Source organism: Ovis aries, chromosome 17 (assembly GCF_016772045.2).
Source record: "Ovis aries strain OAR_USU_Benz2616 breed Rambouillet chromosome 17, ARS-UI_Ramb_v3.0, whole genome shotgun sequence".
NCBI lineage: Eukaryota > Metazoa > Chordata > Mammalia > Artiodactyla > Bovidae > Ovis > Ovis aries.
The window spans coordinates 43,624,861-43,685,808 of record NC_056070.1 but is presented as its reverse complement, the minus strand read 5'-3'; the positions used below and the strand labels follow the sequence as shown (position 1 = coordinate 43,685,808).

General features: G+C 39.9%; 1 protein-coding gene across 7 annotated transcripts; it reads left to right on the top strand.

Annotated features, from left to right (window-relative positions):
• Window positions 1-682: 682 nt before the first annotated feature.
• GUCY1B1 (guanylate cyclase 1 soluble subunit beta 1) lies at window positions 683-53,996 on the top strand. 7 transcript variants are annotated; one of them, XM_060400672.1, is made up of 16 exons: window positions 683-804; window positions 1,433-1,506; window positions 3,903-3,999; window positions 8,440-8,526; window positions 18,944-19,044; window positions 20,795-20,913; window positions 34,718-34,915; window positions 39,301-39,531; window positions 39,977-40,093; window positions 40,820-40,953; window positions 44,060-44,257; window positions 47,227-47,464; window positions 48,633-48,773; window positions 50,559-50,713; window positions 51,203-51,329; window positions 52,738-53,996. In XM_060400672.1, the coding sequence occupies exons 4-16, from the start codon at window positions 8,450-8,452 to the stop codon at window positions 52,759-52,761; spliced, it is 1,860 nt and encodes a 619-aa protein (XP_060256655.1). In that variant the 5' UTR covers window positions 683-804; window positions 1,433-1,506; window positions 3,903-3,999; window positions 8,440-8,449; the 3' UTR covers window positions 52,762-53,996. The 7 variants fall into 7 exon arrangements, with proteins under 7 accessions (XP_060256655.1, XP_060256654.1, XP_042090348.1 ...); XM_060400671.1 differs by lacking the exon at window positions 3,903-3,999; XM_042234414.1 differs by lacking the exon at window positions 8,440-8,526.
• The last annotated feature ends 6,952 nt before the right edge of the window (window positions 53,997-60,948 follow it).

Below are 60,948 nucleotides of genomic sequence, written 5' to 3'. Positions count from 1 at the left end.
AAGCCAAATTATGACCAGCCAACTTCGGACTCTCTGAGTCGCGGCTCCCCACTGTGCAGCGGGGATCAGGTGTTCCATCAGGATGGAGCCCCTGGACCTGGCAGGCAGTTGAGAGAGCGGCAGAGCTGATTTAGACAGGCGCTCACCCAAACAATAGTACTGAAAATTTTAGTTGGCTCACTCAGCTCGTCTCATTGACGAAAAGTGAAATGTGCTAAGGGGAGTATTATTAGCTTTCAGCTTGCCATAAACTGTTGAGGGAACAAGCCACAAAGGAAATGTTCATCTGCAGCAAGATGATAAAAAGGAGGAGGATGCCGACCACGAGGGCATATTCCTTTTAAGGCTTGTGCGTTGCAAACGACACACGCACACACACGCGTTGCAAACGACACACACACGCGTTGCAAACGACACACACACACCCCTCCTTAGTATGTGCTTCCCCGAGGGCATATCTTTGCGTAACAATACATTTGGTGAGACGACAGCATCTGCGTTCTCCTCGCCCCAGAATCGGTGCCCGAGCCCGGCTGCGGCCTCTCCACCGTCACTGCTGCGGCCTCAATCCTCGTCACGGAGGCGGGGGCGGGCAGGCGCGGGAGCGCGGCGGCACCGGAGCATCCGAATTCCCTCCGCGGCCGCCGATTGGTCAGGAGCCGGGAGGCGGTGGCAGCCCCTCGGCTCGGTTTGCGGTAGCTGCAGGGAGGTGGCCATCAGGGCGCGCCGGGCCGGGGGCGCGGGCTGGGTGCGGGGTCGCCGCCGCCGCCTGGGTCCCTCGGCCGAGCCGGCGCTGACACTATGGTGAGTGGTCTCGGTCGCTCGGACCGCGCCTCCCGCCAGCGGGGCCTGGCTGCCCGAGAGAACCGGCCGAGAGCCGAGGAAGCGCGCTGGGGGCCCCGGGAGCGCAGCGCTGGCCGCGGGGCGGCCCTGCGTTTCGCCTGCATCCAGAGCGGGGAGACGGGAACGTCGGGGGTTAGCTGCGGGGGCGGTTGGTGCCTGGCTTCCCGGGTGTCCGCACGGCGCGCGCCTTCCCGAGCTCGGGAAGGGGACGAGCGGCCGAGGCGCAGGGGCGCCGGGCCAGGGCCGGCCCGCGTGTATGGGTCTGGGCGCTGCGGCCGGAGAGGCGTCGGGCTCGCGCCCCCTCCGCCGGGCTCTCCTGGGGCGCAACCTGCCTTGGCGCGGGTACAGGTGAGCGTGGGAGGGGGTGGCCTGGGGATGGGGCGGACAGTGACGGAGACAAGCTGCCCCTGAATGGGGCGGAGGTGCGCCCCTGTACTACCCAGCCTTAGCACCTGGACCCCAAATAGAGCGGAAGCAGGGGGCAGGGTACTGGGTTCCCTGGCGCCGTGGCGGCAGCTGCGGCGGCCTGGCCCCCAATCCCCTTCCCACCGCAGCCGGTCCCTGACGCTCGGGTCTTCCTGTCCCGCAGTATGGATTCGTGAATCACGCGCTGGAGCTGCTGGTGATCCGCAACTACGGCCCTGAGGTGTGGGAAGACATCAAGTAAGTGTAGGGTCCCCGCGCCCCGCCGCGCCCCCACTTCCTGCCCGAGGCGCGCATCCTCGGCGCTGCCGCGCTCCCACGCTCCCGAGCCCGGCCGGGGGTGGCGGGGTGGGGCGGGGCGGCCCTGGGGGAAGGATCCCCAGGGTCACCGCGGCCTCTCAACCCGGCCGAGCGTGGGAACGCGCTGCCCGCGCTCTGGCGGCTCCCAGGCTCCGAGCCCGGGAGGCTCCCACGCGCAGGGGCCCCGGGGACCGCAGAGGCCTCCGCAGGAACGAATGAAGACGGCTTGCTGGTCGTTCACACACTTTGCAGACTTGTACGATAGATAAATAGGGAAGCCTTTTCGGTCTGCTGAAACTTACTTTTGAGACTTCCTATCGAGCAACTGTGAATCGACCTCGTTTATTCGTCTGAAATAAAGTGAATCCCCCGCCCCGTTTATTTTTGGTTTCTATTACTGTGGTGAGGCAGGAGGGTATCCTAGTTTTCGTCTGGAGCTGTGAGCCCAGTGCTTGGGATGTGAACGGAAATACCGCAGCCACTGGGGGTTTCAACCTGCTGCAGTGACGGTCACCAGCTCTCTGAACACCTTGAGCATTTCAGTCCAACAGAGATCTTTTTCCCTCTCTCACTGTGGTAGAATTTGCCTTTCACTTGTATGGTTGACCACAACCGAGCAGCCACATCAAAAGCCACCATTATGTGGACTTGCATTTTGGAACAACACTGTGACTGTCATGTTCAATTAGAGGGACAGAGACTGGTACCCGGGTGGACAGAGAACACACTGTTATTATTTACTGTCTTTCCCTGTGCTCACTGATTTCATTTTGTTGTATCAAGTAGGTGATACTTTCATTATGTTTTTTTCCTAAATATATTACAGTTAGTGGCGGTGAAGTCTAACAGGCTCTATTATGAAGTTCCACCACAGTGATTTCTTACACAGATCTGTTTCCATGGAAATTACCAGAATTAAATATAGAGCAGTAGACTGCAACTTCTCCTTCCCTTGAGTCAGTATCCTTGAGCATTATTTCGTGTTCCCTGAGCAGTTTATGTTACCACGGAGTACATCCACATGCTATAAAGAGAAGTAGGGGTTTTGTGATTATGGGGGTCAATCAAATAAGAATCTAGGCACGAAAGCTTACTTTGGGACTTGAACTCTCTATCTACCTTATTAATACCTTCATAATTTTTATTTTGCTTGGCAGATAGTTACAGAGAGGCAGGGATCAAGAGAAAGATTTTTCACAATGTAACCTATGTATAAGACTACTTTAAAGTCATTTTCTTTGTGAATTTATGAAGGCATCATGTATACCAACCATGTGGTAATTTCTCATCCATAGGATAGAAATTCCCAAATTTCCTAGTGGATGTGTGATGACAATGAACATATTCAGAATTTTCAGAGCACAGGATGGCTCTTGTGGTTAAACGGTCATGCATAATTGGATTTAGAACATGTGTCTTCCCCATCGTAGATTTTGATGATGTCAAATACAGAAGTGAAAATTTGTACCTCATGGAGAAAAGTGTAGGAAATTTAGAAATGAAATTATCAAGTGCTTCATTTATACTGGTCATATTTTCCACAGAGGTGGTCAGAAATATCTAACGATTTACAAATTCCCTTGATGTGAAACCTTAACTCTGCCAAATCACACTAAGAATGTTGTTGCATTCTTCTTACAAATGTATTAATTTTAGTTAAACATAAATATCTTCTAACTCATGAATTTATTTTTAAGTTGCATCAAACAGTATTCTTCATCTGTTTAAGTGCTAATAATTTAAATCAGATGAAACTTTTTTTTTCTGGTAAAATGAAGCAAATCATATGAATCTTTTTCAAGGATTATGTGCCCGTGCAAGAGAAATGCTATTAGTTTTACTAGTGTTTGCAATTCAGGTATTAAGTTAGACTTTTTTTTTTTTTTTTTGGTTTCAGCATCCCCCTTGATAGAGCCCATTTTGTCTTGGATACAATTTAGTATCTGGATGAGAGAACCTTGCTGACTTTTCTGCATGGAGGGCCTTAGAACAGTTCACTGTTGGGACCCCTGAGGGATCCCTGGAAGAGTATTTGCTTAGAGCCTCAGAGATCCTCACTGCCTGGGCCAGGATGGAAGACTTTGGCAGGGTTTAACTTTGAAATGCTCCCTGGGAGATTCCGAGTTCTCTGACCTCACCACCTACTCCAGGGAGGATCTCTGTAGTCATGGGTCCAAGATACTTTCAGTTGTACCTTTTAATGAAAACTGAATATATGAAAAACATTTTTTTTTTCATCTCAGTAAATATCAAACTCCTCTAGCTTCCTTTTTGCACTGTGAAAAGCTATCTAAATTGATGTTTATAAAATTTCATATCATACTCTTTTGGTTTAGGAGGAAATGGCCATCCATCCTCCTTCAGAAAGGATGCCAAACATTTAATGACAAGTAAAATCCAAAGTAACAGATTCCAGACAGAAAATCCTAAATGGTAAGAGCCAGAAATGCTTCATTATAAACTCCCTATCCACTTACACTCTTACCAACAATATAACCATTTCACAAGAGTTTTAAATTCCACTGTTTATTTTTTTATTTTTTTAATTTTACTTTACACTACTGTATTGGTTTTGCCATACATCAACATGAATCCACCACCCAATCCTGTTAAAGAAAAAGAAAGATTTTCATGACTGAGGGTCAGCAAACTTTCTCTTAAAGGGCTGCTGCTGCTGCTGCTAAGTCGCTTCAGTCATGTCAGACTCTGTGCGGCCCCATAGAGGGCAGCCCACCAGGCTCTGCTGTCCCTGGGATTCTCCAGGCAAGAATGCTGGAGTGGGTTGCCATTTCCTTCTCCAATCTTAAAGGGCTAGATAGTAAATATTACAAGTGTTGCAGGCTGAGAGTAAATTGTGAAGATATTATGTACATCATCTTTAAAATGTAGCCATTAAAAAATGTAAAAGCCATTCTTAGATCCCAAAGTGGCAAAAACTGGCAGTGGGTGGGACTTGACTTGCGGATTGTCATTTGCCCCTCTGATCTAGATCATAACTGCATTTAAAAAAGCCAGAGAGACTTCTGAATTTACCTCAGATCCTGTTTTATTGGTTTCCTTTCAGTTTTGAGATGGCCCTTTCTGGAAGCCATGCTTTCTAAGTGATGAGAAATATCAATCATTGTTTCAGGAAAACATGAAGCCAGGATATATGTGTGTATATATGTGTGTATATATCTAATATATATATGTATATATTAGCAAAGCCCCTAAATATGTAATTTAATAACCATTTCTGTCACCCTGCCATTGGCCCTGGCTAGACTAACATTGATTCAAACTACTGGGTTCAGAATCTTGGTATGAGATTTGGAAATAAACTAATGGCTCTGTTAGTTGATAAGTATTGGAGTGAGTTCCCCTAGAAGATTGTCAGGAAGATGACTCCCCTGTGTAAAGAATGCATACATATTTGGTATGTTTTTATGTGATTTACCTATACAGGGCAGCATACTTTTTTCATTCATTGACTCAAGTCTTCTTCCATTCTCTACTTAAGCTTATTTTTAAGGAGCATAGTCAAGTGTTTGAGTAATGAGGATAGAAAGTTTATGATATGTTAGTTTCTACTGTACAGCAAAGTAAATTAACTATACATATACATCTATCCCCTCTTTTTTGGATTTCCTTTCCATTTAGGTCACCACAGAGCACTGAGTAGAGTTCCCTGTGCTGTACAATAGGTTTTCATTAGTTATCTATTTTATGCATACTATCAATAGTGTATATAGGTCAATCCCAATTTCCCAATTATTTCCACCCTCTTTTTCCCCCTTGGTATTCATGCATTCGTTTTCTACATCTGTCTGTTTTTGCTTTGCAAACAAGATCATTTATATTCCAATAAAAAATAATAAAAAACAGGTGCATAGAATCACCTCCAAATAGCAATTGAGAATAAAGAGTGGCAGGACTTCCATGTTTTATGTATTAGTTTTTGTTTATTTTGGTTTTTCTTTTCTTTTTTAGCATTTTTAAATTGCAGTATAGTTGATTTATAGTCTCATGTTGATTTCAGGTGTATAGCACAGTAGTTCATTTATACATATATATATAATGTGTGTATGTATATATTCATTTTCAGATACTTTTTTTCTTACAAGTTATTATAAAATACTGAGTATAGTTTCCTGTGCTCTATCTTTCTTTTTCATCTCCTTTTTTTCACAGAGGAAACCCATGTTGAATTGGAAAGCTTTCCCCAAAATGTGTATGATGTAATCCTTGCTTTCAAATACAGTCTAGAGATATTAGACTGTTTCTAATCTTATTATATCTTGATTTTTTTTGCCTGTAACTCAAATGTGGAAACATTGGCTGTTGGATAGTATATTCTGATCTTCCAGTTTTGAAAATAATGCTCCTTGGTGAATTTGCTAATCACAAATTAATCATTATGGTTCATGTAAGCAGATGCTTGGCTGTAGGCTAGTTATATATGACTTTCCCAGTTGCATAAACTTCCCAAGACTAAACTCTATAAGGAAACGGATAATAACTACTTCATGGGGTTTTATATTGAATGATGTCTGCAAAGTGCTTAACACAGTTCTTGATGAGTAAGTGCTTAGTAAATGGTAGCTGTTACTTGTGTTACTCTAGAACCAGAGTTTTCAGGTTTTCCCTTTCCAGCTCCCCTGAAAGATAAGAAGCACCCTTACATGACAATAATTGATTGATTCCCCCTACTATACCTGTTTAAGTGTGCACTCATTGCTCTAGGACAGGTAGTGACTTCTTGTCATTTCACTTTCTCTTTCCCTTTCTCCATCTCATGCAGCTGGTATCTGCCCTTTGGATTTGAGGTGCTCTGAAATGCTCATCTTCTCCTTCCCAGCTCTGAGCACTTTCCCTTCTTACTATGATGGTCCCCATTGAGTTTTCTGCATCTGACTGGTCCCACTTCTACCCCTTCTGTGTATTATGGGAAGACTTAATCTCATGATGTTGTTTTTACTTTGGAATCAATCCTACATTATATTCTTCTACCTCCCAGTCTCTATCTGTTATTTGAAGATGCAGTGTATGTTCTTTCTCTCTTTTAAATTCATTAGTTTTTAATATTTTGGATCCCATGTGTAAGTCATAACACACAGTATTTGACTTTCTTTGTCTGACATTTCACTGAGCATCATCCCCTCCAGTTCATCCATGTTATTGCAAATGGCAGAACGTTATTCATTTTTATGGCTAGTAATATCCCATCGTATATATATTGCAGCTTCTTTATTCATCTGTTGATGGACACTTAGGTTGTTTCTATATGCTCTTTTTTGATTTTGTTTTGTATTTTAGGCTGTACCATGGAGCGTGCAGGATCTTAGTTTCCCTACCAGGAATTGAACCTGTGCCCTCTGCATTGGGGGTGTGGAGTCTTAAACACGGGACTGCCAAGGAAGTCCTCATATGCTCTTAGTATTCATTTTATCAAAACAAAACCGAATCGAGTACCACACTTTGCCTTGTTTTAATCAGATTTTCATATTCCTGTGGCAATATAATTAAATTTTTATACCTTCCTGTATTCTTGCTCAAGTGGGTTTTAAAATATTAAGTCCTTTTTATTATAAAACCTGTTTAAAATTTCCAAAGTCCTTTCCTCACTAATTTCACATGAGTGCCACAATACCCGTTTGAAGTAAGAAAGGCCTTTCTAGCTCATTTTTTTCCGAACTTTATTGAGATATAATTGGCACATAACATGGTGTAAGTTTAAGGTGTTTTATGTATGGTTTAGACACATTTGTAAATTGCAGAACAATTCCCACCATAATATTCACTAAACTTCCATCCTGTGGCATAGTGACTATTTTTTGTGGTGAGAAGGTTTAAAACCTATCCTCTTAGCAGCATTTAAGTCTGTGATACAGTGTTAGCTGTAATCACCAAGCTGTGCACTGATCCCCAGACCTGTTCATCTTGTAACTGGTTGTCTGTACTCTTGGAGCAACACCTCCCTGTTTTCCCACTTCCAACCCTACTGACCACTCTACACTGTTTCTCTCAGCTTGTCTGTTTTACTTTCTACATATATAAGTGAGCTCAGTGCTCTTTGTTTAATGATAAAGTTGAGTCTCAGGAGGTGGAATGACTGTCTAAGGAATGACATCAGAAAGCTGTAGGCTCAGACTAGGCTCTGCTCTTCTGATGGCAGATCTGCTGCTCCTTTTAAGATAGAAAGTGTGGAAGTGTTAGTTGCTCAGTCATGTCTGACTCTTTGTGACCCCATGGACTGTAGCCCACCAGTCTCCTCTGTCCATGGAATTCTCCGGACAAGAATACTGGAGTGGGTTGCCATTTCCTTCTCCAGGGGATCTTCTCAACCCAGGAATCGAACCTGGGTGTCCTGCTTTGAAGGCAGATTCTTTACTGTCTGATCCACGGGCACAATACCAAAATAGGACCTAATGAAGTGACATACAAGCATGAAGCTATGTTCATTTCATCCCCCCAAACTTCCTCAGTACAAATAAATGAAGACAGTGATTTAAAAAATAGGCGAACTAGGTAATTGTTACAATCAGGACCTGTTTCTTTAGAAAGACCTGCTGGTCAGCCTGGAAGGTGGAGGGAGGCCCAATGCACCCACTGGAAGCCACCTATGCCTGTGGAACTGGGTGCTTAGGGAAGACCCCTTCTCATGACCTCCTAGGGAACCCGAGGTCCTTATCTCAGGGCTTTTCTTTGATGGTTTGAAGTATCTCCCAGCCAGACAATCTGGGTTTTTGTTTTCCTTACATCTGTCATCTTTGCGAAATTGAAAAAAAATCTTAGATGCATATTACTTAATTACATGTCAGAGGAGGAGCTTTGTCCATTAACATGTGCGGCTGAGGAGTGGCCTGAGGATCTGTATTCCCCTCTCATTCCCAGACCTGCGTGGATGAACACTGACTGCCCCTGGACCTGGTCCCCACAGACAATGTCCTTCCTGCCCTTGCTGCTCTCCGGAGTGAGAAGGTCTTGTAGATGTTTCTCGTCAGCATGTCGGAAAGTGATGGTCATAGTTTATACTGTGCAGACATCACCAGGAAAGCACACTTAAGGAAAACTCTAGAACCGGCCCCACTCAGAGGCTGATGACTGCCAGGACATAGGGCCAGGGGGCTTTTCCATCATTGCTTTCTTTGTTCATTCAACAGAAACCAGGGGAAACAGTGTCTCTGTTTATGTCTGGCAAAGTGGAGTGGCTTTTTCTATATTGATACTAGAGATTAGAGATCTATTGAGATTAGAGGTGTCTACTATATGAAAAGGGGGAACATTTTTTTTTAACCTGTAAGAAATTTTATTGTGATACAGAAACTTTTCTTATAGGAATGTAGCTTGAAGAGTAATTTAAGGTATATAGAAAGATTTAACCATAACGATGTTGAACACAGCCCCTTATAATAGCAAAGTAGTAGGAACAGTGAAACTAATCAAAGATAGAGAACTGTTTATTTGTATACAGGTTTTAAAAGGTGTTTCAGAGAAATATAAGACACAACAAGGAAGAGGTGATCTAACAAGCATTTTAAAAGGAAACAGATCAGTATTTCTTCAGGGGTCTGACAGATTTTTCACTGAAAGTTTATTAATGAAATTAATTCAAAGTTGAAATTATTCAAAGTTAATTTCATTGAAATTACTGAGATAATTATGGATTCAAATGCAGTACTAAGAATTGATGGACAGAAGCTGTGAACCTTGACCTTCTTTCCCCTAGTATGTTTCAAACTGTAGTATAATGACATTAATACATCTATCTTATTCATATTTTTCAGTTTTACTTAAAACCCTTTATGTGTATCTGTCGATTTTATCACATGCACAGGTTCACATATCCACAAGCACAGTCAAGATACAGAACATTTCTATCACCGCAAGGATCCCTCATGTTGTCCTTTATAACCTGGAAAGGGAAACATTCTGATGTGTTTATTGTTCCCTTTTTTTTTTTTTACTGTGCATTTGGTTGTGCTGGAGACTCTGATCAGTTGCCACTTATGTTGAGTCATGAAACACTACCTTGTTCTTCTGTTGAGATTCTTTGTGGTCATTCTTCAAATCAGCCAACATGGGAACGTTCAGCCCTCAAACCCCTCTTGCTCTCAGCACCCTCTTCTCATGGGCAAGTTTTCAAGCCAGTTTTCAAGTTCCTCAGCTAGGCTTTCCCATGCAGGGAGGGTGACACCTGTGCTCGGAAGGGTCTCACTCCATGCTTCCCACTCCTGCCTCCAAATGAAAATATTTCCCAGCCTTAAGAAGGTGAGAAAAAATCTTACTTTTTTATTTTTTGCATTTTTATTTTTAAAATTGAGGTATAGTTGCTTTACAATGTTGTGTTGGTTCCTGCTGTACAATAAGTGAATCAGCCATATGTATACATACATCCCCTGTCTCTCGAGCTTCCTTCTCCCCTGGACCCCTGCCATCTCATTGCAGAGTGCCAGGCTGGGCTCCCTGTGTTACACAGCAGCTTCCCACTGGCTGTGGTTTACATATATTGGTGGAGATAAGTCAGTCCTACTGTTTCAATTCGTCCATCACCCCCAACCCATGTCCACATGTCTGTTCTATATGTCTGTGTGTGTGCTCAGTCATGTTTGACTCTTTTGCGACCGCATGGACGGTAGCCCGCCAGGCTTCTCTGTGCATGGGGTTTTCCAGGCAAGAATACTGGAGTCGGTTGCCATTTTGTACTTCAGGAGATCTTCCCGACCCAGGGATTGAACCTGGGTCTCCCACATTGCAGGCAGATTCTTTTACCACTAACGCCACCTCTACAAATCTTACTTAAGGTACGGCTTCTTTCACCTCCAGAACTGTACTTTTCCTTCGTAGTACATGCACAAGTTTATAATTACTTATTTGTACTGTTATTTGATTGCTCTCTGTCTTATCTCACTAAACTGTAGCATCTTTAGCTAGCAGAAAGCCTCTGTGTGTATGTGTGTGTATAATATATGTGCATTAATTATCTTTCTGATTTTCAGAGAATAGAGCACGTCTGTATGTATCACATATATTTCTTTTCTGTAACAAGGATTTATTATGTCAGAATGGTGACATCTTCAGCTTCTATTTAATAAAATATAAGCTCTGTTGAAATGGGCATTTCTTATATAAGCAATAGCAGAAGATATAGCAGTAAATTATAACATCTCTGTTTGGAAGGGTCAGAGTTCACACATGGATATAATAAAAGGATTAAGAACACTGCTTTTGGATTACCAGTTGCATAAACCTTCAAGACACTGGGTTGGATTCAGGACAAGACTGACTCCTTTAGCAAGTGTCTCAAAGGCAAGCCTCTGTGGTGCTGTTTAAAGGCCGTGTCTAGACTATAGATGGGCTTCCCTGGTGGCTCAGCTGGTAAAGAATCCTCTTGCAATGCGGGAGACCTGGGTTCGATCCCTGGGTTGGGAAGATCCCCTGGAGAAGGGAAAGGTTACCCACTCCAGTATTCTGGCCTAGAATTCCATGGACTGTATAGTCCGTGGGGTTGCAAAGAGTCGGACACGACTGAGCAACTTTCGCTTTCACTTTCAGAAATGTAGGTAGATGTTTATGATGCTGAAAGTAAATTTTGAAACCAGATGAGGAAGCTCCCCAGGACCTGCAGTATTGACTGTAACAGCTCCTGTACGTAGGACACTCACCACATATTCCGCAGTCGTGGTCCTTTTTAGGCTTTGTTCTTGTTAACTCACATAATCCTCATGCCCACCCTAGAGGACAGATTTGTTCTTTCTTATTTTAGAAATGAGGGAACTGAGGCTTCATGACTAACTCCTACCTCAAGCCACCCATGTCTTCATCATCGGAGCAGAGATTGGGACACAGGTGGGCTTGTAATGATAGTATTATGTGCTTTCCCATAAACACAAAGGACTCAACAAACTTCTCTTTTCCAAAGACGATTTAGCATGAGGATGGGCAGCATACATGTGTGTTACTGCTACCATCTTTGTTTTTGTTTTCCTATACTTTTCACGCGCTTGTCCAGGTACATGTGGCTGTTACATTTTTAAAGGTGGTTTTACTCAGAAATAGGGCTTCCCAGGTGGCACTAGTGGTAAAGAACCCCCCTATGCAGGAGACGTAAGAGACTTGGGTTTGATCTTTGGATTGGGAAGATCTTCTGGAGGAGGGCATGGCAACCCACTGCAGTGTTTTTGCCTGGAGAATCCTCATGAACAGAGGAGCCTGGCAGGCTACAGTGCATAGGGTCACAAAGAGTCGGACATGATTAAAGTGACTTAGCACTTATTCAGAAATAGAATGTCTACATCTACAAAGAATATCAGGGACTCAGGACTTTTGAGCAGCTTGTGCGGTTTTGGAAACACTCTGAGCTGTGGTGCTTGTGAGGAGAGTTCAGGATGAAGGACACACAGGGCTGAGGGAGTCATTTGTTTTATGAAGCTGCTGAACAGGGCTCCTTTGAATTGTTTGCGATTGTGTTTTCAGAACTGGGACAATTTACTTATGAGATTGTCTTGTGCCACCACTGGACACAGTCAGAAAAAATACTGTTATGTATCCAGAGTGGGTCTTTGGTTAAACCTGTGTTACCTGTGAAAGGATGACTGTCACCACTTACAGGACTTGGATGAATGAAGACACTGGCCTTGGAGGACTGACCTTCACCATCTGGTGAGCGGTCAGAGCATAAGGCCTCTCCTCCAAATCCCTCCAAATTAGTGTCTTCTTTAGGGACTCAGACTTTCTGGGAATCTTCAGATCATGCTGTTGAAAATCGAGGGGCTGTTAATGCTTTCGTAACCGCTCCTAAAAAAGCTATGTAGATTTTTAATTTGTAAATGACATAAGTAGTTATTATGCTTCATGGTGGGAGGTTTTAATTTTAATGATTGGACACAACCCAGCCTTGAGGATGTCCTTACCTCTCTGTAAATTAGACAGACCATCCTGGGATTTATTGTCAAGATGCTGCATACTGTCTTTAAATACAGCTTGTGGTAGGGTAACAGTGTTTACAGGATCAGCAGCCCTGGGAGCTGTCATGAGTTGGGCTGATTGATATAGGCTGAGTTTTCTGCCTGAGACCAGACTTTGAGACTCCTGTATTCAAGACACCTGTGTTTAGCCTCTCCGGTATTAGAATTCCTGTTCTCACACCTTCTTAGGAAGCTTCTTTGCCTGCTAGCCAGCAGTTTCTGTAGTATACTCAACTTACCTGAAAGGTTCATAATAGCAGGAACTCAGCGTCAGAATATGAATTCAGTTTCTGTCCATTCACATCCCTTAGGCAAGGAAAATCCCTTAGGTATGAGTTCTGAGAAATGCTTCCTGGATATTTCTCACAGCTTTTGTACCTACTTGAAAAAGATAAATAGTAAAGACATTCCTCAGTTTGAGAATAAATTGGACTTCTGCCAGTAATGTTTGATTGTTTGATTTTTGGTAGGAAGTTTGGAAACGTGTGAAGGATATTTAATTAATTCATTTCTTTTAAAACATGCACACATTCACTGAGTGCATACTCTAATCTAGGCACCTGTGTTTAGACATTAGTGATTAAAAAACAAAACCCAAACCACAAAACCAAAAAAATCCTACCATAATAAACATGCCCTTGTGGGAAATGGTAATTGGTGTAAGTAAATGATCAATTTAAATTCCAGCAAATAGCCATCTCTAAAAGTAAGTAGGAAATCAGTTGCTACTGGGAAAATTTTTCATGGGTACAGGATCAATTTTCAGATACTTTTTATGGCCACAAATGAATAGAATTGTTTCCTGTTTTGTCTCCAGGTGAAACTCAGGACTTTATTTTTAAAGCTCTTTGGAGAAATGGAGCTTGCTTTGTTTTGGCTGCCTGAAGTCATGCATTTTGTCAGCTAATGACAGATTGAGTACAGCTTTGGTTTAATGGTTTGGATGCTGAGTGGACCCTCCCCCCTTCTTCCACTAGCTGTTTCCTTGTCCTCCTCCTGCTCCCCCCTCCGTCTTCCCCACCTTCTGACTCTTGCCAGTTAGATGTTTGGGGTGTTGAGTGTGTGAGGAGCCCTCTCCCTAGATGGGTTGTGCTCCTGTTGCTCGGTTCTGCCTATGAGGAGTGAGCTTGCACATCCTCTGGGGACATGGGGTGAGCCTGGTCCTTCTTCTCCCTGCTGTGCAAGGGAAGGCTGTGACCTGAGATGTGGATGAAACCAGGTCAGCATCTTTCTATCTGGGTTTACTTGGTTGAAGAAAATGCCCTTTTACCTCATCTGGACTTACTTACGCCAACTTAAAACAAAGCTCTCTAAATATTTATCACTGCCTGCAGATTCCTTTCATAGAATAATGCACCAACCAGAGAGAGCTAATGCTTAACCCTGGAACAATTGTTAAGTATACAGGTAAAGATAACACACCCTGCTGTTAGTCACACTGGAAACTGTGGAAACCTATATTTGTTTGGGTTTATCCAAGGGATTTTTATAATTATAATGGGAAACAACAGAATGTAATAACACAAACCCAGATCGTTTGATGATAGCAGTTTCATTGGTTGCCATTTGACAGATGAACAGTATTGACTACATTTTAATCCAATTTGCCTATGGCTTGATATGGTACTTTTTTGTCACCTGAAAATCATTGGAGGAAAAAAAGTCTTTCATTTTCAGGGAAATTTTCTATCATATTTCTCAGAGAAGCCTGTGTTTTCCTCACATGTAAAAAAAGTATGCTTTAAAATATATCAACATATAAAACAAAATTGGTGCTCAAAAATATATTCTGAATAACGAATGAGTCTAGAAAACTTGGTCAAGGTATATGGCTGAATTTGGGTAATTTAAGTACAAAAGGAACTCTACGTGTAAAAAATAAATCAAATATTGTTAGAAATGATGTATCTGTATATTTGATTGATCCTTTGCTTTTAATGAGAAAAACACTTGAAAGCTGTGGGATGAGAAAGTGAAGGACAGAGAATTATAAGGTGATATTACCTGGATTATGGACGGTGTTCATGTGATCTTAATAGTAGTTCACATCCCAACTTTGCCTACATTTGTTGGTCACCCTCTGTGATTCTGGGTAGCTGGTGAAAACACATTTTCTTCCCTCAGAGATCAGGTACATCTGAAGGATTGTTGTTATCACATCTGTGCTCTCTGGAGGCCAAAATGTTTGGCAGCATAGAGTCTGAACAAGCCTAAATTTACCTTTAAGTTAGAAGAAAAGCAGTGTTGAGAATTGAGACATTCTCTCAAAATGTCTACTGGCTCCAGTGGCCAAGTTGCTGGAGAGTAATTTTTTGGATATTTACTTCTTTTGCACTGTAAATTCTCCTGCTCAGTATAATGGAGGAAACCAATTATCAATGAAATGTTTGTAATATCCTCAATTAGCTTTTACTCCGAAAAGGGAAGAATTTGAAGAATGGGCTACGGAAAGAATTGAGTTGGGTCCAGAGAGATTAGGTCCTAGACCTATATGGTCTCCTGGAGCCTCTGCTCAGACATAACTTCAGGATGCCTCGTGTGGTCACTACATACCCTTGCATCCTGCCCCTCCTCCTACATCCCCACTTGTCCCTTCATGCTGATCTCATAATAAATTATAAAATTTGCATATAAATTATGTAAACATAATAATTTATACAGATTGTAATAATATATGACCTTAGTAACATATGCTTATTGTTTGTTTCCACCAGCTAAAGTGTAAACTCTAGGAGGGCAGGGATCTTTATGTTTCATTTATTGATACATTAAACATGCTCAGAAGAGTGCGTGGAGCATAATAGATATTCAGTTATTTGTAGCAAGACTTCTCCCTGAGGGGGAAAAAAGAATAATTAAAGGGTGACCCAAAGATTTCTGAGACGAAAACAAATAAGGAATACTAACTAAGCTTATTGAATAATTTATCGGAATTCAGTGTGAAATTTTTGAGAGGGCGATTATTTCCTTTCATGTACTACTCTTTATACTTTAGGCTTCCTCCAGGGAGCATGTTGGGCTGATTATTCCAGGAAGTAAAGCTTAAAAGATAAGGGCACTTATTTTATTGAAGCAAGAGAAAGAAGAGGGATGCATTGACTCATGGTTAGGGGATTTCTAGGGAAATGGCCATTTCTCTGCTTTATGCAGAATTTTGTATTCTGTTTAACAGTTATGAATTGATGACTGTTTCTGAAAATCTAAGTGCATTACAAAAATTTATGTTGTTTTTTTTATTCCAGTTGGAAGAAAAAAAGTAGGGCATAGTGAGAGCATGAGTTAATTTGTTCTTTATTATATATTTAATTTAAAAATTTTTATATTTTATTAAATGCCCTAAATCAGAGTCTTCAGAATTCCAGTGTGTTGACCAATGCTGTTTCATAATAAAATGTTAGTTGTAAAATGAGAAAAATCAGACTCTGTATATCCTTCATATCAGCAATTCCATTTCCAGGAATTTATTCTAGAATAAATTAGAATTTAATTTAATTCTAAACCTAGAATTTTCATAGAGAAATAGAAGTATTAGCTACAAAGATACTGATTGCAATATTTTGTTTGGACTTGTGGAAAAAAAGTATTTAATGTCGACTAAAACTTCAACATGCCTAACCAAAGCAATTTTATGTAGTCAAGGTATAGAAATACATTGATTGACATGAAAGGATGTCCATCAAATAGTAAGTCAAAAAGGAGGTTTTAAAACTGTATGATCTGGTATGTGTTATATACAGTTATTTTCAAGCATAAACAACTTGAATATAATATTAGCAGTGAGTGAGTGAGTGATAGTTGCTCAGTTGTGGCAACTCTGTGATGCCATAGACTATAGCCTGCCAGGCTCCTCTGTCCATGGGATTCCCCAGGCAAGAACACTGGAGTAGGTTGCCATTTCCTTCTTCATTATTGGCAATGTAGACACATAATGCTTCAGGAGCTTAGAACATACTTTCATACCCTCTCTACAGCTGTGGAAGGAGGGTTATATTATTGGTTTCATTTTGGAAGAGAGGGGTTTTAAAAAATTTATTATATTGAAGTATAGTTGAGTTATAATGTTGTATTAATTTCTTCTATACAGTAGAGTTTTATATATATATATATATATATGAGAGTTATATAATATATATATATATATAATTTGCATTCTGGTTTGTCACAAGCTATTTAGCACAGTTACCTGTCCTGTACAATAGGACCTTGTTGTTTATCCATTCTGTATAAAATAGTTTGCATCTGCTAATCGCAAACTCCATCCCTCCCTGGAGAGAGATGCTCATGTGCTTTCTGTGATTTGTTCATTTGACAGGTAAGTCCTGGGCTCTGAAATTCATATCTCCGTGCCCACCAAAATCATGCATTTCGCCCTACATGTACTGTTATGTGGAACTGCAGGTGTATACATGGTCCACTCTGCAGAACACACAGTGTCTGGGGGCATCTCCATCCTACCTGAATATCAGCTGTCCTGCTGTTTGGAGCACATACAGTGTCATGGCCACAGGTGGCTGCTGTGACAGCCCTGCTTCGAGGAGGAGAAGGCAGTGAGGCTGCGGGGTGGCATGGAGGAGCCGTCCCAGCCCTGGAGGTGACAGTTCACCCAGTTTCCTTCTCCCGGAGCTTCGGGCTGAGACAGCTGGGTTGGGCATCAGAGGTGCAGATGTGCACTCTGCCTGTGTTTGTGCGTCTCACCTAGACAAGGTGTCTGACACCTCAGGCAGTGTTTTGAACGATGGGTTTTTCCTCCTCTTTAGATGCTGGTTTGAGAAAAATGGGCTTCCGTGGTGACTTAAATGGTAAAGAATCCTTCTGCAACGCAGAAGACCTGGGTTTGATCCCTGGGTTGGGAAGATCCCATGGAGTAGGAAATGGGAACCCACTCCGCTGTCCTTGCCTGGAGACTCCCATGGACAGAGGAGCCTGGTGGGCTACAGTCTATGGGACTGAAAAGGGTCAAACACGACTGAGTGACTAACACTCCACTTCACTTGAGAAAAATAACCCCAGCCCTATCAAAATAAATATACAATCATTTGACCGCTGGTCAAATGATAATTCTGATTTCCTTTCACTAACCTCATGTGCATTTTGAGCTGCTGCATTTGTTATGCGGCGGATGTGATGGAAGATATCATCTCTCCACTGGGCACCTCAGACTCACATGTTTAATATGAAGCTCTGGATCTTATCTCTTGGTCTGCATCCCACTGTCTGTCCTATTTCAGCTCCTGGTGACTGCTACCTTCAGCTGCTCCAGCCAAAACCTGTGTCCTCTGGTGTCCTTCCCTTTCATCCTGTGTCCAGTTCAGCAGGAATGTGTGGAAGCTGTCTTCAGATTAGCTGGGGTCAGGGCTGCTTGTTCCCTGCACTGCTTACACCCTGAGTCCCATCATCAGCCTTTCTCACCTGAATGTCCCAGTGGCCTCCTAGCTGGTTTCCTCCTCTGTCCCTGCTCTGTTCTTGCCCTGTCCTTTCTATGACCTTGTTATGACCTTTCTGTGTCTTGCTCTGACCTTGCTATGACCTTGCTCTGTCTCTGATATGATCTTGCCCCGTCCTTCTCTGACCTTGCTCTGACCTTGCTCTGTCCTTGTTCTGACCGTCCTCCATTTTATACGCCTTCAGTCCATGCCCAGTGCAGCTGGAGGGTCCATCCCCTCATTGAGGCCTCCATTGTTCCTCCTGCACCCTGCTAGTGCTTTGCACCTGCGAGCTTCCCAGGCCTCTCAGGGCTCCCTGCAGAGATGCTTCACAGCTGACTCCACTGCCAGCTTCTCCATGATGCTTCTGGTTTTGTACTTGAGCCCCGGCCCCCACCGCCTTGACCAGCTTTACTTTTCTCCAAACTAGTTACCATTATCTATAATCTATGTATCTATCATCTATCCATCTATCATCTGTGTATCTGTCCATCTACAGTTCAGGCTTTCAAAGAGTTGGACACAGCTGAGCAACTGAATTGAAGTGGACCTATCTATCTAATATTTATCTTAGCTTTATGCCTCTTCTGTCCCCTGTTCTAGAATACATTTGTCCCAAGAGCTCCCTACTTATCCCACTAAAGGGTGAATCTCTAGGGCTTCTAACTGTGCCTGGGACACATAGGGACTCAACATATATTTGCTGACTGTTCACTTAATCAAAAGCTATTTCTTGATTATATTCATTATTGGGTATAGTTTTGGGCATTAGAGTACTATACAAATGTTATTCTTGTTAAAATTACTTAAATATATTATTTTTAATTTGGAAAGGGAGATGTGAAATAAGATTTTTTTTTGGATAGGTATGTGAAATTGATTTAAACAAATTTGCTAAAAGTGAATTCTCTTTCAAGTAAAAAATCATTTTTATATGATCATTGTAGGTATAGTATCTGTTCTTTCCTTTCAACTTTTCACCCTGTCTGCCTTGTTTTTGTTTTCTAGAAAAGAGGCACAATTAGATGAAGAAGGACAGTTTCTTGTCCGAATAATTTATGATGATTCTAAAACATATGATTTGGTTGCTGCTGCAAGCAAGGTCCTCAGTAAGTTGAACGTGACTTTCTTTCTTTGGCTAAGCTGCACGTTGATGTCCAAGGGCATGCATGGTCCAAGGTCGCGTTGTATAGTTGCACAGGTTGTGCACTCTACAACCCTGATGGGAGGACAGTCACATATAGTATTAGGCTCAGGCTACACTAAGTTGTGTTATTCTTTTTACAAACTCTTTAGAGAATAGAGGAGCTCTCTGCCCCTCCCCCACAAAAAGCCATGCGTTGGGGAAGCAAAAAATTATTGATACTTAATGTAATAAGTTAATGATGTAATAATAACTTAATGTTGCAGTGTCAACATCACAGTAATTACAAAAATGTATTATGTAGAAAATCTTACCTCCAAATCTCTTTTGTGATCACAAGTTTTGTTAGGTAATGGTAAAAGAAACAAGAAACTGAGATCTACATGAGACAAAACTCATGCAAAGAAGGCAAAGTAAAAAAAAAAATGCTTCATTGGAAAAAAGTTGTTCTCAAAGTAGTATCTATTATCATTGTAGTACTTAATTTATAGTGAGGCTACAGTTTGCATAGACTAGATGGATGCTTTTTAGCTTTGTCAAAATAGCTAGAAGAGAAAAGGCTACCTTTTGTAAAATACAAGAATTATCATAAAAGTATGATAAATTGTTAATAATAATAAGAAAAATATCCAGCATTACTAGTAATCAAAATTGACACAGATGTGAAATAATTTTTATATAAATTTGGCAATTAAAAAATTAAAAATCTAGTGTAGTCAAGGGAAGAGTTAAAGGGGAAATCATACACATTTAAAATCTGATGGGAAAATAAACTGTTTTGGAGAATAATTTTGCATCATCAGTCAAAGTCTGTTTAAAAATGTTCAAATTTTAGAGATATTTAGAAAATTTTCATAAAGAAATAGAATTATTTGCATTAAGGTGTATGTATATTTTCATTTCAGAGTTACTTATATTTTCAAAAGTTGGAAAAGCCTGCGTTTTGAGCAAGTGGGCATTGGTGAAATGAATTGTTGCATAACTATGTTAAATAAGACTGATTAAAATTGATATTAGGAAAAATTTTAATTTTAGGAAATAACAGTAATTGAATATTAAGAAAAAGGCAGGATTTTAGGCTATATATCATTTGTAACCTGATTATTAAATATGCATATTTTTATAAAGAAAAATGATTTTGCACCCAAATATCTGCCTGGTGGCTCAGACGGTAAAGAATCTGCCTGCCAGTGTGGAAGATTTGGGTTCAATCCCTAGGTTGGGAAGATACGCTGGAGAAGAGAATGGCTTCACACTCCACTATTCTTGCCTGAGAAGTCTGTGGGCAGAGGAGCCTGGCAGGCTATAGTCCATGGGGTCACAAAAAGATACAACTGAGCGACTAACACTTTCACTTTCACTTTTCATTTTCATGTGCATTCTTGATGATTTTAAAGATCTTTCTCTTATTTTTCAGAAAAAGTAAGCTATACCTTACATACAAGTTTGAGAAAGCTCAAAATTTTGTCACAGAACCTAAGAAACTGGTTGCTTTGCTTTTAAGTACAGACAAACTGTTAACATGTCAAATGCTCTCTCCTCAGATTTCATTGTATTTTCCTGGCCAGATATTTTTCCTGTGATCTGTTCACTGTGCAAAGAAATTGAGGATATTTAACATTTTTGTCATGCACTTATCTTTATTCCTGCCTCTAATGATTTTCTACCTCTAATATATTTTGTTTCTGTTGTTGCCTCTCAAATCTATAAACCAGATCTCAATGCTGGAGAAATCCTCCAAATGTTTGGGAAGATGTTCTTCGTCTTCTGTCAAGAATCTGGTTATGATACAATCCTGCGTGTCCTGGGATCTAACGTCAGAGAATTTCTGCAGGTGAGCAGTTTGAGGTCCTGGTCTAAAAGTTCTGATTTTCTTTTTCTCCCACGTGGGCTCTAGTTTGTTCATTTGGCTGGATGAGTGTCTAGCTGCTGAAAGGAAATCATAGGGGCATTTTCCCTATATCTCGTAAAATAATAATCATTAGATGGTCTTGAGTACATTTTAGCATTTTTCCTTCACATTTTTTCTTTAATTTTTGGTTCTGACACTAAACATTCAAGTTCTAAGCTAGTGGTCTCTGAAAGACTCAACGTGTTGTGATCCATTCAACTGCTTTTAAAAAAATAAGTTTTGTGCTAGTAGCTGTGCTTTTATGTATATAACCTGGGCTTGTTTTCTAAGTCATTCTGACTTTAAGTAATTAAATAATTCATCAGTATCTGTAAAGTTCTACCTGAAGCTCATTGTTTCAGGGAAAGAGCCTGCCACCAAAACACGTTTGAGAATCATTGCTCTGAGTTACATATTAGTTAATCTACTCTGGAGAGGAAAATAGGAACTCTTCCAGAGTCAGTCTCAGGTGAAGTCAAGATAAATAATATCACCAAAGGCTTTTGTTTTCTTGTTAAACTACTTAATTTTTTTCTTTTTACTAGTGAATGACACATCAGGTGGGAGACTATTTTGGGATCAACTGTCCTATTTTAAGCACAGGCATTTTTGAGACTCTCATCTTAAAATGTGCTAACATTGAACATTATGTGGTTGTCTGTAAAGGATATTTCTAAACTGGCCTCTGAGAGCAGCCAGATCTTGCTGGAAAATGATGTCAGTGCAAGACCAGCTGAACTGGAGCCCAGCTTGGAGGGAATGTAAACGACTTTCAGTCCAGCTGCGTTATTGATTTAACAGCCAAAATAAGAACTTGAGTGTTTAATCAAAATGTCTGTTGTTTACATAGTGACATTTTTCTTATAAACTTAAAACAGTATTAAATCAAGATGGAAACCGGTTTCCAGTCTCTGCCACGGATTTACCAAACTACTGGTGTCCAAAAAAGCTGCCACTTCCAAATGAAGTTGCTGCCAGGAGATACTTAAATTAACCTTTAACAGGCTGTATTTAAATGAATTATTTTACATGGATTAAAGTTTGAGTTATGGGGAGGGAGATGGGAGGGGGTTCAGGATTGGGAACCCATATACATCCGTGGAGGATTCATGTTGATGTATGGCAAAACCAATATGATATTGTAAAGTTAAAAACAACAACAACAACAAACAAACAAACATAAATTGGACTTCACTGAATAAAAATATTTTGAGATTTGGGGGTTAGAATACATTCCCATTTTTAATAATTCTGTTGACTCCTGGTCCCTTTCTCAACTAAGTTCCAGTTGCAGCTCCTTTCTCTTAATTTTGTCTTTCTCTCTCAGTGGTCACATCTGTGCTGACAACACAATCATGCAAATAGTTTACTTTTACCTTTACTCATTGTGACTGTCTGCTAAGTGTCCAGTGGCTCAGTTGAGGACTGGCGACTCCTGGTGGTTTCTCCTGGTTCTAGAGGTGTCCTGCCTGCAGGCTTGCCTCTAGGGTAAAATGCACACTGGGCTTCAAAGAGAATGCAAATAGCTCGGGTGTGTTTAATATTTGATTACATGGTAAAATGATAATGTTTTGGGAATACTGAGTTATATAAAAATGTATCATAAACATCAATTTCACCTGGTTCTTTTTCCTTTTTAAAATGTGCCTACTAGAAAATTTAACATATATGACTGATGTTTGTGACTTGCTTTAATGGCTCCTAAAGCCTTTTATTTTCACTGGACAGCATTGTTTTAAATAGTTCTGAGTCCGTTTTCATCAAAGTCAACAGGCAGTTTTAAAATTGCATGCAATTTTATTATTATTTTTGGGTGCAAGTATGAACAGTGAGGAAATTGGAAAGTTAGAATACTATAAAGTTTTCATTAATACTGTTTTTGTTTGAATGTCTTTCTGGTTTTGAAATTGAATATCTTGATGGCAAACTGGTTGTATTAACATATTGCTTTCCTGAAAAGTAGATATTTATGGTATGAGTAGGCTAATTTCAAATAAATTAAATGGACTTTTTAAAAAAAGTGCCTATGAAATAAAGCAACTGATTTTCATAAAGTTTTTTAAGGTTCTAGCTCACATATAAAAATCGACAGTTTTCATTACATAAAATAATAAAACATTCTTTATGATAGACAGCAATCCTTTGTAAAAGAGTAGGATAAACTAGGCCTTATTTTAAAGATATTTAAAAGATTTATTTGTGTCTTTCACCACTTGGTTTTAACTAATCATTAAATCCTTAGAGTCTGTTTCCTAAAAACTGAATTTTTCAGAATCCTACCACTTGTCTTCATTTCCCCTAGCCTTCCGTGGAACAGTCCACCATTCTCTACAGAATACATAGGTTTCCTCATCTCCATCTCCTCACCATTCTGTAACTAGTGATTTTTCTTAAAAGCAAATATATCTCATTCCATCATTTACTTACTTAAACCCTTCAGTGATTCCCAGTTGCTCCTTGGAAATGTAAAAAGCAATTAAAATAATTGAAACTACTTACACCCCTGTCTGTCTCTCTTCCTCTCCTGCAGCCCAGCCAAACAGAATTTCTTTCAGACCATATTTTTTTCTAACTAGCTTTCTCCACCTTCTGAGCTTTTGCACCTGCTCTTCCCTTTGTCTGGACAGTCTTCCTGCTCCTTTTCACCTAGATTGATCTTCTTCATCCTGCTGGTCAGATTACTTCTTGCAGGAAGGTTCCACTTGGAGTCAGGGAACTGACATTTCTCATGTTTTCACAGTGTGTGTAAGTCCCTACCCACGGGAGTTCTCACTGTAGATCATTTCCTGTGTGGGACTGGAATGTAAATCCCATGAGGCTGGGGGTTGTGTGTAGTCCCTTAATGATAGTATCCTCACAGATAATATCTGGGAATGAAAAAAACATATTTTAAAAATGAATAGTTGCTGTTTATACAAAACCCCAATAGCTCAAGATTAATTCTATTAAGGGTAAAAAAATTTGTTTTGAGTGAGACTATATAACTTTACTAAGAGATTGATTATAGATTGAAGTATGGAAGAGTAGACATACTGTAGACCAATTTCCTTTTCATATGGTTGTGGCAAATTACTGTTTATTAATTAGTATGCAACTGACATTACTTATTTCTCTTGAAATTTTCAAAATGTTTACCCTGACATTTCCATCCGATGCTCTCAGGTAACAATAAAATAGCTACTGAAATTCTAACATGGGAGACCACTGCCCATGCCCTGGGCCGGGCACCTCTGTTCACTTGCATCCTTCTAGGGGCCTTCCTTGGGGGTGTCTCTCCCAGCCTCTCAGTTGGATACATTATTAAGAACTACTGTATTAAAATACATATTTTCTGCTTTTCTTAAAATAGTTTTTATGTTTTCTGAGTACCAGGCATAGTATATAATAGGCAATCAGTAAAGAGTCTTTGAATGATAGAATTAGTTAATTCTGAGTTATATGTATATATATATATTTTATTTGGCCATTAGTAGGCTATTTTATCTGGTTAATAATGCTATTCCTTTATAAAAATTTTATAATCAAGTATATGCTGTGTAGATAATATCTGTAGTTCAGTTCCAGAAAAATATTTGTTTCTCATTTAGCTTTTGTCATTTCCTTTGATTTGTGTATTTAAACAATTTGACAATTTAAACAGCTTAAATAATGGACAATTCTCCTTTGAAAGGTTTTGCTGCCAATATAAAATTCCTGGTTCTGTTTACCCAATCTCCCTTGTGTTTTCAAAGTCAATTTAAGAATTTTTACATCATGCCTATTTTTAATCTACCTCAAGACTTTCACAAAAAATAGCTAAAAATTCTAAGTAGGTAAAGTAATAAAATATAAGAAACATTTTTATAGGAAGCTTTTTAGAAAATTATTCTTCTCTATACATTATACAATTTGGAATTGATTTTTCCTAAATGTTCTGTGAAACCATCAGTTTGAGGACTGTTGATAAAAATAGATAATCCTTGCAATTAATTATTATCCTTTTCCTGATTTAGTAACCAGAAATATGATTTATTATAAAAAGATAAACAAAAGTAGAAAGACATTTTGATTTAGGTTTTTGGATTTTATAGATTTTTTTCTGGTTTCTTGTCTTAAAGGTTAGACTGTATTTCGCAAGAATTTTTTTCTCTATTTTGCCACTTTCTTATTCTTGAATTAGGAATAAAATGTGGTTTCATGCTGCTTCTGTGGTAAATTTCTATGTGAAACTTTTAGTGTATTGATTAAAATAGTGCAGAGAATATATCAGATTTGAAAGTTCAATAAAATGCTGGTAAGGAATGTCCAATCTGATGGTATTCCACCTTAATCCATGCTCACCTTGGCTTTTGATATCCTATTGCATTATTGCAGGCTGTCTTTTCCCAAAATTGCTGCAATATGATTGTACTTCTCCCCCATGAAAAGTTAGAGCTCGCCCATATCCCCTATGACAAGGTAGAGCTCCCATCCCTTGGATCTGGGGTGACTTTTAGTGATTATTTGATCAGAAGAGTATAGCAGAAGGAACATTCTTAATACTTCCTAGGCTAGTTCATAAGAACTCTTGAAATTTCCATGAGTATCTTGAAGCACTTGCTCTTGGGATGTTCCCTGGAGGTACCCACCATGAAATGAGATGCTTCAACCACAGCAGCGGTGCTGCTGGCTGAGCCCTCGGGTGTCTGGGTGACCCATCTTGGGAATCAGCCTGGTGGAGCATTATAGTGACTCCATGGCAAACTTCCATGTCACTCCACTCTGAGAACTTCCCACTGAGTCCAGATAACCCATAAAAACATGAGAATAATATCATTGTGTTAAGCAAATAAGTCTGAGGTGCTTTGATATGTGGATAAATGGAACAGTGTTCTCTGTGCTGTTTTCTCCTTTATTTTTTGTGTCTGTGTTAGTAGGTATGTGTCCATATGTACACATATTTACAGAGAAGTTGAGCTTTGATTAATCTGAGTTTGAAAAGATAAGATTGTATATGGCCTCTGGGACTGTAATCCAAGTCAGTTCACAGCTGGGCTACTGATCCACTTTCAGTAGTGTTATATTATTTTCATGTAAGATATTCTTTACCTCCCCAGTAATTTTACAGACATAAAATGAAGCTAGATGGGTGTGGAAGGCTATCAAGTTGACTACTGAAAAATAAAGGAGTCATATATAATCTTAGAGGCCAGTTAGGATTTAAATTATGAACCTGCTTAAATAGCATAGGAATCTCAGTAGAAAAGCAAGCCAATACTCTCCAATCATTAGCTGGAAACCTCAGCTTCTTCCACTTTTACTGTGGGTTTGGGGCTGTTTCACTCACTCTCCCAATTCATATATATCAGAGTCTTCTGCCAGGGCCTGTGTTCAGCCTGTAATGGGATTTCCTTAAATCTGTGTTGGCTCCAGGTTTTGGCTTCTAACAGACAACACTGTAATTTGGCCAGCCTGCTAGGAGCAATCTGGGATTGATGGCCCATCTAAAATTCTTAAATGTTTGTGCAAAGTGTTATTTTGGGAAAGCTGAGGTTTTTTCCTGAACAGCTGTGAAATTCTAATACTTCCCTAAATTATTTATAATATTTTTTAGAAAAAAATGCACCATTCATTTTATTTTTAACTTTTGAATTTCAAAAGGAACTTTTCTCAACATCCAAATGCCAATTTCTGTAATCTGTATCTACTTGAAGAACATGCAGAATGTGAGAGCCAAGAGGTGAGTTTAATCAGTGTCTTACTGAGGACTATGGCCAGGGAGACAGCATTTCAGGAGCCTCTGAGAAACTATCCCAAAGACCTGAGGGTGGAAGTCAGTGTGTGTGTGATGTTGGCAGAGAGGGGCATGCAGTCAATCACACATCTCCGTACAAAGCTGCTGCGGTCACAAAGAGCAGGTATCATAGTTAATGTTTTTAGTGCTTCTCTAAGTGTGGAAGATGCAAGAAGCCAGGTTCATGAAAATTTTCTCCTGAAAATATCTGAAGGCCTGTTCTAGCAGTTCCCCTCATTCTTCATCCTCATCCTGACTTCTTTCTGGGGGCTGTTGAAGGTCAGCGGCTACAAGGGCTCAGGGACTAAATTCTTATAGAACACAGTGGCAAGTGGCATTCCTTAATTGGCACCTGAAATTTTAAAATTTGATGTTAGAATTTTTAAAGGAAGATAATATTTTGGAATTTTAAGAATTTTTCTTTGAATAATGTATATATTTTCACAGTTTTGCAAAATACAGTCAAATGAATATAAACAAAATTTTTTTAACATGAATTTAAAAGCAGTATAATAAGTGAAATAGTTTACACAGGTAATTTTATGACTATTTTCATTTTTTTATTTAATTAAAATTTCTCTCGAGATGATAGTAATAATAGGTAGTTTTAAAAATACTGTTTAAATAATTTTAGTGACTCAAGTATAATTTCTTTTTAAATAAATCCTTGTGTTAAGTTGATTCAGTCATGTCAGACATTTTGAACCCATGGACTGTAGCCCACCATGCACCATGGAATTTTCCTAGCATGAATACTGGAGTGGGTTGCCTTGCCCTCCTCCAGGGGATCTTCCTGACCCAGGGATCAAACCTGTGACTCTTACATCTTCGGTACTGGCAGGCGAGTTCTTTACCATTAGCGCCACCTTTACATTATTTATTTTAGAAAAGAGTCTCTGTATCTTTTCAGTTGGAAAGCTACTTCTCAAGGAGTTGCTTGAAGTAGAAAAGACAAAAGTATCATTAAATATTGAGTCTGGCTTGTTCTGACCTCATACCCCTCACACCCTGACCTTGGCGTTTCCCATCACTGGGGGTGAGTTTCTGCTTTACCTAGGTCCTGCTTCTTTCAGTTTTTCACGTTAAAATTCTGACATGACATCTTTCTTAAAAACTTGAAAAATGATTTTCAAATTACGTGGCTCTCACAAGTAAATACTGTTGTTGGGCTTGCTTTTCAGATGTGTGAGGAATCAAAAGAAAGGAAATACCATGCCTCATTCCTTTCCTTAAGCGGAGAGAGATTTGCAATGATTGATTTTTAAGGCTTTTTCCTGATATTAAACTTCAGTAATGCTCTCAAATAACACAAATGGCTCCCTTCTCTCCATCCACTAGAATAAAGATTCATTTTTAAAAATTAATTAATTTTGGGCGGGGCTGTGCTGCTTGGCTTGTGGATCTCAGTTTCCTGACCAGGGATTCAACCTGGGGCCACAGCAGGTAAAGCCTGGAATCCTAACCGCTAGGCTGAGCTTAACCATCACTAAGGGGACTCCTTAGAATAAGGATTCTTTAAAAAAATTATTTACTTGTTTATTTTTGTCTTTGGCTGCTGCTGTGACGGCTTTCTTCAGTTGCGGCAAGCACGGGCTACTCTTGTTGCAGTGATGGGCTTCTCATTGCAGGGGCTTCTCTTGTCGCACAGCACAGTCTCTCTAGGGCTCATGGGCTTCCATAGTTGTGGCTCACGGCTTAGTTGCAAGTGGAATCTTCCCGGACCAGGAATTGAATGAACCCTCTCTCCTGCATTAGCAGGCAGATTCTTAACCCCTGGACCACCAGGGAAGTCCTAAGGGTTTCTGAAGACTGAAAAATCTCTTTCTCAAAACGTCTAAGGCAAGGCCTTACTACGCCTATTTATGTGCATCATTTAGGAATTTTTAATTAGATACCCTGGAAGCAGAGGGGAATAAGGTATTTAATTCTAAGAAACTTCCCTCTGTACATATATATATATATATATATATATATATATATATATAATGCTTATGTTTATCATATTAGAAAATTTGCATTTATTTTGAAACATTCCAAAGTCTTTAAAAATATGAATCTTTGGAGTATTTCTCAAAGGACTAGTAAATCTCTTTTGTGTCCTAAATCTGTGGTATGTACTAAATGTAGAACTTGTTTCCTAGGATGCTAGCATTGGTTTTTCTTCTATAAATGACAAACCTAGGAGACTTAGAGTAGATGAGTTCCTGAGAAACAGTTCTCTCATCTTGTATGTAGAAAAAACGGTAAAATTATATCAGAACATTAAGAGAAATGAAATGAAAACCTCAGACCAGTCTTTGCCTATATTGAGGCAAAATAGATGAACAAAACTCCTCTTATTCCCTTCCTATTTTCTCGTGTCATAAAGCTAAGAAGAATGATGTGAAAGCATATTTGAGGTTGGCTGCACTGTTTCCTGGGAATCTACTTGTGCTGAAATACATGTGTTACCATTCAGCTCTTTTCTTTGTATACCCACCTCCATGGTTATATTTAGAAATTGAAGAATACCAGTTTCAATATGAACTCTTGTTCTTCAGAATATATTGCTACAACCATGTGGATGAATAATTAGCTTGTATGGATGGTATTATAAAATGTAGACAGACAAGGTTTTCTCTTGGCTATTCTGAGTGTCTTTTCGGTGACTTTTGAGGTTGCTGCAGACAGTTGGAGTCTGTGAAGAAAGCACATTTTTGGCAATACTAATGTACTCAGTTGGAAATAACTTATTTTTAATCATGAATTCTATTTTTCATAATAGATAGGCAGTGGTAATAGCTTTAATTTTGAGAGATTAAAACCCCGTAAGGGAAGCTGTAACTAAAGAAATCCCAAGAGTATTTTTATGGTTAGATACTATCTAAAGAAAATCAATATTACATTAAGTGGTGTTAAATCTTTTATGCTCCAAGAAAGCACTTTACTTGTCCATTTAATTAACAGCAAATTCAACAAAACAGTCAGTCTCTGGAGAATTGGTTACTGCAAAGACTTAAAAGATTAACATTTGACTTCCTGCGTTTTGGTTTCCCACTTGCTTTGAATTGATAAATTTAAGTAATGTTTTGTTATTAATACTTCGGTACCATCAATAACTTTATTTAAAGTAAATGTTAAATTAAAAAGGCTTTAGGTAATTAAATTATTTAAATTAAAATGGCTCCACATTTAGGGAGCATTGCCAGTCCCTGTGTGACTCCTGACCTGAGTTCTGGGCTGTTCTGGCCCATCTCTCACTTTCTTTAGCATCAGTGATGCAGAGAAAGTAAATGGTACCATGGTTACCGCCTCCTGCCGTCTGCTTAGCTGCACATAGAAATGTGTACATGTAATATGACTGAAGATGAAAATAGATAAGTGTGAAAGTGATATGGGCATATTGACCTAAGATACACTGTATTTGAATATTTCATAGAAGAAAAAGTAGAAAAGAATTAATATGTATATTTCAAGTTAGTGTTTGACTCATTTGAAATTTTTTTTCCGTAAAATGAGCCACAATCCAGTACCTGAGCCTGACTACATTAGGAAATTTCTTAAGAAACAAGAACAACAGTTTAATTTAGCAGCAACAAGCTGAATTTTGACTTTGTGGGAAACAGAGATATGTATAAAACCCTTCTGGTGATTTCCTTTCTCACCAGATTTTTGCAGCATCAGCAGAGGGGTGTGAGGGGTCTGGCAGGGTTATGAAGAGCAGGCCTCATGTCTTCCCTTCCCAGGAAAGGATTCCCAGGGGAAGAACTCGTCATAGGAAACCCCGCTGTGTTACTTACCAAGTAAAGTGACTTGCTGCTGCTGCTGCTAAGTCGCTTTAGTCGTGTCCAACTCTGCACGACCCCATAGACAGTAGCCCAGCAGACTGCCCCGTCCCTGGGATTCTCCAGGCAAGAACACTGGAGTGGGTTGCCATTTCCTTCTCCAATGCATGAAAGTGAAAAGTGAAAGTGAAGTCGCTCAGTTGTGTCTGACTCAGCGACCCTGTGGACTGCAGCCTACCAGGCTCCTTTGTCCATGGGATTTTCCAGGCAAGAGTACTGGAGTGGGTTGTTGAGGCTTCTGTAAACTGACCATCCTCAATGCCTGCCACATGGAGTTCCTTTCTCATGGCAACAGCAGCCTCTGGTGGAGTCAGGGCCACTTGGTATTTGAGTTAAGAATTGGCCTGGCTTAATTAGAAGAGGTGTAAATTGAGGGAAGAAAACAAGATCTTAGCACTAAGCGTGAATGCATTTCAAAAAGAAACCAGGGTCACCAGTTGAGGAGACAAGATGTTCATCCGAGTCAGAATGCCAGTCTCTGAGGCCTCAGCTCTCACCTGTGCTCTGCGTCTTTGGACCCTGGCTTCACTCTGAGGTGTTGCTCCCCTTCATGCACCCAAAGCCACTCTGAACATTGTTGGGTGATTTAAACCACGAACTGCTTACAGTCAGGGACTGCATCCTGTGGATCTGATCTAGCTCTGTACCCTGCCCCCGCCTGCACCGCACACCCTGCAAGACATGCATACACATGCTTTATACAGTGGACATGTGGTGCACATACAGTGCACATACAGTGAGTAGATGGGATGAGCGTGTGGCGGGGGCCAGGCTGCAGTGCCCTGATGGAGCCACTTTGTACTATACTCGCTCCACCTCCTTTCTGATGTCTTACTGGATCCTGTTTCCCTAACCTGGCCCCTTTGAAATGTTCAGAATGCAAACCATCCTTCAGTTTTAGCCCATCTCCAGCACCTCCTTTTCAGATGTGTTCCTTTTTCCCCCCGAGAACACCATGCATGCTAAACCGCTGCAGTTGCGTCTGACTCTTTGTGACCTGTGGACTGTAGCCCATCAGGCTCCTCTGTCCATGGGATTCTCCAGGCAAGAATACTGCAGTGGGTTGCCATACCCTCCCCCAGGGGATCTTCCCCACCCAGGGATCAAACCTGAATCTCTTATGTCTCCTGCATTGGCAGATGGGTTCTTTACCATTAGTGCCACTTGGGATGCCCCAAGAACACCATAACAAATCTTTATTGCAAAATTGTACTTAAGTATCACATTTCTTACTGAAATCAACTCTATTATGAAATTTATAAACCATTTAAATATGAGTTTGAAATCTCTGCATACTGAGTAATACTTATATGTGAAATATATTTGAAATCTTATTATTTTTCCCAAACATGTTCTTTATCTTTATTTCTGGTATTTAATCCTAGTTTTAAATGCCTTTTCATTTTAAAATTGTTCTGTCTTTTTAAGAGAAAATCTGAAAATTTGATATTTTATTTCCTATTGAAAAATCATTTTCAAGCTGTAACTCAGAGGGGAAATAACTCTGAAGACAGGTCCAGCTTGCTGCCTTCTGTCAAAAAGACCCCAGCACAGAATCCTGTCCCTATATTCCCCTCTGAATTGGCCCTTTGCAGAGGTGAGAGGAGTCTGTTGGGGTATTAGATGTGCTCCTGAGGCCTTTGGTATTCTGAGATCATTTGCTTTTCCCATTCTCTTTAGCAATAACCACCAGTTGTTGATAGATTACTATTTGATCAGTGAATTAGCTTTTTTATTGTTACAGTAACAAAATACCACATGCCTAAGTGCTTAAAAGAACACAGATTTATTATCCTATAGTTTCCTAGGTTGGAAGTCTAAAAGGGGTCTCCTGGATTGTAATGTAGATACCAGCAGGACTGGGGTGGGGGTGGCATTTCCTTGCTTATTCAGGTGTTGGCAGAATTCAGCTCCATGTAACCACACATAGACCCATGGACCAGTTTTCTTACTGGCTGTCACGGTGGGCTGAGTAGGGTGCAGAGCGCCACCCCCCAAGGCCCTGCATCTCAAATCCTGCTTCCTTCTCAGCTTTCTTCCCTCCTTATAACCAGCAAATGTTCTTGGCATCTAAGACTCAGTCACTCATGGGATTAGGCTCTGTCCACCCTGGTAATCCAGGATAATCTTTCCAATTTCCCAACCCCACTTTGCCACGTGAGGTAACATATTCAGAGAGACTAGGTCTGGAAATCTTTGGGCCAACATTATTTTGCCTACTACACCTGAGCATGCTAGTGTTTTATGTACATCATGTTAGTTCTTTCTCTTGTATCAGAGGAAATCAAGTGGTAAATTGGCCACATTATCACGAGATGACACTTGTTCAGTTGCTTAGTCGCGTCCGAATCTGCGACTCCATGGACTGCAGCACGCCAGGCTTCCCTGTCCTTCACTATCTCCCAGAGTTTGCTCAAACTCATCTCCATTGATTGGATGATGCCGTGCAACCATCTCATCCTCTGTTGCCTCCTTCTCTCCTTGCCCTCAATCTTTCCCAGCACTGGGGTCTTTTCCAGTGAGTCAGCTCTTTGCATCAGGTGGCTGAAGTACTGGAGCTTCAGCTTCAGCATCAGTCCTTCCAGTGAATGCTCAGGGTAGATTTCCTTTAGGATTGACCGGTTTGATCTTGCAGTCCAAGGGAATCTCAAGAGTCTTCTCCAGTACCAAAGTTCAAAAGCATTAATTCTTCGGCACTCAGCCTTCTTTATGGTTCAAAACTCACATCTGAACATGACTGCTGAGATGACAGTGGCATGATTTAAATCCAAGTCTGCTTGATTCTAAAGCCACGTTCCCCGTGACTCCAACACTGTGCTGTGCTATGTGTGTCTACTATATGTGTGTAGCACATACACACACACACTGAGAAGTTACGAATGTGCTGAAAAGCCAAGTCAAAAGTATAGTTGGCAGCATTTCTTCTGGTGATCTTTAAGTGAATCTTCTTTTTTTTTTTTAAATATTAGAGGGTGATACTAGATAGTGCGAATTTGGTATGTTCTGAATTAAACACAAAGCTATAAGAACAGAAAATATTTATTTGCAAATTTATTAGTTTTCCAAGACTTCAGTTCTGAAAGGTTCAGTCTCACAGGTTCGCTGTGAGGCTGTACCTTGATTGGAAACTCTGAAGAAATTAGACTGATTTAATTTCCAAAGTGATTTTAATTACTAAAATATTATTTCACAAGAGAATATACTAACATTTTCGTATGCTTGTGATTCTGATATAGTTTTTTGAATTAATAGTTAAGGTTTAGTATTGTGAGAGAAACAAATGGTAATATGTGATCACTTTGAGAATTCCATACTATTTATCATAACATAAATATACAGCTGTTCAAACTCCTGTAAATATGCATGTCTTTGCTTTAGCTCATAACTGTTTCTTTTTTCTGCTTCAGGCATCCTTTTATATCCCCCTTGTTTGTTTACCCTTCCTTAAAATATTTCTACTGTTACAATCAAGATGTTTTTCTATTTTTAAAATCTACTTTGTTGAAGTATAGTTGATTCACAATGTGTTAATTTCTGCTGTACAGCAAAGTGATTCTGTTATACACATATATATATTCTTTTTCATTATGGTTTATCACAGGATATTGAACATAGTTCCCTATGCTATTATATAGTAGCACTTTGTTGGTTATCCATTCTGTATATAATAATTTGCATCTGCTAATCCCAAATTCCCCATTCATCTCTCTCCCACTCTCTTCCCCCTTGTTAACCACAAATCTGTTCTCTATGTCTCTATGTCTGTTTTTGTTTTGTAGGTAAGTTAGTTTGTGACATAGATTGGATTCCACATTTAAATGAAATCATATATTTGTCTTTCTGTCTATCTTACTTCAGTTAGTGTGACTATCTCTATGTCTGTCCATGTTGCTACAAAGGCTGAGTAGTATTCCATTCCATATGTACCCCATCTTCTTCATTCATTCACACAGATGCTTTTCTTAATTGTATTACCTTAGTTTCAGGCTCTCTGGGTTCTGGTCTTGTCAGGATGCATCCAGGGAAGGGTGTGCCCTGGGAGCATTCATGTGACCCGTCCATCTGCCCTCAGACTCAGCTCTGAGTCTGTCTGCTCTCTCAGCCTGCTCTCCTGAGAGTGACTGCCGCTCAGAAGCAGGATTTACTCATCACCGTTTCCTCTTCCCCGCAGAACCTTGATGCTCTGCACGACCACCTTGCTACCATCTACCCAGGCATGCGGGCACCTTCCTTTCGGTGCACTGATGCGGAGAAAGGCAAAGGACTCATCCTGCACTACTACTCAGAGAGAGAAGGGCTGCAGGATATTGTCATTGGAATCATCAAGACAGTAGCTCAGCAGATACATGGCACTGAAATAGACATGAAGGTAATGGGCAATAAGGGGGGCTCCTCTGAACACAGGTGACATGTGGAGTGTTAGAAAGACTCCCAATTTGCCCTTGGACATTGCTGTTAGTGGACCTCAGCAGAGGTGTAGATCAGCCATAACAGTGGTAACACAGGTGATCTTCTATGCTTGGCCTTGGAATTATACAGGAGAGTTTTCCTTGTGGGAGCAGATTTTTCTTTCCATTTATACATTGCTTAAGGCAATGAGAAATTTAATTTGCGATTCCTGGGAATCACACTTGCTGGGAAGCAGGAGAGTCTGTGACTGGCTTAGCTGCGGCCTTCAGAATACAAAAACCCATGGACACATTCTAAAATAATATGAAGTATTATTTCACTGTTCATGGCTTCTTTGTGGATTTTTTTTGGGTCTATCCCTGAAATGTGGTTATATCTCATTTTGTGAGCCAGAAGTTTTGCCTTTTTTTTTTTTTTTAATTAGACTGTTTTGTAAAAGCCCAGTCTCATACTTGCTTTGTTATTGATGATACCCACTGTTTTGAGTGATGATTTTAAGGTATTGGTACAATAACTGTGCAGTAAAAGGAACCATTGTTTTTTCTATATTTCTGACCCAGAGAGCTGCTCCCAGGCAGCTGTGTTTTGTGTATCTTCATATTTAAACACAAGAGCCATTTTTTAGTGGCCCTAAATTTGACAAAAGTGGGGAAAGGGGTGCCCTATTACTGTTTAGTTTTTTCACAAATGATAACATTTTATTATAGAAAAAACATCCCCAATATAGGATTTTATAAACACTAGTAGGTGAAAAAGTGCAACTTTAAATATAAATACAAAGTAAAAAGGCAAAACCTACGAGCCTTTTGCTTTTTAAAGAAATGTCATGTTCTCCAGCAGAGATGGTCTCACCAGAGCACAAATGCGACTCCATCTCCTGCAGAGGCTTCAGGTTCACTTTCTGAACTGTGCCCAGTTGAACAGTTTCAAAATGACGGCAAGAAGTGGTATAAATAAATCACTGAGACTGATTCTTAACTTTCTCTTGACTTTTACTTGGAAAAGTCTCCCCATCACATTCTGACAATTTAAAGCCTGTGCTCTGATCGTGTTTATTCACAAAAGCCATCCTTCCTAGACTTGCTCCACAGTATTTTCATAGACCTGGGTACATTAGTTCAGGATAGTACTGGCTGTTGCACAGCATGCAGTAAATCCAGCTACTTTCTTCTAGTTTCCTTACCTTTTTTTTAAACTGTCATTCTTTCTTTATGGAAAGTCTAATAGTCAGTGTACTTTCTTGCATATACAGTTACATTCTAACATATGTGGGAAGCCCAAACTTAAAGTACAGTATTACACAAATAAAACTTGTAGCATTTAGGTTGATTATATTAGGAAAGTATCCTGCATATTTAATCTAGTAACGTTGCATTACATTTCAATTTTTTTTCCTTTTCTGGAGTTTCTGTTAATTCTGACATGATCCCCAGGTGCATTCTTTGTTTTCCTACTACTGGAAAGTAGGAAACATGGAACATGACGTTATCAAATCCAGAGACATTTAAAAATGAAAAACTTAGGTAAAGGATTGAAAGTCATCCATGATTAGGAATCTCACTGGAAATCAATTAAAATTCAACATGCCTTTCATTTCCAACTTTGGATTCTAACACCAAACTAACACCTCATCTTGAGTGAGGGAGCCTGTGTCAAGGGTGTTGTAAACCCTGGTCTGCTCTTGGTTTGTTGGTTTGTTAATTACTTAGCCAAGCTGAGCAAGAAACAGGTACATAGAAACTTCTGGAAAGAAACATTAACTGGTGCACACTTGGAAACTGCAGTTGCCATGGTGATTAGAGTCTTTGCTTGGGAGATTGACAGCAGAAGCACTCTATATACAATTCAAGTTTTTACTTAGTCGTGGTAATCACTTGTAGACACTATACAGTATGGGTTGTTCATTGATTCCGGTACTCCAAAATAGATGTCTAAAATATTTGTAGTTGTATTTATATTTGGTGTATTTAGTTTTTTCAAGGGAAATGTTTTAATTTCCTGAGGTATTCTTTTTTTAATTAATTAATTTTTTATTGAAGGGTCATTGCTTTACAGAATTTTGCTGTTTTCTGTCAAACCTCAACATGAATCAGCCATAGGTATACATATATCCCCTCCCTTTTGAAACTTCCTCCCATCTCCCTCCTCATCCCACCCCTCTAGGTTGATACAGAGCCCCTGTTTGAGTTTCCTGAGCCATACACCAAATCCCCATTGGCCATCTATTTTACATATGGTACTGTAAGTTTCCATGTTACTCTCTCCATACAGCTCACCCTCTCCTCCCCTCTCCCCATGTCTATAAGTCTATTCTCTATGTCTGTTTCTCCCATTGTTGCCCTATAAATAAATTCTTCAGCACCGTTTTTCTAGATTCCATATATATGTGTTAGAAATATGGTATTTATCTTTCTCTTTCTGACTCACTTCACTCAGTATAATAGGTTCTAGGTTCATCCACCATCCCGAGGTATGCTTAAGTCTGTAAGTCTCATAAGTCTGGAGCTACCAGATAATTTAACTACTTAAGAAATAGTAGACCATGTCATAAAGTGATAAATGAAGGAGAGGTTACAAATATAATCAGAAAAGCTGTCTTGCAAATTTAAGCAAAGCAGGAGAGTAGAATTGAGGAATTCGTAAACTTGGCTTGCATATAATTCAGTTCTTCTAGCTGAAATGGAAAGAGTAAAACATCAAAATTTTTAGATTGCCTTGTGTTGCCTTGGAGACTTTAGGGAATGAGTCTTCTTGGGGCAAAATTTTCCCATCGTAAATGAGAATACTGATCTTTAACCAGTGTAGATTGGTGTGGAAGTTTTAATAGTAATACCCTGATTTTACCATCAAACAATATGTGGGAATATGTATATAACAGTTCATATTAATTGCTATTTGTTCCTCAGTGTCAGAGTTTGGTGCAGTGAACTACGGAAAAAGGGGGAAAAGAGCAGTGCTTTGCCCTTATTTAGCTGCAACTGAAGAAATACTCTCCCAACTGCCTCCCATTTTGATCTGGCTGCAACTCGAGATGTTTTTCCCTTTTTAAGAGGACATGTTGGTTGCAGTTTCTTAAACCCAAAAGAGAAAATCTTTTTTATACCTTAAGCATGTATTTGCTTGTGAATAATATTTAGAAATGTAGTTATTTTTTAAATTAGAGAGTTTTGCTCATATCAGGATAACTCCCATAAAATAAACTTCTAGATTTAGAATTAAATCAAAGAATATAACTTGGGGAGGGGGATTTTTATGCATATTGTCAGTCTATCCTTCAGAAAGATTAATCAGAATACCCTTCCATTAGTGATAAATGAAATGACTCTTTTTTTTCTGTATCCTACCTAATATGGCACTACAGTTTTATATGCTTGCTAGTTGATAGATAAAAAAGACATCACATATATTTTAAGATATGTGTTTTTGTCATTTAGTTTTCCTCTGTTTCCACACAGCATTTTTTATCATATTAAACAGTACTGCTCTGTCTGATGTGTCCATCATTTACCGTACGTGTGTGCCTGGCTTGAGGGGTCGCTGAGTCTGTGGGGACAGGGGGTGCTTTACTCCAGATTCTACCAAAGATGCTGCATGGACCACTAGGGGACTCCTACCAGATTTGCAGTTTTACTGTGAATAATTATTGTCTTCAAATTTCCTAAATCAGTATTCAAAAATAGTTTTCTATATTAGGCATATATAGTATTTGCATTGGGCTTCTCTCATAGCTCAGTTGGTAAAGAATCTGCCTGCAGTGCAGGAGACCTGGGTTCGATTCCTGAGTTGGGAAGATCCCCTGGAGAAGGAAATGGCAACCCACTCCAGTATTCTTACCCGGAGAATCCCATGGACAGAGGAATCTGGCAGGCTACAGTCCATGGGGTTGCAAGAGTCGGACACGGCTTAACGACTAAACCACCACCAGTATTTGCATATTTTTTTTTTTAATTTTTTTTTTTTTTAGTTTTTTATTTTTTAAATTTTAAAATCTTTAATTCTTACATGCATTCCCAAACATGAACCCCCCTCCCACCTCCCTCCCCATAACATCTTTCTGGGTCATCCCCATGCACCAGCCCCAAGCATGCTGCATCCTGCGTCAGACATAGACTGGCGATTCAATTCACATGATAGTATACATGTTAGAATGTCATTCTCCCAAATCATCCCACCCTCTCCCTCTCCCTCTGAGTCCAAAAGTCCACCACCAGTATTTGCATATTTAAACATTTTAAAATTAACCTTCTAAATGTGGTTCTCATTACCAATTTCTTAGGTATTTAAATATTGTAACCAAATGGAAATGCCAGGACAGTTAACACCATTTCCCTCTTTGGCATCCAGGTTATTCAACAAAGAAATGAAGAATGTGATCATACTCAATTTTTGATTGAAGAAAAAGAGTCAAAAGAAGAGGATTTCTATGAAGATCTTGACAGATTTGAAGAAAACGGTACCCAGGAATCACGCATCAGCCCGTATACGTTCTGCAAAGCATTTCCCTTTCACATCATATTTGACAGGGATCTTGTGGTCACTCAATGTGGCAACGCCATCTATAGAGTCCTTCCCCAGGTAAAGGACATTACATTCTCTGGGAGCCTGAGATGGAAGGCCACTGAAATGTTACTGTTATACGTGGCCACTGATTCACTTAACCTTTGTTTATCTGTCAGGGAACATGGAGCACTTGGTATATCACAGAAGTACTGTAACTGTAAACTCAGTATGTTTGCGCATACTGCAACTTTGCTTAGGACAGCTACTTTTTTTTTCTCTTTTAATCACAAGAGCAGTGGGAGAATTTTACAGAAATAGTGGTCTTGTTTTCATGAGAAAACGACTTTCCAGTAACAATCAGCTTTCACTTAATTTATTCATCATTGAGCAAATAGCCACTGTTTATCTGCTGTCTGAAAATAATGTTGAAAATCAGTTGACACTTTTAGGCAAAAGAAAGGAATTTAAAATTCACCAAAGTACTAATTAAGTGCCCTTTTTTTTTTCATCTGCATTTTAGCTCCAGCCTGGGAACTGCAGCCTCCTGTCTGTCTTCTCCCTGGTCCGTCCTCACATTGACATCAGTTTCCATGGAATCCTCTCACACATCAATACAGTCTTCGTGTTGAGAAGCAAGGTAATCAAGATGTTATTTCACTCAATATGAGGAAGTAAGGTCTGTTACAGTTTAGAAGTGTTCCACAGGGATAATTAGCTACAAAAACATTCTGTGAGATTCAGAAGGTGTAGAGAGAGCAAAACCAGACCCTGAAGGGAATCCTGTTTCAAAAGCAATGGTGCTAAATTGGGGGTTGTCTGAGGAGCAGTGGGATTCTAGTCACGGATCAAAATGAACAGAAGTGAATTTTAAAAATGCCTTGCCTGGATGGGCCAGTCACACATGAGTGAACCAGTTATGCTTAGTTGGCTCAGTTGTACCCATCTGTTTGTGACCCCAGTGGACAGTAGCCTGCCGGGTTCCTTTGTCCATGGGACTTTTCAGACAAGAATACTGGAGTAGGTTTCTCTGTCCTTCTCCAGGGGATCTTCCTAACCCAGGGATCAAACCCAGGTCTCCCACGTTGCAGACTGGTTCTTTACCATCTGCTCCATGGAAAATCAGAAATGAGAGTCACAGAATTGCCACAAGGATGTCAAAGTAGCAAAGCTCCTCTCTTCGTGGGTTCAGTTTGCATTTCTGCAGTGATGTCAGGTTGTCTGGTTGTTACCTGGCAGACTCCGGTGAAAGGCCTCTTCAGTTCTGCCTGGGTCCCTGTTCTCCCTTATGGTTTGGTGGGAATGAGGTCCCTGTGCCCTTCTTGGGAGAGATGCATGTGTTGACTCTGTGTCTTGCCTTTTCCAGGAAGGTTTGTTGGATGTAGAGAAATCAGAGTGTGAGGATGAGCTGACGGGCACTGAAATCAGCTGCTTACGGCTCAAGGGTCAGATGATCTACTTGCCTGAAGCAGACAGCATACTTTTCCTGTGCTCACCAAGGTAATCACTTTTAGATGAATTATAATGGATATAAGCACCCATCTTTTGCTAAAAGGAAATTCAATAATATTTTACTCAATTGTTTCTACAAAGTATACTTAGATGTTACAACTCTTCTTAGACATCTCTCTGTAACAAGGATAATTTTGTTGAACTTGTATAATAACTCAGAAGAAATCATTATTCTCTTTTATTTGCCACATCTTAATCAATCTGTTGAGTGTTTATGCCTTAGGTCAGTGGATATGTAATCTGAAGTTAGCTAATTCTGTAGTTTTGTACCTTCCAGAGAGGCATCATGGAGAAAACAAGTCTACAAAGCATTTATTAATAATATGATGGCATAAATACACAGGTGTATTTGGCACCAAGAAATTATTTTTCTAATGATTTCTGGATTTAAACTATTTTATGTTAAAAACATTTTTCTACTTTAACTGAGATACACTATGCACAATGCAGTATTAAGTTAAAATTTATGTGAATTATGGGACATAGTAAACATCAGAGGGAAGTACAACTGTAGGCTGGCATTTTTATAGTTTGACAAAGCACTTTTCTAAAAGATACGTGGGAATTCAGAGTAAGTAATGTGTCTAAATTTATGTTAGAACAGTAGAAACAGATAATTATAAAACTTGTTGTTAGGTAATATTTTGTACATTTTTAATTTGTATAGCCAAAATGTATGCATATTATTTAGTAACAGTTGACAAAGCATGTTTTGGAGGGCTATTGATTAAAAATTTAAAGTCCAAATAATCACTTTTCACTTGAAAATATTGTTTCAAAATTTCTGAAAAAATTAATGGATTTTATAACAGCCTTCTTTAAAATTATTAAAATTTTAATAACTATTATAAATATATTAATATATTATAATAAAAAAATCTGGTATTAAAGATTATATAAGACTAATGATAGAGTTTTTCCCCTGAGAAAATATTATGAAAATAAGAGAGACAGAATTAGGGAATATAAACTCATATTTTTTATTAATAACCTCCATTAATCAAACTGTATCTGCATCTGCTATCAGTAAATGTCTTTTCCTTCTGCCTTTTTCCAAGTTGAGCATTGGTAGAAAGATAACTTTTAAATAGAGACAGTTCTTATTCATGGAGAGAATGGTTTCTTTGGAAGTACAGGCAGAAATTTGGAGTCTACTTGCTAATTATCATATGCAGAAATAGGATACATAGTAATATAATCACCAGTTGTTATATGGGACCGTGTGTGTGTGTGTGTGCTCACTCAGTCGTGTCTGACTCTTTCCTACCCTGTGGACTGTAGCCTGCCAGGTTCCTCTGTTCATGGGATTCTTGAGTAGGTTGCCATTTTCTCCTCCAGGGGATCTTCCCGACCCAGGGATTGAACCTGAGCCTCTTGAATCTCCTGCATTGACAGGTGTAGTCTTTACCACTGAGCCACCTGAGAAGCCTTCTTATATGGGAACTGCTCGTGTGTATAAAAAAATTGGTACTCACATTCCATAAGATACCAACTAAAAGCACTTTAACTTGTGAAATGTATAGTTCCAGGAGGACAGGATAGTGTGGAGCTTCCCTGGTAGCTTAGCTGATAAAGAATCCGCTTCCAATGCAGGAGACCCAGGTTTGATTCCTGGGTCGGAAAGATGCCCTGGAGGAGGGCATGGCAACCCACTCCAGTATTCTTGCCTAGAGAGTCCCATGGACAGAGGAGCCTGGCCGGCTACATACAGTCCATGGGGTTGCAAAGAGTTAGACACAACTGAACAACTAAGCACACAGCTCATTAAGATAATAATAAGTTTTTTGAACAATGACATGATTTGATTTTCTCTCTCAATATGAGCATTTTAATGATTCATTTTCAGTTTAAACTTATATTTTTTTTTTCTCTACTAATTGGCCAGTCTTGAAACCACTGGTGGATGATCTGGCTTCTTTCCCGAGGGATGTGTGTCAACAATAGACTCTTTGATTGTTTTATTTTCCTTTATTGGTGTGCTCATTTTTTGCTTTTTTAATGGACATTCTGAGAATATATTTCAGGGAGACATTTTGTTAATCCAAAATTCTTCAGTAAATTCACAACACAATTATGTCAGTTTAGAGAGATTATTGTTATGAATGACTGGAAATAGTTATTTGGCATTTAAATAATTAAAGCCAGTAATGTAACCTTAAGATATTTTAACCAAAGACTAAATTTTTAAAAAACAGTCTAATTTTTATTTATCAGATCTTCACTGAACCAATAAATATTACATTTTCTAAAAATGACAAGTCACAAAGATGCATACAATTCAGCAAAAATAAATAGATGAAACAAATAAGCCAAAGAAAATAAGAGTAACAGAAGAAAGTGGAGCCAGAAATTAGAGTAGTGTGTAAAAATACATGTTAGAAGTCAAGAGTACAGAAAATTCGTGTTGCAGATGGGTCATAAATCTGGTGTCAACCTCTAGTCATTGTGTCTGAAAGAGAAAACAACTAGTTACAAGAATCGTAGATTCCATAAGATGACAATCAATTAGTTTTGTAGAAGGAGCATTATTATCCTGGATGTAAAAGAGAGTAAAGATAACTTTTTTTTCAAGACTGCTTTTTGATGTGGACCATTTTTAAAGTCTTTGTTGAATTTGTTACAATATTGCTTCTGTTTCATGTTTTGTTTTTTTGGCCTCAAAGCATGTGGGATCTTTGCTTCCCAACAAACCCGCACCCCTGCACTGGAAGGCGAAGTCTTCACCACTGGACTGCCAGGGAATTCCCAAGATAACTTTTTCTTCATTTCTTTATAGTGAGGAAAACCTCTGGCAATATAAACAGCCTTGAGATAAAAACCTGAGTGGGTTTCATAAAGCAACTTTTCACATTATCTTTCAATTTAGGCTGACGACATAAAAAAATGCAGTTTGGCAAAACTGCATTTCAAGTTCACTTCTTTTTGATAGATGTTTAAGAAGAATGAAGTCATATTCCTCTTGCTTTTATTGAGTTTTCTTCAGCCTGACCTTTTGAATGGCAGGCAGTGGCAGGATTAGACTCCTTGATGGAAACCAGGGTGGTGCTGCCGTGGGAGCATGGGGTCTGACTGTGTGTCCTTCTCCTTATGACAGTGTCATGAACCTGGATGACCTGACCCGGCGAGGGCTGTATCTGAGTGACATCCCTCTGCACGATGCCACTCGGGACCTCGTGCTCCTAGGAGAGCAGTTCAGAGAGGAGTACAAGCTGACCCAGGAACTGGAAATCCTTACGGACAGGCTGCAGCTCACGTTACGAGCCCTGGAAGATGAAAAGAAAAAGACGGACACGTAAGAATGTAACCTCTGGTTACAGATGACAGGCAGAGCTGTCCTGCATGGTGGATTCAGTGGCTCTCCTGTAGTTAAGGCTGACAGACTGTGACTGGGTCCAAGCTCAGGTTACTTGCCTCATGACAGGCCAGTAAATCCGGAGATGGGGTGTTGGGGCAAGGAATAGAGACTTCATTATGAAAGCCAGCAGATGGAGAAGATGGTGAACTCATGTTCCAAAGACCTGTCTTGCCTGAGTTAGAATTCAGGCTCTTTTAACTGAAAGGGGAGGGACTCAAGCCAAGCGTTTCCTGGTTCCCAGCAGCCTCCAGAGGGGGTGTGTTAATTTCTTCTTGCCTGCAGCCACTTACAGGTGGGCCTTGTCAGGACATTTCCTGTGAGCTGAATAAAGATATTTTAGCTTAATGCTTATCACCTGGGAGGCAAAGTGCCCAGAGATTGGACATTACATATAATTTAGGCTTCAAGGCAACATCACTTTAGTGATTAAATAGTAATAGCATACAAGGGTTCTTTTCTGTACAAAGACTCCAAGCTGTGGAACCTGTCGCAGTTACGGAGTCCTAAATAAACTCTTCCACGTCACTTAAATCTGTCAGGTACACAGAAAGAAATCAGTCATAATAGTAATGGGGATATGTCTTCTAATTTTACAAACGAAGCTGAAAGAATATACGACAAATCATGTCTCTGCAAATCATTAGAATAACTCAAGTGCATGTTTCAAGTCTGACTGCCCGTTCATCCATTTCTTCACGCAGGAGTGTGCACCGAGAATCCTCTCTGTGCCAGGGCTGCCAGGTGCTGGGGTACACTGAACACTGAGCTTAGATTTGGCCATTATATTTCCAAAGAGTTCTTGAATGCCAAATTATTTTAGGATTTGGCAGATATGAATCTGACAGACTGTAGTGTCGTCTGTGATGACAACGATTACATCTGTAATTCGATTCACGAACAAAAGTATCAAAATACAAAACTATACAAAACTGTGAACAGTGCTTTAAATTTTGAAATAGTGGGCCAAGTGACATATAAGATCGTATTTCATTTTCAAGTAATTTATTTAAACAAATACACATTGTGCATACCACTTGGCCTTGCTTGAGGAATAGAGATATATTAGAAGTATATTAATTAAAATTAATTAAAAACACAAAATCACTGACTTGCATAAGAGAATTGTACGCAGGGTCTTATGTGTTCATTTTTAGCATTTGGATAATAGGAAGCAATCTTAGAGAATTGACCTGACCTTCCTTCCTGTAGGACTATTTCACTCTACTTGACACCATAGCATTGGTAGCAGAATCACTTCCTGTGATGTCTGATGTCTAATCAGACTTTCTTGCACTGATACATGTGTTGTTGCCCATGGATGGATGCAAGGTAAACATGTCAACTGTTTGTCAACAGCATAGATGGATAGAGAATCCAGGTGAATGTCTATCTTTGTCCTTAGCCTCTTTCTTCACTTCTCCTACTCTGTATAATTGAAGATGAAAATAATAGTTTATTTGAGATCACTTTACTTTCCTTGAAGCCCTAACCCCTTAGTCTTTCCAGGTATTTTTCAAATCTCCACAAGTATACGGGATGAGGCAGGTACTCAAAATCCCTCCTACTGCTCAAGAAACAACTCAAAATTGTATATTTTATTAGTATGTGGAACAGCTTCCTTCATGAAAAATAATACATTGTGAGATGGTGTTTAGAACTGAGGCTCAAAGTTGTCTGGAATTGTTAAGTTTGAGTTGCTCAGATCCTGCTCGGCTGTTAAATTGGAAAATCACCCAGGTTTCTCTCTTTGTTGATATTTGATTTTCAAAGTGATTTAATTATAAACATTGACTACTAATTTTCGTTGAAACGAAGTCATGCTACTGTTCACATGTAATATTCAAAATAGCCTTAAAGCATTTTATAAAATGTTCTATGTTTGAGAGTGAGAATGAAAGACTGAAGAAATTCCACTGAAGCCAGAAAAAAAAATGTGACCTCAGCTTCTTAAACCTAGCCCTGAGTGACAGCTGGCTTCGGGGAGAAATAGGCTGGGAGGTGTCATTTGCTCCTCTGGTTGTCTAACCCAGGAGACTCTCAGGTCTCAGCTCTCACCTCCTGTGTGCTTGCTCCCCTCCTCCCCACGCCAGTGTCTTTTTGTGCCATCAGCCTGGTCTCAGGATCGTCAATGAGAATGAGATCTTTTCTTTTCTAGACCAGTTTCTTACCTGCTTTATCAGTTTCTTCCACAGAGAAGTGAGGCAGGAAGGAAAACCCGTTTTCTTTTCTTTCTTCCTTCTGTCCTTCCTTTCTTTCGCTGAAGTCTAGTTGATTTACAGCATTGTGTTAGTTCCGGGTGCACAGCACAGCAATTCATTTATACATGTATATTCTTTTTCAGATTCTTTTTCTTTATAGATTATTACAAAATGCTGAGTACAGTTCCCGGTGCTGTACAGTAGGTCCTTGTTGGGGGCATCTATTTCATGTCAGGTGACAAATGTTGAGGCAGACAGCTTGCCCCTGAGAGGTGACTGTGTCCCTGGGAGCCCATGGTGTTGCAAGAGTCAGACGCAACTTAGCGACTCCACCACCACCACCACACCACAGAGCTAAGTGCTGGAATGACTTCTTTCATCCCATGAATATCGCAGTTGGGGAGTGGAAACACAAGGCACAGAGAACAACTTCAGCTTCCTGGTGTCTGTCCTTTGTTTTGTCTGTGTGTTTTGTGTGGCTTATTTTGATACACTTTGAATTGGTTTGGATTGGGAGAGGTTTGGATTGGTTTAAAACAAACCAATTGTTTATATTTTCTAGCCTTGACTTATGAATGTGGCTAATGATGGCTCCTAGCAGAGCCTTCACTGTGCACACGGCACCAGAGGCGCTAAAGTGGGCAGTGGAAGCACTGAAGCAGCTCTCAGCAGCTCTCATGGTGGCTCTGTCCTGCTCCCTCTGGACAGGTTGCTGTATTCCGTGCTCCCTCCATCTGTGGCCAACGAGCTGAGGCACAAGCGTCCGGTGCCCGCAAAGAGATATGACAACGTGACTATCCTCTTCAGCGGCATTGTGGGCTTCAATGCCTTCTGCAGCAAGCACGCGTCTGGGGAAGGGGCCATGAAGATTGTCAACCTCCTCAACGACCTCTACACTAGATTTGACACTCTGACGGACTCCCGGAAAAATCCATTTGTTTATAAGGCAAGTCCATGCCCTGTCTGAATGCAGTGCCATTCATTACTCTGAATTTTCAGACCCTGTCTTCCAATGGCACGGCAGTCACAGTCCCTGACTGTAGCCCTGCAGCCTGAGTACAGTCAGCTCTCATGCATTCATTGTTTACCATTTTCTTAAATAATTACCTCTTGTTCTAAAATAGTCTCTTCCCTGTTCCTCAAATGAATGGAGCAGATGCTTCCCTAGTTAAAATATTTAGCAACTTATTTGCACTTACGTGAATAAATCTGTACACGTGGTTTATCACACATAATATAAATGTAACATTTGTTTCAGTGCTCTGCCAGAGATATTTTTACTGAAAGGTATAAATGATTTGCACAGTAGAGAAGTCAGGGAGCATAGGAGGGATGCCAGGGACTCAGACCTGCTTTTAGATAACATCAACTGGAAATAAACATTCATAAGGCATTTCTGCCCATGGTTTCGGTTAGAAAAGAATTAAAACATTGAAAAAAGGAAGTCAGTGGAATATTGCTTAGTAAAGGCAAGAATGTGATCTAAAACCATCCCCAGGCATCTGGAGTCATAGCAGTGCCCCAGGGACTATTTATTTTTATGGCCATTCCTGAGGAACAATGTAACACGGTGTGAGCACATCATAAAAATAAATGGTTATACACATCTGTGTCTCTTTCCCTGTCTTGATGTTATGGGGAGGGAGGTGGGAGGGGGGTTCATGTTTGGGAACACATGTAAGAATTAAAGATTTTAAAATTTAAAAAATAAAAAACTAAAAATAAATAAATAAATAAATGGTTAATGACCAGTATGAACCACTGAACTTAGGGAAGTGGCGCTTGGGCCCATCAAACCATCACTGTTTTAAGGGGAAATAGGGTCGTAAATTATTCTGCTGGGTCATAAGGATGTCTAAGGTGAGAAACTAGGACTTACTAAAAGAAAAATAATACTGTGTTCTGTCCCTGCCTGTAATCAGACTTCAAGTGCCAGGTGTGTACATTTTAAATACTGACCAGTTTTCTTCTTCTTGGCATCGAATATATTAGAATTTTAAGAGATTCAGGGGAGGAAAGTTGAAAGTTATTGATGGCAATTGGAAAAGCATGTTTTGTGTAAGGGTGGCACATGAATCAGTCCTGCTTGTACTAACCAGTCTGTGCCCTACCAGGTGGAGACTGTTGGGGACAAGTACATGACGGTGAGCGGGCTGCCCGAGCCGTGCATCCACCATGCACGGTCCATCTGCCACCTGGCCTTGGACATGATGGAGATTGCTGGCCAGGTCCAAGTAGACGGTGAATCTGTTCAGGTTAGTAGGTAAAACACATATTTTAATGGTAGTAGTAGGCCTTTTGTTGGCAACCCACTCCAGTATTCTTGCCTGGAGAATCCCAGGGACAGAGAAGCCTAGTGGGCTGCTGTCTATGGGGTCGCACAGAGTCGGACACGACTGAAGTGACTTAGCGGCTAGCAGGCCTTTTGTACAACTGATTTATATTCTTGACCAGCGAATCATTAATTATGCATAAGGAATTGCATCTTGACAACAAAGATTAAATATTTTTAATGTTTTAATTGAAGTATATTTTACAGTGCTGTTAGTTTCTACTGTACAGCAATGATTCATTTATATACATATGTATGTATATTTTTTTCATATTCTTTCCCATTATGGTTTAATGCAGGATATTGAGTAGAGTTCTCTGTGCTATACAGTAGGTCCTTGTTGTTTATCTATTTTATTTATAGTAGGGTATATCTGCTGATCCCAAACTCCTATTTTATCCCTCCTCCATTCCTTCTCCTCTTTGGTAACCATGGGTCTGTTCTCTATGTCTATGAGTCTGTTTCTGTTTCATGGGTAAGTTCATTTGTGTCAAATTTTAGATTCCACATATAAATGGTATCATATGATATTTGTCTTTGTCTGGCTTATTTCACCGGAGAAGGCAATGGCAACCCACTCCAGTACTCTTGCCTGGAAAATCCCATGGATGAACGAGCCTGGAAGGCTGCAGTCCATGGGGTCACTAAGAGTTGGGAACGACTGAGCGACTTCCGTTTCACTTTTCACTTTCATGCATTGGAGAAGGAAATGGCAACCCACTCCAGTGTTCTTGCCTGGAGAATCTCAGCGACGGCGGAGCCTGGTGGGCTGCCGTCTGTGGGGTCGCAGAGTCGGACACGACTGAAGTGACTTAGCAGCAGCAGCAGACTTACTTCACTTACTATGCTTGGTCCCTCCATGTGGCTGCAAATGGCATTATTTCATTCTTATGGCTGAATAATATTGTATTGTATATATGTACTACATCTTCCCTATCCATTCATCTCTCAATGGACGCTTAAGTTGCTTCTGTGTCCTGGTTATTGTAAACAGTGCTGCTGTGAACATTGGGGTGCATGTGTATTTTTGAATTAAAGTTTTCTTTGGATGTGTGCCCTGCAGTGGGATTGCTGGATCATATGGCAGTTCTATTTATAGTTTTTTAAGGAACCTCCATACTGTTCTCCATAGGGGCTGCACCAACTTATATTCCCAGCAACAGTATAGGAGGGTTCCATTTTCTCCATACCCTCTCCAGCATTATTATTTGTAGACTTTTTAATGATGGCTGTTCTGACCAGTGTGAAGTGATACTTCATTATAGTTTTGATTTGCATTTCTCTAATAATTAGTGATGTTGAGCATTGTTTCATGTGCCTTTCAGCATCTGTATGAACAAAGACTAATATTTTTTTGAACCTATTATATTCTTCCATAGAAATGGGAAATCTGTCCATCTATTTGAAATTACCTTCCTTATTCCATGTGCTGGAAGTCATGAGGATGAGATTAAAACCCCCTGTCCCTTCTGGTTTATTTTTTAAAATCTCTTTCCTAAATCTAAAGTAAGTGTCCAGATTCATACTTTTGAAAGCTTCAAAGAATATTTCTCTTGAAAGCCAGATTGTGTGAGGGATTTTGTCTGTAATATGTTTGGAGTTCTGGAGAGTTCTTATGATTTTTATATGATGACTCTGAATTCTTTAGTCTAGCGTGAGCAATAACCCCTATTATTGAATGTATTGAACCAGAGCTTTGATTCTGCAGATAACGATCGGGATCCACACGGGGGAGGTAGTTACCGGAGTCATAGGACAACGGATGCCTCGCTACTGTCTTTTTGGAAACACCGTTAACCTCACAAGCCGGACAGAAACCACTGGAGAAAAAGGGAAAATAAATGTGTCTGAATATACATACAGGTCAGAGAACACATCTAGGATCTACTGACTAGAAACATGTCTCTTTGCAGCTGCTTTAATTCCCTGGGTGATTTTATTACCTTTTACAGTTATCAGCTCTGCTTTTAGGATTACTATTATTTTTCAATTAAAAAAAATGGTGCATTTTTCTTTTTTTGGTCACACCATGGTATGTGGGATCTTAGTTCCCCAACCAGGGATCAAACCTGGGGTCCCAGCATTGGGAGTGTGGAGTCTTAACCACTGGACCACCAGGGAAGTCTTTGGATTATTCATTTTTTATTTGAGAAGATTGTGTCATTATTTCGGTTTTAAATGATTCTACATACTCTTAGGAATTTCTGCTGTGGTATTGTTACTAAAGCCTTGAGGTACATTTAAATAATTTACTGTGTGTCATTCCTATCTCCATTTATAACTTTGATGTATGTTACTTTCTTTGTGTGACCATACACCAAGCTTCTCTGCCTGTTCCCTGTCCCCTTTTAGATGTCTCATGACACCAGAAAATTCAGACCCGCAATTCCATTTGGAGCACAGAGGCCCCGTGTCCATGAAGGGCAAAAAGGAGCCAATGCAAGTTTGGTTTCTATCCAGAAAAAATACAGGAACAGAGGTATGACTCATCAGAGTATAATTCCTTTTTTAAGACAGGGTATGAATATGGGGAGCTAAATCATAATCTCTGAAAATATGTTTCATTTGCAAAGAATTCTTGCTTACATGAACATGTAAGTACAGCAGCGGAAACGCTGACCCATTAGTGAGCTGGTTAGAACAATGCAGCTTCTAGGGGAGACCTGATGGCTGACAGTTTTGTCCTCTAATGAAATTAAAACCAAAAGCACTGGAGAGAGAAGCCCTAGTTTTGGTTCTTCTGCCATAATCTGGCTGGAACCCCACAAGTGAGTGGGCAGTGAGGGGCATCCCTGGCCCCCTCCCCAGTGCCTTGGGTTGCCATGTGGTCACTGCCAGGGCTGAGACATGACCATCTTCAAGGGTGGTTTCCTAACCACAAAGCTCCAGATCCTTCTAAGGCCATGCCATCACCTTGTGGAATGTTTGGGGATCTTTGGACGTACTAATCCCTGGTGAGTCTTTCCTGGAGTTCAGTTCAGTCGCTCAGTTGTGACCAACTCTTTGTGACCCCATGAGTCGCAGCACGCCAGGTCTCCCTGTCCATCACCAACTCCCGGAGTTTACCCAAACTCATGTCCATCAAGTCGATGATGCCATCCAACCATCTCATCCTCTGTCGTGCCCTTCTCCTCCTGCTCCCAATCCCTCCTAGCATCAGAGTGTTTTCCAATGAGTCGACTCTGCACGAGGTGGCCAAAGTATTGGAGTTTCAGCTTCAGCATCAGTCCTTCCAATGAACACCCAGGACTGGTCTCTAGAGAAGAGGGATTTATGCATGTCCAGAATCTAAATACTTCCTCAGGGAAGATGTAGGTTCATGCTCATGCTATGGCTGCACTCCAGCCAGAACCCATGTGCTGGGGGGTAGCACTGGGGTGTGCTCGGGGGTCCTGTGGTCCACTGTGGCTCACGACACCAAGGTCCTGCCAGCCTTGCCCCTCTTTCAGTGGCCTGCGTCAGAAACAAGCCCGATGCTCTATTCCCTGTTGATGTACTGATTCTGTAGAGGGGGAGAGACTCTTCGACTGTATATATTTTCCTGGATGTGCACATTCCCTAAAAATGCTTTTAGAATAGAAGTCGTAAAAGGAATGAAATGCCAAGTTGTAAAATATTTATCTTTATCTTCTTTTCACTTTAAATAATTTACTTCTGGCACTAGCATGATTCCTGATGTTCTTCTGATAAATTAGTTTGCCTGAAGCGTTGTTCCTTTTGTTTGGGTGGCTCTGTTTCAGCCAACCTGATGGTGGGAATGGCTTAAAAAAGTGGTGGATATGAATGCAGAGCAAATTTTATTAAAAAAAAAAGAAAAAATATTTTGAATTATCTACAAGCTTTCTTATCACTGAAAACTAATCCCCTATTTACTTCACTTTTTAAAGGAAGCAGAGCAGGATGAAAACTGAATCCTGGACTGTGGGGTTAAGATCGCAGGTTGAGGTCCAGTCTCCCCCTAACAGATGCCGTGCCTGGGACCAGTGATTCCCTCCGTCCTTTTCCTGTTTCCCCAAGCCGTTCTCCTGTGTATCTCTTTCCTTATTCATTATTCAACTTTAGCTCTGCTTTTGATTATTTTTGAGGTTTAGTATGTTATCTGAAGTTTGGCTTTGTGTGGCTGATGTGAGCTTCACATGTCTTCAGATCAACTATGCATCGCCTGGCATGGTGGTTTTCAAGTAGTGGGCACCCAATAAATATTTGGTGAATTTAATTAAATGAAACTGATGGTATTCAGCCATGTGTGTATGTATATATATATATATATATACACACACATATATATATATATATCTCATGGTTTTCCATATTTGTTCAGTGTCTCTATATGTGTATATTTTAATGACTATAACATATAAAAAGGTTTTATCGTGTTGGTGCATATCATTATAGAAATCGTTTTCTAAAGGAGTGAATTCAGAATTTTAGGGGAAAAATGCAATATAGTTTCAGACTCCCCAGATAAGAATATATCATGCTAAGAAAACAGTGTCTATTTAGAATTATGTTAATTTCCCTTCAGAAATAGAGAATATACTTCTTTGCTATTAAACTATCAGGTTATTCATTCAGATCATGTGGCAATTACAGTTCCTCTAAAATGCTATCCTTTGCATTGTATCCTTTGTGTTATAAATCTCATTAACCCCATGCAGCTGTTGGTGAAGGCAGCACTGTTTGACAATGAGCTATTGCATTAGTTTGGAGGAAACATTATGGACTCTAACTGCATCCAAGGATGAAGCTGGAATCACAGCTGGGGTGTTTCGGTTGGCCAGAGCCCATCTTGGCCCTTTCTTACCAGAAATGAGCTCCTTTGTCTTAGCTCACAAGAACTTGATTCTATCCAGGGTGCCATCTTGAGAAAAGTTACTTTAATTTCAACATAGAATGCATTCCTGTTAGAATCATCACCTGTTGTTCTTCATTATCTCTGATAATTTATTAATATCTATCTTTATAAAATACAGGACCACTACTTTTGTGTAAAAATGTTTGTCTTTAAATTTAGCATTTCCTATCAGCACGTTGATAACTTGTATAAATGTTCCATGTTCATGTGTAAGAGAACCTGTAATAAATTATTTTTTCCACTTGTCTCTAGATGGTTTTTGATTCAATAAAAATGATGTGAATGCTCTTATCGGTCTTTTGACTAGTGCCATTTTTGGAAAATGTCTTATCATTTTGCCTCTGATAGACTTTCATTTTGATTCCCTGCTGTTATGGTAAAGCTGGGTAGCTCCTATTCCTCAGGACTATTCCCATATGATATCTTTTTTTTTAGGATCAACACAGTGACAGCAGCAAGACCAGCACTGGGTGGTGGGGGAGTGGATACACAGATACATGGGAAGTGACATCAGCTCTTGAAGAGCTCCCCACATTTTGGGAGTGAAAGACATGTATCTAAGTAACTAAACTATTTGATATTCATCGTGCTTTTATTGTTCAGTTGCTCAGTCATGTCCAACTCTTTTTGACCCCATGGACTGTGGCACACCAGGCTTCCCTGTCCTTCACCATCTTGCTCAAACTCATATCCATTGAGTCTATGATTCATATTGATAAAACATATTCAAGACACAGAAAGAATACTTCGAGAATGAGAACCAAGAGGGATCAGAGGGAGGAGGAGGGAACCATCTGGATTTTGTGATGGTTTTGTCTAAAGCTGAATGAATTCATCCCTTCTCTGTGGTTTCCTTCTGTTCAGCCCTCTTGCGTACCACCAAAAAAACTCCCCCCAAGACCCAAAATGTTATGTAAAGATAGGAGTTCCTCGCTTTGAATTGAGGATATATGTCTGTGTTTTTTTGTGGGGGAGCTTACCAGGTGGCTCAATGGTAAAGAATTCGCCTGCCAATGCAGGAGATGCAGGAGACTTGGGTTCCATCTCTGGATCAGGAAGATCCCCTGGAGGAGAAAATGGCAACCCACTGTAGTATTCTTGCCTGGAGAATTCCATGTCCACAAAGAGTTGGACACGACTGAGTGACTAAGTCAGTCAGTTCAGTTGCTGAGTTGTGTCCAACTGTTTGTGACCCCATGGACTAAGTGCACACAAATATTTTTGGAACCAATTCATTATTCCATTTTATTTGCATCTATGATTCACCAGATGATGTGTTCTGTTTCTTTGTCATTGAAGGGTGTGATGTTGCGATTTGTAATAAAAATTCTATGTGATTGGTCCTAGTCCCTATCCTCATTTTTGGCTCAGAGCTCCGAAAACCACAGGAAATTCCTAAGTGATGAAAAATGACAAAGACACCTATTGTTACATTAATAAAGTGACTCTGGGACTTCAGTGGGGTGGGGGCTGAAGGTGACTGTTGCCAGGTGAGCCGACTAGGAATCCCACCCTGATCTCCATTTTCTGGGAGGGGAGACGGTTGTCGTCATTTAGTCGCTAAGTCTTGCCCTACTCTTTTGTGACCCCATGGACTGTAGCCTGCCACGCTCCTCTGTCCCTGTGAGGGGAGCAGGTTTGGAGCTTAAATCCTTGCCAGGCCTCTGTGATGAAGCCTCCATAAACCTCAAAGGTTGGAGAGCTTTTGGGCTGGTGGGAAAGGGGAATTTCTTGTGGGTGTGAAGCTCTGTGTCTCTTCCATCAGGCTGTTTCTGAATCACATCCTTTCATGATAAACCTGTCATCTAGTTAGTAAAATGGTTCTCTGAGTTTGTTTTTCTCTAGCAGAATAATCAAACCTAAATAGGGAGTGTGGGAACCTTGGCCCTATAGCCAGTTGGTCAGAATCACAGGTGACAGCGTGACTGCCTTGGTTTGGTCTCTGAAGTGGGGGATGTTCTTAAAGTAGTGAGCCATTAACCTGGGGAATTGGATGTTATCTTTGGGTCGACGGGGTCAGAACTGAGTTGAAGTGTAGGACATCCAGCTGGATTCTGAAAATTGCTCTGTGGTGTGTGAAGAAAACACACCCCACATTATAAATGGGTGCAGACTGTTGAAGGGGAAAAAGAAACCAATTCTCTGCTCACCTCTAAGATTTCCCTTTGCAACCTCGCTAATGGCTCTCAGAACCGCTAGAGGGCAGCAGAGGATGCTGTTTAGAATCTAAGGGCCGGATAGGGGAGTGAGGAAACAGGGTCTCTCACAGGAAGTGCTGCTCGCTCACCTTGGCTTAGCACTGAAGGGCACTTCCTGTGTGCATCCTCGAATTTTTCCCTCCCACCGTCCCTTACCGACAGTCAAAGGTATATCATAAAAATAATTGTTTTTACCCCATTATGACCATTCGTGTAGCTTGAAATCTATTCACACGTATCATGGTCTGAAATTTCACCCACAATTTTCATGCTAATTCTGTAGGAAGGTGTGAAAATTTGTTAAAACAAGCAATTTGTTCAAGAAACTATAATTTCGTACAGAGTCATTTTAGGTAAGTTGCATGTAGCTCATGTTAAAATGATTGCTTCTTGCTACTTCTGCCATATTGGAGAGATGACATATAATAGGGTAGATTTTAAAAACCAAACTAAAACAAAAATCACTATACAGAGAGTTGAGAGCCCATATCCAGTTAATGCAAGGCTAACCCTTTGACTTTGCCACATTCTCTAACTTCTTAAATCCCTGATCTGTGAAAAGAGCTGGTCAAGATGATGTCTTAAGAAGATTCTTGCTCTGAAATTCCAACATTTCTTTGGTGAAAGTTCCAGAGCAGGGATGCTGTGATTTTGGCCTGACTGCTGGGGAATTCTCAGAAAAACAATCCAAATTCTTAACTGAACTCTTTTTAATAGTCAAGGAACAATGAGATCAACTGGGGGGCTTTAAAGCAAATTTCTAAGAAATAAACAGCTCTGTGGAAAACACCTGCTGAAGACTTGACTCCAAGCTAAAATCACAATGACTAGGTCATATTAGTGTATTTGTATTAATGCATATGTTTCTATTATAAGGTAGCCCTATAATATTTACCTAATCAGGTTCAAATTCTTTAATAAAGAGGTGGACTTTTAATTCTTTAAATATAAGAGGAGAAAATGTACCTCTATTTCATGCAGAAATCCTTTTGAATAGAAGATAGCCTCTTAAAAATTAAAGACAAGAAGTGTCAATGAGTGGTATATATAGAGGTTTTTATTATTACTAATAATATTTACTGCCCATTTTATACTAATTTACAAAACATTCCCCAGTAAAAAAAAAAAAGAAAGAAAGGAATCCATAGCCAAGAAAGCCTTCCTCAGTGACCAATGCAAAGAAATAGAGGAAAACAATAGAATGGGAAAAACTAGAGATCTCTTCAAGAAAATTAGAGTTACCAAGGGAATATATAATGCAGAGATAAAGGACAGAAATGGTATGGACCTAACAGAAGCAGAAAATATTGAGAAGAGGTGGCAAGAATACACAGAGGAACTAAACAAAAAAGATCTTAATGACCCAGATAACCACAATGGCATGATCACTCACCTAGAGCCAGACATCCTGGATTGTGAAGTCAAGTGGACCTTAGAAAACATCACTACAGACAAAGCTAGTGGAGGGGATGGAATCCGAGCTGAGCTAGTTAAAATCCTAAAAGATGATGCTGTTAAAATGCTGCACTCAATATGCCATGAAATTTGGAAAACTCATCAGTGGCCACAGAAATGTAAAAGGTCAGTTTTTATTCCAATCCCAAAGAAAGGCAATGCCATAGAATGTTCAAACTACCACATAATTGTACTCATCTCTCACACACTAGCAAGGTAATGCTCAAAATTCTCCAAGTGAGGCTTCAAAGGTACATGAACCAAGAACGTCCATATTTTCAAGCTGGATTTAGAAAAGGCAGAGGAATCAGAAATCAAATCGCCAAAATCTGTTGAGTAATAGAAAAAGCAAGGGAATTCTAGAAAAACATCTGCTTGATTGACTACTCTAAAGCCTTTGACTGTGTGGATCACAACAAACTGGAAAATTCTTAAAGAGGTGGGAATACCAGACCACCTGACCTGCCTCCTGAGAGATCTATATGCAGGTAAAGAAGCAACAATTAGAAATTTACATGGTACAATGGACTGGTTCCAAATTGGGAAGGGAGTATGTCAAGGCTATATATTGTCACCCTGCTTATTTAACTTATATACAGAATACATCATAAGAAATGCTGGGCTGGATGAAGCACAAGTTGGGATTGAGACTGCTGGGAGCAATATCAATCATCTCAGATACGCAGATGACACCACCCTTATGGCAGAAAGTGAAGAGGAACCAAAATGCCTCTTGATGCAAGAGAAGAGTGAAAAAGCTGACTTAAAACTCAGGTTCAAAAAACTAAGATCTTGGTATCCAGTCCCATCACTTTATAGTAAATGGATGGGGAGACAATGGAAACAGTGAAAGACTATTTTTTTGAGCTCCAAAATCACTGCAGATGGTGCTGCAGCCATGACATTAAATGATGCTTGCTCCTTGGAAGAAAAGTTATAACCAACCTAGACAGCATATTAAAAAGCAGAGACATTACTTTGCCAACAAAGGTCCATCTAGTCAAAGCTATTGTTTTTCCAGTAGTCATGTAGTTGGACTATAAAGAAAGCTGAATGCTGAAGAATTGATGCTTTTAAACTGTGGTGTTGGAGAAGACTGTTGAGAGTCCCTTGGACAGCAAGGAGATGAAACCAGTCAATCCCAAAGGAAATCAGTCCTGAATATTAAGTGGAAGGACTGATGCTAAAGCTGAAGCTCCAGTACTTTGGCCATCTGATGCAAAGAACTGACTCATTGGAAAAGAGTCTGATGCTTGGAAAGATTGAAGGCAAGAAGAGAAGGGGACAACAGAGGATGAGATGGTTGGATGGCACCACCAACTTGATGGACTTGAATTTAAGCAAGCTCTGGAAGTTGGTGATGGACAGGGAAGCCTGGCATGCTGCAGTCCATGGAGTCACAAAGAGTTGGACATGATTGATTGACTGAACTGAACTGTGCTATACAGTAGGACCTTGCTTATTCATTCTATATATAACAGCTTGCATCTGCTAACTCCAAACTCACAATCCATCCTTCCCCCATATCCCTCCCTTTTGGCAACCATCAGTCCGTTCTCTATGTCCTTGATTTTTTTCTGTTTCATAGATAGGTTCATTTGTATCATTTTTAAGATTCCACATAAAATGAGAAAAAGTAGTTCTATCTAAGAGATTTTTTAGAAAAATATTTAAGCAATAAGAAATTGGACCTTTTTATAAGTTACTAACATTTAGTAACTTAATGTTTTGAGATGATAAAGGACCTTTCGTTTTCACACGATCATTCTTTTGAAATTTTTGCATAAGAAGCAATTATGAGGCACAAAGCAGCACCTATTATCTTTTGACAAATCTAAGCCTCTTTATAAAGATCGAGTTCATCACTTGGGAACCACCCACACTCCATTTCTCCTGTTCATTTGTATTCCTGTTAAAGATGGTTCTTTCCCTGCCGACCTCAAACTCCCCAAAACTGCTATTTTTGCACTGACAAGAATATTACCCAAGTATTAACTAAAAATGAATCATGCAAAAGACAGCTAATAGATGTTTTGCACACATATGTACATGAACAGTTTTTACTTTGCTTGTGCTCAGCAAAGTGTCCCAGAACCACAGGGACTCTTCAGACTTTAGTGGTAGTAAATGTCTCTACCACACTGACACAAGCCCTTCTCTGGGATTTTTGTCAAAAAGTTGCCCTTGGTGTATGAGTTTTTGAGGTTGAGAAACTCTTTAAATACAGCTCTTTGCATTTCCTAATATGTAAAGCCCTTTTAAAAGGAATTCTTTTAAAAATAGCAATGGCACCCCATTCCAGTACTCTTGCCTGGAAAAATCCCATGGACGGAGGAGCCTAGTGGGCTGCAGTCCATGGGGTCGCTGAGAGTTGGACACGACTCAGTGACTTCACTTTCACTTTTCACTTTTATGCATTGGAGAAGCAAATGGCAACCCACTCCAGTGTTCTTGCCTGGAGAATCCCAGGGATGGCAGAGCCTGGTGGGCTGCTGTCTTTGGGGTCGCACAGAGTCGGACACGACTGAAGTGATTTAGCAGCAGCAGCAGCAACACTATAATAAAAGTTACAAACTCATATTTTTTTTCACTTGGTAAATAGCCATTTATTGAGAGTCATTTTGATTCTGAGCACAATATTAAGGAATCTAGAGAGGAGATGGTATAAAAATAAGTACACACAGAGACATCAATTTAAAACGTTGATGCCTTGTGACAGTATTTTATCAATATATTTTTTAAAAAAATAGACATTGCATGGATCACTACAAACAAAGCTAGTGGAGGTGATGGAATTCCAGTTGAGCTATTTCAAATCCTGAAAGATGATGCTGTGAAAGTGCTGCACTCAATATGCCAACAAATTTGGAAAACTCAGCAGTGGCCACAGGACTGGAAAAGGTCAGGTTTCATTCCAATCCCAAAGAAAGGCAATGCCAAAGAATGCTCAAACTACCACACAATTGCACTCATCTCACATGCTAGTAAAGTAATGCTCAAAATTCTCCAAGCCAGGCTTCAGCAATACGTGAACTGTGAACTCCCTGATGTTCAAGCTGGTTTTAGAAAAGGCAGAGGAACCAGAGATCAAATTGCCAACATCTGCTGGATCATTGAAAAAGCAAGAAAGTTCCAGAAAAACATCTATTTCTGATTTATTGACTATACCAAAGCCTTTGACTGTGTGGATCACAATCAACTGTGGACAATTTTGAAAGAGATGGGAATACCAGACCACCTGACCTGCCTCTTCAGAAATCTGTATGCAGGTCAGGAAGCAACAGTTAGAACTGGACATGGCAAAACAGACTGGTTCCAAATAGGAAAAGGAGTACATCAAGGCTGTATATTGTCACCCTGCTTATTTAACTTCTATGCAGAGTACATCATGAGAAACGCTGGACTGGAAGAAACACAAGCTGGAATCAAGATTGCTGGGAGAAATATCAATCACCTCAGATATGCAGATGACACCACACTTATGGCAGAAAGTGAAGAGGAACTATTAAGCCTCTTGATGAAAGTGAAAGAGGAGAGTGAAAAAGTTGGCTTAAAGCTCAACATTCAGAAAATGAAGATCATGGCATCTG

Bases quoted from the DNA above. Each gene is read 5' to 3' on its own strand.
- GUCY1B1 (XM_060400671.1), top strand. The intron at 20,914-34,717 runs GTGAGCAGTTTG...TCTTCCCCGCAG, and splicing joins ACGTCAGAGAATTTCTGCAG to AACCTTGATGCTCTGCACGA. The intron at 47,465-48,632 runs GCAAGTCCATGC...GTGCCCTACCAG, and splicing joins AAAATCCATTTGTTTATAAG to GTGGAGACTGTTGGGGACAA.